The following is a 72,089-nucleotide window of genomic DNA, read 5'->3' as shown; positions in this document are numbered from 1 at the left end:
TCTGTCGCCAAGTTGTGAGAACCATAACTTTTTAACTTTTTTGTCGACGGAGCTGTATAAGGGCTTATTTTTTGCGAGACGAGCTATAGTTTTTATAGGTACCATTTTTGGATACGTGTGACGTTTTGATCACTTTTTATTCCAATATTTGTAGGGCAAAGTGACCAAAAAACAGAAACTCTGGTAGAGTTTTTTACGTTTTTCTTTATGCTGTTCACCGCGTGGAATAAATAATATAATAATTTGATACCTCAGGTCGTTACGGTCGCGGCGATACCAAATACATATGGTTTATTATTAATTTTTCAATAATAAAGGATTTGATAAGGGAACAGGGCGATTGTGTTTTATTTTATTACTTGAAACTTTTATTATGTTTTCAAACTTTTTTTTTTTTTCTCTTTTTCTTACACTTTTTTTAGACTTTTTTTGACACTTTTTCTCAAGTCCCACTAGGGGACTTGAAGGTCCAACTGTCAAATTTATTTTTTTCTAATACATTGCACTACCTACGTAGTGCAATGTATTAGATCTGTCAGTTATTCACTGACAGCAAGCCGATTAGGCTTCGCTTCCCGGCGGGGCCTAATCGGCTTCCGTAATGGCAGAGCAGGAGGCCATTGTGTCTCCTGTTGCCATAGCAGCAGTCGCCAGTCCTGATTGCCTGTCAGGGCTGGCGATCTGCTAGCAACCGCTTAGATGCAGCAATCGCTATACTAGGAGGGTGGATCAACGCGACGATGGGACCAAACGAAAGACAAAGCCAAGTACTAACCAACTTGGTGCCCTTTCTGCTGGTTCCTCATACCACAGTTCAAAACGTTCCTTTATTAATTATTTTTCTAGGTACACGTTTAAATTACGCACCAGAAGAGGAGGCAGAAGACACCATAATGCCGGTGAAATCCAAACCACCAAAGCCACAACGAGTACCAACCCCGCACACTGAGGACCAAGGAGGTCAACCCACCTCCAGTCTAGTGGTAAATATTGCATCACAAGCATTGACAGTTGAACAGGAGAGACTTTTGAATAAAGGACTCTCTTTTTGGCCAAGTACCAAGGCCAATTGGTTTGACCTTGAGGTTGATCTACATAAATTATTTCGGTCTATTAAACTTAAAACCTTTTTTGCAGAGGGACAATATAGAGATGATTGTAATATTGTGAATAAACCTACTGTAATAACTCTGAAAAAATGTGACCTGTTCTTGAAAAGTGATTTTGTCCCCTTTCCCTGTCCACCAGCGATAGATACATTTATCATAGCAGTTAAGCTAGATATAGGGAGTTTGAGAGATGAGAGCAAGAGGCTCTGTTTACAACATCTGAATATGACTAGTAGTGAGCTAGCCAGGACACCAATGATTATGTGATGGAAATCAGGAGGCAGTTACAGGATAATACGATCTACCAGAAGGTTGATCAAGATCCTAAATTCGAGATCACCAAGAAACTTGAGACAGTTATTGATAATGCTATCTCTGAAGGCATAATTGATGAACCAACTAAAAAATGTCTAACTATAGACCATCCAGTGAATCCCACTCTTTATACTTTACCCAAAATACACAAAACACTTGTACATCCACCAGGACGTCCAATAGTGTCGGGTATAGGGTCTATTTTCTCTAATGTGGCCAACTGTCTGGATAGGAATCTCAGGACCTTTGCAACAAACACCTCTTCTTATATCAGAGACACTAGTGACTTCTTACTCAAAATTAAACAGGTGACTGTCCCCCCAGGAGCGATCTTAGCTTCATTCGACGTAGTCAGTCTATATACATCTATTGAACACCAGAGGGGCCTCAATGCTATTGACCAATGTTTGCAGAATAGTAGCTTCTCAGAAAAATTTTGAGGTTTTTTTCTCTCTCTCCTGGCCATCATTTTGCGATACAATTACTTCACATTTCAAGATGTATTCTATATACAGCAACAGGGAACAGCCATGGGCTCTAATATCGCACCTACATACGCTAACATTTACATGGCTATGCTAGAAAAATCATTCATTTACCCCTCTCCACACTTCTCTCAAGTATTGTAATGGTGGCGCTATATTGATGATATTTTCCTGATTTGGACAGGCTCCACTGATGAGTTATCTACCTTTCACATGTTCCTTAACACCATAGACCCAAGTGTAAAATTTACATTAGTACACGCATCCTCTTCAATTTCCTTCCTTGACACCTTGGTTTCCATATCTGACAATCATTTATCTACTGACTACCATCTCTAGAGACACACTCCTCCCTGACAACACAACTACTACAGTGACTAGACGATTAACTAGAGTCCCATTTATATCCACTTACACTGAACAAAGCAACAAGATTGCTAACATATTAAGGAGACATTGGCCTATTCTTCACAGCAGCCTTAGACATGTACCTGAATTTGAGATTCCACCACTATTCTCTTACAGACGTTCAAAGAATTTCAAAGACAGACTGGTTAGGGCATCCTTTGAGCCCAAGGTCAAAAAAACAGGACAACGTTTATTCTGTGTGAATTGCCATTACATGATTAAGGTACGCACCTTTACACATCCCATTACGGACAAGACAACCCAAATCAAGCATTATCTCACCTGTAACTCCTCATTTGTGATTTACTTACTGGAATGTCCCTGCGGACTGTGGTACATTAGGGAGACCACCCTAGAGCTAAAGGTACGACTCAACAACCATCGTTTCACCATTAGAAATAAAAGGTTAGACTTGCCTGTTTCCAAGCACTTCGCTGAAATGAACCAAACGGAGAAACAGTTAAAATTCAGGATAATCGACCACATCCCACCCCTACATCGAGGTGGTGACAGAGTGGCTTTTTTAAAAAAAACGGGAACTCGAATGGATATTCAGGCTAAATACCCTTAGACCCTATGGCCTTAATGTTGATTTCAAGGTGGGCGCTGCTGGTTTAGGTTGAGGACTCCTTTGGATCCCACTTATGTGCTCTCTTACCTTCGCTCGCTAATGGTTTAGACATGTACTGACATTCTTTACATTGCTTTTATCAAATTGTATTTTGTTATTGAATAATATTTCTCTATTATTTTCTAGGGATTTCCCTGCTTGTTTCCGGGAGTTTGACCCTCACCCCCGTTGGACACAAATACAAATTATGTTTCCCCCTTTTTTCAGTCTGGCAACTGTATTCATTTTTTTGTCACCAGATATGCCGTACCAGGAACAAATAGTTTGCATTATAATCATTATTATTCTGTTTACGGTAACTCAATAATTAAAGCATACTTATTACACTTGATGTCTCTGTGTTTTTGCATTCTTGAATTGGAAGTGCCTCCACAATATCTACACTACCACCCTATACAGACACTGGAAGTTGGGATACTCACTTGTGTGTACACAAATGAGTTACCCCTTTTTCCTTTGTAACCCTAGGAGTGGACCCCATCACGTGGGGACCCTGCGACTGGTTGTGTTCTATGCAATTGGGTCCTGGTTTTTAATAAGTATTAGGCCTTCCTAGGGTGTCCCCCCTTTTGCTATTTTCATAGGACATAAGTGTTACAGTTTTAAAGGGGAATGTCACCCAGCTTTCCCAGACTCCTGAATGGCAAATCTGCCTAAGTATGCAGTAATACCGCAGCGGTTAGTAGCATTGTCTTGAAAATTGGTTACGCACTAGTTCCGATTACTTACCTGATCCTGTTATCTGCCTTTCTTGGTACTCTTCTTTCTTCTTTTCTTTCCTCTTTTACCCTGCCGCACTGAAAACATCATATTAGCAGTGCGCATGCGCAGTACGTTCGTACTGTCATCGCCCATCTCTTCCCCTTATGCATCACGTGTGCGCATGCACAGACGTGAGCCGGGGACGCTGATGTAGTGAGTTTCTCTTTATTGATTGTCGTCCAACGGTGAGTATCGTCTTTCCTGTACTGTACTTTTTGTTGTAAATCTGCCACTTTACCACCGCTATACACACTGTTATAACAGAGGGCTCTCTGCGCAGATGCCTCACGCTCACTTAGGTTGTTATGTAGTAACCACAGTAACCACTAATGGATCACCTGTTCCCACTTGCTAACTCAGGTTGAATCACTGATTGTATTACCACACTGAGTTATATATACCCTGTTAAGATTGTTGGTTGTTGCTTGACACAGATCCCATAGAGACGGATCGAATCGTTGCCTGCCTGGGGTGAATAAACACACCACTTTTTTTCACCAATTTCCTTGGAGTGCTGCCTCTTCATTTTTTTTATTTTCAGTTTTTGGGATTATATATATATATATATATATATACACACACACACAAACTAACATATATATATATATGATATATATATATATATATATATATATACATATAGAGAGAGAGAGAGAGCAACCATAGAACGCAGTAACGGCACCAGGATTTCAGAGCAGATGAAACAGGGTGGATTTATTCACCTCAAGTGAGCAACGTTTCGGTTCAACAAAGAACCTTTCTTCTCTGTTGAACCAAAATGTCGCTCACTTGAGGTGAATAAATCCACCCTGTTTCATCTACTCTGAAGTCCTGGTGCCGTTACTGCGTTCTATGGTTGCTCTCTATTTCAAGTTGGGGAATTGATTCATCCCCTGGTGACGAGCACATGGCCTGATATATGGGTATGTTGGAGTGCTGTGTTCATCTATATTTGGACTGTATATATATCTATATATATATATATATATATATATATATATATAGTTTTATATATATATATATATATATATATATATATATATATATATATATATATATATATATGATTGAATAGACTATATATCTACACTAGCGCTAAAACAAAAAAATAACCGCTATTGATATATATTATATGTATGTTGATATATATTCCCTACCTGACTATTGTAATATTCTAGTAAATATAGAAAGGTAGATAGATAGATCAACAGATAGATGGATAGATTGTATAGATAGCTAGAAATCTATCTATACAAAGAATGCATTGGTGGTGAAACACTGTATTTTTTTGTGACACAGTATTCTTTTGGCAGCGATTCTCCCTAAGTCTCTTCTCTTCACACTAAAACATTGTGTGAGGAGAAGAAAAGAGGTTCGCTGGCAGAAGTTTTCAACTAAAAACAAATGTGATCGCTGTGATACTCTGCTACTCTGCCCAGTGCCCAGGGCTGTGTGTACGTGAGCACGCGTGCACACTCTCTGAAGTGCTGCCAGCAGTCGGAAACCTGTTAAAGAAATTAACACAAAAGAGGTATACTGATGGGTTTAGATATGTTAGAGGCTTGGATAGCAAAGTAGCAAATGATGTTTAACCCTAAAAATTTAAGGTTATGCACTTTGATTGGAAAAACAAATATGAAAACACTGCACATGGACTATTGCGTACAGTTGAAAACCAGTGTATTCAAGAAAGACGTAGCAGAGCTGGAGTGGGTTCAGAGACAGACAACCAAAGTAATAAATGGAATGGGTGAATTCCATTACCCATATACATAACCAAAATTGGGTGTTGTGCCCGCGGTTGCTGAGCAGGGCACATCCTACATACTGGCAGCTGCGACCACAGGACACTCTTCATGATGGTTTCTCTCTCCCCAGAGATGCCGGCTCACACTGCTGCAGCTCCCGCACTGTATCCTGTAGGGATTTAAAGGGCCAGTGAGCACCAGTGTAAAGTTCTCTAGCCAATCCCTAATACATCCTGGACTTTATAAAGGGCTCTGCCTTTCCTCTCCTTGCCTGAGCGTTGTTGTGTCTTCCCATGTTAGTCTTTGCAAATGGTCATTTAGTTGTATCCTGTATCCAATAATTGTGTTTGTTCCAATACGTAATCTAGTGTCGAAATCGAGAGTGTAATCTGTGCCAAGTATCATTTGTGCCAAAGCGTCTTCTACGCCAAGTGTCTACTACGCCAAGTGTCTGTCAGAACTTCTATCCAGGTACTCTTGTTCTAAAGACTTTCATTGACTATAGTTTAGCTAGCTGCTACTCCGCTACGGCGGAGCGGCCTACTGGGTCCACATACCCCACAGCCGTGATAGTACGCTCAGGCCATGGATCCCGCTGGTCAATCAGTTCAAATGATGCAAACAGACATGCCTGGCCTGCGGGCACGCCAGGATTAACTACTACAGGCGGTAAAAGCCATCATTACTCGCTTGGATCTTCCTCCTGCACCTCTGCTGGCTGCTCCCACTTCTCCACCACCTGCTATCCCTCCTGCCAGCCTTGGGCCTGCAATTTTGTTACCTTCTTCCCCCTCGCTATGATGGGGATCCTAAGACTTGTAGAGGTATCATCAATCAATGCACCATCCACTTCAGGTTACGTACTCACCTCTTCCCCTCTGATGAGGCCAAAGTTGCTTTTATTATTTCTCTCCCCTTCGGCAAAGCCCTGGCATGGGCGAACCCCATCTTGGAACGAAAAGGCCCAGAATTCTCTAATCTACTACTCTTTCTAGAGACTTTCAATACTGTGTTCAAGGAACCGGGTCGAACATCTTCTGAGGCTGCCTCACTGCTGACCCTCGGTCAAGGGGAATCAACTGTAGGGGAGTTCGCCATCTCCTTCCGTATGTTGGCAGCGGAGCTGGCTTGGAATAATGAGGCCTTATTGGCGACCTTCTGGCAAGGTCTAGCCTCTCACATAAAGGATGAAATGGCAGCCCGAGAGCTTCCTGTTACTTTGGATGCCCTAATACTTCTGGCAACCAGGATCGATATGAGGATTCAAAAGCGCACACTGGAAATTCGTCAGTAATAGAGGTCGTCTCGACTGACACTAAATTTTGAAAGGCCGCTACTGTCCTGTTCTGCTGCACCTCCGGAGGAGCCTATGCAAGTAGACAGACTCCGACTGTCCGACCAGGAATGGCAACGCAGACGATCGACGGGGTTATGTCTGTACTGTGGTCACAAGGGACATTTTGTGCGCCAATGCCCGCATAAGCCGAGAAACTCCAGCGCCTAGGCTTGATTGGAGATACAATCCTAGGTGAATCTTCCTCGACCACTAAATTCTCCAAGACTTTCTATACCTGTGTCCAGCATCACCGGTGAAGGATGGCACTCTGTCTTCCCTTATCTGGATTCCGGAGCGACTGCAAATTTTATCCAGCAGGACTTAGTTGATCACAGTTCCTCTGGAGAAACCTCTGGCGGTTGCCTCTGTTGATGGACAACCTCTGCCTGACCCTATCCTGTCTATCACCAAACCACTAAGACTACAGATAGGAGTCCTTCATTCAGAGCTGATAGCTTTCTATGTCTTATCCAAAGCTATCAACCCCATCCTGCTGGGATTGCCATGGCTTCGCCAACATGCTCCAGTCCTTGATTGGAATTCCAGAGAGATTCTCCAGTGGGGACCCCGATGTCTGCATCGCTGCCTGCCTTAGGTTCTTCCCGTTCTTTCTCCTCTACCTCAATCACTCTCTGGATTGCCTCCAAAGTATGCCAGCTACGCTGATGTCTTCTGCAAGAAGGAGGCAGAGGTCCTTCCTCCTCATCGTCCATATGACTGTCCTATTGAGTTGCTTCCTGAAGCCTCACTCCCTCGTGGACGGGTCTACCCACTTTCCTTGCCTGAAACCCAGGCCATGTCGGAGTATGTCAGGAGAACCTGGCGAGGGGGTTCATCAAGAAGTCTACTTCACCAGCCAGAGCCGAATTCTTCTTCGTGGAGAAAAAGGATGGGTCACTCAGACCGTGCATTGATTACCGTGGGTTAAACCCCTTGCCGCTTATCTTTGAGCTCTTTCACAGGATTTGTGGAGCCAAGGTTTTCACTAAGCGGGGCCTATAACCTGATTCGTATACGCAAGGGTGATGAATGGAAAAGCGCATTTAACGCCTGAGACGATCATTACAAGTATCTTGTCATGCCCTTTGGACTGTGTAACGCTCCAGCGATGTTCCAAGAGTTTGTGAATGAAGTCTTCAGTGATTTTCTGTATGTCTGTGTGGTAGTATATCTGGACGACATCCCTATCTACTCATCTGATCTGACGATGCATCAGAAGCATTTACACCAAGTCTTTTTGCGGCTAAGGGGGTATAAATTATTTGCGAAACTGGAGAAATACGTATTTAAAAAGAGGTCCTTGCCCTTCATGGGCTATATTGTCTCCGATCGTGGCCTTCAAATGGATCCGGAAAAGGGGAAGTCCATCTTGGAGTGGCCACGTCATCATGGTCTCCGAGCTATACAGAGATTTCTTGGATTCGCTAATTTTTATTGTCAGTACATCCCAAATTTCTCGTCCCATCTCAGCCCTTACCAGAAAGGGAGAGAACGCTAAGGACTGGACCCCTGAGGCAGTCAGCATTCTCCAACCTCAAGAGCGCCTTCAATTCTGATTCTGTTCTTTGTCATCCTGATGTTACTCAACAGTTTTCCGTGGAGGTTAATGCCTCTACCCTTGGTGCTGGGGCACTCCTGTTTCAGAAGAATTCCAAGGGTAAGGCAGTATCTTGCGCATTTTTCTCCAAACTCTTCTGTCCTGCTGAGCGCAACTACTCTATTGAGGACCAATAATTGCTCGCTGTCAAGTTGGCCTTGGAAGAATGGAGACACCTGCTAAAGGGGTCTGCTCATCCTGTCGTCATCTACACCAATCACAAAAATCTTACATATCTGCAGTCTGCACCGTTAGTCACCCTCGTCAAGCTAGATGGTCAATGTTCTTCGCCAGATTTCAATTTCTTTATCACTTCTACCCTGCAGACAAATACATTATACCGATGCCCTCTGAAGAAAATCCTCAACACATTATTGATCCTTCTAGGATTATTGCTGTAAACCCTCTGCAGATCAAGGACATTCCTGCAGGAAAGATTTTTGTCCGTCCTGCTGACAGGAATATAATTCTCCGCTGGGGCATTCTGGTGCCCACAAGACTTGGGACTTCATTGCTCGTCAGGGTTGCCAACCGTCCGTTAATTTACGGACAGTCCGCAAAAAATAGGTGTTTTTTTTCTGTCGTCCGTAGCGTCCGGCAGAAAAAAGCACCCTTTGGGATTTTTCTTTATTCCCCAGAAGTTTACACTGCGCATGCTCCAAAATGTACATGCACAGTGCAAAGGCCGCGGCCTGGCATATTTTCAGATTCCGCTTGACAGCAGAATCTGCAAATATGCTGCCAAGTGAGGTCGAGACGGTCTCAATGAGAATTTAGAGACAGTCTGATCTAGTGGGATTATAGTGGAGTACTCATTGGTTTAGTCATCAGTTGGATCCAATACAGTGGATGACCTTTCTTGGATGACCTTTCTTTTAAATGAATTAAACATTACAAACTAGTAGTAAAAAAGAGAGTGTTTGTATCACCAGTTGTTCAAAACCAACTAGTATTTTCTAGAGATAATTTTATCTTTTTTTATGCCTTAAATTTTATTATCCAACAGAAAAAATACCTTTTTTTACTAGGAAAAGACACAAAATATTCCTATGAAAAATAGAGAAACCTAGGAACACTTTTCCCCCACTCTTTCCCCTTTCCCCTCCCCTTTGTTTGGAAAGATAACAGGCTGAAATTATACTTACCGTTCCAAGAATGGTGTTTTCTGAGTCAAAGTCCGTAAAGTTCCGTCCGGCTTCGAATTACTCTGAACCTCTTCGGCCACTGTATAGACAGAGGTACTGAGGTATAACTCATGGGGCACTAATAATTCCCAGTTTGAACTTAGACCCACACTTTTGACCCAAAAGTAATAGATGTTAAGCAAGTATTTAAATAATGCCATTATATGTATATGGCCTGATGAAGACCCAAGTACCGGGTCGAAACGCATAGCATAGAAAATACATGCATGCATGTTGTTTTAAGAAATAAAAGAGTATGTTTTTAGCGCCATCAACCGGGAGGTTGTACCTTCATTCTGAACCAAATTAAAAAAATCTAATTCTGGCCAGGTGCGCCACAAAAAGGAGTTATCCCTTTTTCTAGTATCCTTGGAATTGTCTTTTCTCATTGGACTGCGCTGATTTCTACCAAATACCGGTGCTCACTCCGAAGGCTACCAGACTGCCAATCAATTGAGTCCACGTACTCTACATGCTAAAAGTTTGTGTTGTACCGATTATCATGCACAACCAAAGAAGGTGAGTGCAGCTATACCCCTTCGTCCACCAAGCTTTTCTTTTGTTTTTGTCTTTGCTTTTGTCCGTTCTTTTCCTGACGTTATTACCTTAGAGGTTTCTCTTTGTTTCCCTTTTTTACTCCCTATTTAATGAAAAAAAGTGATTGGTCTGTTGCTAGGAATTGGGTATAGTACTGCAAGGGAGGGTCTGAGGATTATAGTCCCCCATAGAGCCCCCAGTAGTTATTATACTGAAAAGGGGGGTTGTCTGAGCATCTTACTGACTGCTCAGGGTTCTATGGGGGGCTAACTCCACCCTTCAGAGCCCTCAGAAGTCAGTCAGACCCCCACTTGCAGTATAATTCTTCCCCAAGAAGCCCTCATCAGTCAGTCAGATGCTCAGACTCCTCCCCTGTTGCAGTATGTTCCCCCCACACTTTTGACACAGAAGTAATAGATGTTAAGCAAGTATTTAAATAATGCCATTATATGTATATGGCCTGATGAAGACCCAAGTACCAGGTCAAAACGCATAGCATAGAAAATACATAATGTTCAATGCATGCATGTTGTTTTAAGAAACAAAAGAATATGTTTTTAGCGCCATCAACCGGGAGGTTGTACCTTCATTCTGAACCAAATAAAAAAATCTAATTCTGTGCAGGTGCGCAACAAAAGGGAGTTATCCCTTTTTCTAGTATCCTTGGAATTGTCTTTTCTCATTGGACTACGCTGATTTCTACCAAATACCGGTGCTCACTCCGAAGGCTACTAGACTGCCAATCAATTGAGTGCACGGACTCTACATGCTAAAAGTTTGTGTTGTACCGATTATCATGCACAACCAAAGAAGGTGAGTGCAGCTATACCCCTTCGTCCACCAAGCTTTTCTTTTGTTTTTGTCTTTGCTTTTGTCCGTTCTTTTCCTGACGTTATTACCTTAGAGGTTTCTCTTTGTTTCCCTTTTTTACTCCCTATTTAATGAAAAAAAGTGATTGGTCTGTTGCTAGGAATTGGGTATAGTACTGCAAGGGAGGGTCTCAGGATTATAGCCCCCCATAGAGCCCCCAGTAGTTATTATACGGAAAAGGGGGGTTGTCTGAGCGTCTTACTGACTGCTCAGGGTTCTATGGGGGGGCTAACTCCACCCTTCAGAGCCCTCAGAAATCAGTCAGACCCCCACTTGCAATATAATTCTTCCCCAAAAAGCCCTCAGCAGTCAGTCAGATGCTCAGACTCCTCCCCTGTTGCAGTATGTTCCCCCCACAGAGCCTTCAGTAGTTATACTGCAAGGGGGAGAGGGGTCAGAGCGACTGCTTAGGGCTCTATTCTGGAGATAACTTCCCACCACATGGCCATCAGAGTCAGTATAATCCCCCACCTCAATAGAGCCCTAAGACGTGTTTTTATACTGCAAGGGGGAGGGGAGTCTGACTGCTTAGGCCTAATGCACATGAAAGTCCAGATGACTTCTTAGGCTGGCTCCCACATTTCAGAAACTCCATTGGCCTAATTTGCTCCTCCACCCGAGGAGCCTATGGAAGTAGACCGCCTGAAATTGTCCAAGAAAAACAACGCAGACGCACTTCGGGACTATGTCTTGTGCGTCTGTGTCCCCAAAAACCCAAAAACTCCAGTGCCTAGGTTTGGTTGGAGAGACAACCCTAGGCCGAAGGTCGCAAAATAAAAGACTCTCTCCCAAATTGTCCATCCCCGTGACCATAGTGTCTGGCGAAAAGAAGCACCAGGTCTCTACCTATCTGGACTCAGGATCCGCGGCAAACTTCATCCAGCAAGATCTAGTGGATCATCTCCAGTTGCCCACTGTTCCTCTGGAGACGTCTTTGGCTGTTGCCTCGGTGAACGGCCTTCCTCTGCCCGATCCGATCATGTCTGAGACCAAGCCCCTGAAGCTCCAAGTTGGAGCTCTTCACACGGAACTGATTACATTCTTTGTCTTGCCTAAAGCCATCAATCCAGTTTTGCCTTGGCTCCAGTCCTGGATTGGAATTCAGGAGAAGTTCTCCAATGGGGTCCCAAATGTCCCCACCGCTGTCTGGTACAGATCCATTCCATCCAGCCTCCGCTGCCTCAGTCATTGGCGGGATTGCCCACTCATTTTTCCCAATTTGCAGACGTCTTCAGCAAAAAGGAGGCTGAGAATCTTCCTCCATACCAGTCTTACGACTGTCCGATTGAACTGGTTCCTAACGCTTCTCCTCCCCGTGGACGGGTATATCCTCTCTCCTTGCCAGAAACTCAGTCCATGTCGGCCTTTATCCAAGAGAATCTTAAAAGGGGTTTGATACGAAAGTCTTTCTCCCTGGCCTGGGCCGGGTTCTTCTTCGTTAAGACGAGAGATGGATCTCCGGGCAGGACTTTTGCCCGGTTGACAGGCAGGAGGAGAATCCTTCGCTGGGGAAACAGCTCCAAGCTGGCTGGACACGCGGGTGTTTATAAAACTCAATGTCACAGTCTGTGGGTATGCAGACCCACTAGGCCGCACTGCCATAATGGGGAGGCAGCTGGCCAAACCACAGAGCACCCCAGCAATACAAAGTCCTGCACAAGGGTACCTGAATAGTCCAGACAGTAGCCGAGGCTTTGGCATGGATGGAGGTGGGTGACGCAGGTTACGCCAGACGTGGCAGATGATAGCAGGTGCAGCACGTTGCGCCAGACATGGTGATTCAAACTGGATGCGGAAGATGGCACTGGACATGGCAGATGACACAGAATGTGGAAAACGACAGCAGGTGCAGTAGATGCGACTCCAACACTAGTAGGCACCGGAACAAGAACACAGATTGGGATACAGGAACATGTAACAGGGCACGGGTAACAACTGGAACGGGAAACACTAAGGGACCATTTGCAAGACAGACTTGGGAAACACTAACAACACTCAGGCAAGGATCAGAAGGACAGGGCCCTTGTTATAGTACAGGAAATCATGTGAGTTGATGATGAGCATTGTTCACATGTGCGCGCTGGCCATTTTAGACCGGGCACGAGCATGTGCGCGCACCCTACAGGACACAGCGGACCGGAGCGGAAGTGAGCACTGGCGTCTTCTAGGAATGAGATGCGAGTTAGCGTTTACTGATCCATGGCTGCGGGCATCGGGAGGTGAGTAAACTCGAGACCTAATAATTCATCATTTCTGGTGGCCCACGCTGCCCAAAGATATTATGGACTTTGTCTCTTCCTGCACCGTGTGTGCTTCTAACAAGGTTGCTCACTCCAAGGCTGCCGGTCTGCTCCAACCTCTGCCTGTACCCAATGTCCCTTGGCAGCACATTGCAATGGACTTTGTCACTGACCTCCCTCCCTCAGCTGGATGCAATACTGTCTGGGTGGTGGTGGACCGGTTTTCGAAGATGGCACATCCCGCTGACTGGCCTACCTTCTGCTCCTTGAGTAGCAAGTCTCTTTATTAAGCACATCTTCCGCTTGCATGGCTTTCCCCTACACATCGTGTCCGATCGGGGGGTTTATTTACCTCAAAATTCTGGAGAGCCCTCTGTAAACTCCTGGATGTAAGATTGGACTTTTCCTCAGCCTATCACCCCCAGTCCAATGGGCAAGTCGTGAGGATTAACCAGATCATGGAAAAATATCTCCACCACTTCATCTCCATGCAGCATGATGACTGGGCACAGCTTCTTCCATGGGCCGAGTTGTCGTATAACAACCACACCAGTGAGTCCACCACTTCCACACCGTTCTTCATTGCCTACAGCCAACATCCACGAATCCCTCTTCCTGTGGCGGCTACATCTCAGGTACCCGCAGCTGACTTTGCATTTGGGGACTTTCTGCAAATCTGGTAACAGACCCGTTCCTCTATTCTGCTGGCTGTCGATCGCATGAAGCGAAAGGCGGATACTAGAAGAAGAGAGCTGCCTCAGTATCTTCCAGGTACCAAAGTCTGGCTGTTCTCAAGGAATATTCGTCTGAAGGTGCCTTCATACAAATTTGCTCCCAGGTTTCTCAGACCTTTTGAGATCCTGCATCAAATTAACCCTTACTCCTATAAGCTTCGGCTGCCTCCTACCCTCAAAATCCCCAACTCCTTTCATGTGTCAGAATAATAAATCTAATACCTGTTAGATTTATATATTGTATTATTATCAAAATTACTGCATTATATTGTTTGAGATATGTATTAGATATGTTTTAGATATCTTTTTAATCGTCTCTTAAATAAATGTATTGCCTATCATCTAAGATAGGGTAAAGATGACACCATCAGGCATTCCAAACTGATGAGTACCAGGATTCATATATATTAAGAAGAAAGTCATTACCTTATATGGAAGTATTTGTGGGTGTATACCTATATGTACTTGGCATCATCTGATTGGTTAATGTGTGTTAAGTGAAAGCTTGAACCTATAAATAAAGGCTCCGTCCACAGCCATTTTAGATTTCTGTACATCAAACCATTGTATGTGCAATCTCTCCCGATCGGTCATTTTTGTGAATATGAATGAATCCTAGACAAATTCTGTTATGGAGTAAAGGAATTCAAGAGTGATGTAGTTTAATCTCACAGTGAGATCTCATCAAAACCCGCCTGATCCGAAACTAGCGTGGAGTTTCCCTTTGGAGAAAGGGAGAGAAAAACCGGTGGGTAAGCCATTGCCTTGCTAATCAACCTCTCCCTTTCTCTGTTGGGTAAGTCTTTTTCTAATCTTTTGGTCCAGCAGAGAATCTCCATGAATTTGTTTGGGATGCTGTACGTGTTATATGTGTGTGCTTTATGTATGCCAAGTGTATGATTGAAATATGAGGGGAATAGCTGTTTGTCTCTGTAAGTGTCTACATTGTGCTGTGCAAGGTAATGATGTATACAGGTGTATGCTTCTGTTAATGTATGATATGAAACATATATGAGTCAGTAGAATGGTCCTCTTCAGTATGGTGCTAAAAGGGATTAAGCCACCACAACTTCTATTACTAGGCTCTAGGCTGCTAGTAATCCTTACATTAAGGGTTAATAGTGAATCTTGCTGTGCACAGTTGAACTTGTGGTACTACAAGACTCAGTTTCTTGCATTGGCCTCATCCTGATTGGTCCTCCCACAGCTGCCTTATCTCTTCTTGAAGAGATCCTGCTATCCCCCTTCTCCCTCCCCTTCTGAAAGCATAGGAATGTCTTTGTCCAGTATTTTCTGTATCTTTATTGTAAAGTAATAGTTTTAAGTGGGTATTGGCATTTGTAGATTTAAAATATTTTGGTTAAACCAGAATAAGGTCATATATTTGTATGTAACATTAATTGTCAAATGTTTGTAAGGTAAAAATTGGTCCTCAGAATGAATAGCTGCTGCAGTGTGTTCTTGTTGTGTGTTATATCTGTGTTTGAAATATTGATTCCAGAAAGTCAGGTAGCCATCCTAAAGGAAATAAAAAAAATAAAAAGTTCCAGGTTAATGGAAATTTAGGTAAAAATTTCCAGCATAGGGGAACTTTAACAGGGGTACTCTAGGTAAAGAGTTCCAGGAATAGACCTCAAGAATTAGGGCTCACTACCCCAATAAGTATAGGTCTGGATTATGGGCTCACTAAATAGCAAATTAGGTTCTAAGGGCCAGGAAAAGGCGAGGAGAACCAGGGCTATGGATATAGTGAGACCACAGAAGGAAGGATGGGCAGTAGAAGGAATAAGGGTTTGGAGTAAAGTAAAGACATAGAAAGTGATGCTGTAAATGAGATGGACAAACTTGGTTAGAAGTGTCAGAGAAAGTAGTGAATAGTAAAAGGGAAAAATGGTACAGTAGAACGAGATATAAAACACACAAAAAAGGTCAGAAATAAGGAAAAAAAACACTGCAGCTAGAGATACAGCTAGAGATACAGCTAGCGATACAGCGGGAGATAAATCTACCACTGATAGTCACCCCCACCCCTCAATTGATACCTCAGATACCTGAACCTCCACTTCCTCAGGACGGGTACAGGTTATATCCCCACCCTATCCCTATCTCAGGTATCAATATGGGAAAGACTATAAGGGAAGGATCCCGATTGTATCTAGATGTCTACAGAGGGTTGGAGTACCCGATAAACATACAATGTAATCCTATGAATGCCTTCTTTTGTTGAGAAATGTCATTTTCATTTGTAAATTGCCTGACAAAGGGGCCTTTGTGCTCTGAAAGCTTTAGAACTTTTATGGTTAGCCAATGAAAGTATCATACCTTCTATACTTTTGTCTTTTTTTGACACAAAAGTATTTCACATTGCATGTTGAGAAATGTAGAAATACTAAACCACTATGGGTTAATTAATGTTGGGGTGCTTGCTCTCATGGACCCAACCTGAACATCTGGCTATGACAAGTAAATTGCCAGATGCTACGGAATTGAGGGACAAATTGATGGGAGGAGTACACCGGACTGTATTCTGATACCTGTGGAACAAACTATTTGTCCTAAGAGCATTAGAAGAGCAGGAAGCAAGACAGAGAGAGGGGCAAATAAACCCCGACCCATCATGATTAATCTAGTCACAGACACCCAGAGCAATGTAAATGGTCGTTCTTCATGTTTGAAGTTTTTTTTATGTTTGTAACCTTTGTTGTGGTACATGAGTTCCCTGGTTTACAAAACTGTGTGACTGCTTCTTATCCCTTTATTCCTCGCTTTCCCCATTAGGCTGGCCACCTAATGCTCTATTCCTTCTCTCCTTTATGTTTTGTCACCTGGGAACAATGTACCAAAACTAAGGAAATACTCCCAACAATATGAGCCGATATGTTAAACTATTAGTGTTTCTGTGTAACTATTTCACTAGTGCAGCTGCAGCAGGTTATACTCTGAGCGTATAAGAGACCGGCCTGCAGCGACTCTAGTCTGTTATAGTGAAATCTGCATGGGATTCTGGAAGTTTTGTTGTTATGAAAGATCTCATGAAACAGCAATCAGAGGTGTATGAGAGTGGAGACTGAGAGGTGCGGTGTTAACATGATGGGAGTCTATGGAATTGCAACATCATGATGTTTAAGGATTTTGTTGTACAAATTCAGGTTGTACCAGACTAAGGGTATGATGACGAGGAACACCAGTCTCAGCCATACCAGACTGCATGAAACCCTTTAAACTCTTTTGTCATGAGGCAAAGGAACATGCACAAGGTGTCCTTACACAACTACATGGGTCGAAACAAATACCATTGGGGTAGTACGCTGTACATCTAGACCCTGTGATCAGAGGGGCACAGTCATGCATCAGAGCAGTAGCAGAACTTTAAAAGATAAAGTAACAGATATTGTACTTGAGAGCTCCCTCACCATCCAGGTACCACATACAATATAGGAAATGTTGTCACAGGCCAGTACAAAACATCTATCAGCTGCAAGACATACCCCCCCAACCTCACCAAAAGATGCGCAGTTCTGAACCCAGCGACATTACTTACGCTTGGTCCAGAAGAGGGGAATGAGGAATGATATAAAGGCTTGAACAGAAAGAAGAGGTCCATGAGAAAGCATTTGATGGAGCAGAACATGGAGCTGATAGTCAGATAAGATTGGGAATTAGGAAGAAAGGTGATAATAAAATACCACACAAATTTTTCTTATTTGATGATAGAGATGACATAAAGGATTGTTTTGAATTAATGAAACAAGAAGCAAATGAACTTGATAATGTGGTGGAAACACCCAATGCTAATGTAATGGATCTTGAGCTTTTTGTAGATGGATCCTGATCATATGACAACGGAGAACCCAGGACAGGATATGCCGTCACCACCCTGTATGAAAGATTGTGTCAGTGACCACTCCCACCTGGGATTTCGACCCAGGAGTCGGAGCTGAAGGCACTCAGTGCATCGTGTACACAGGCCGAGGGTCATACTGTAAGCTCTTATACAGTCTCGAGGCTTTTGGTGGAGCAGGGATTTTGTTGGCTTATCAGGTAAACCTGTGAAAAACAGTGAAGCTCTAGCAGCCCTATAAAGTGCCTTAAAGGGAATGTGTTGCCAGAAAAACATGTTTTTTTTTTTTTAATTAAACATTTAGTGTGTGGGTGATTAAACATTGTTCAAATTTTTTTTATTTTTTTCATGAGTCAGGAAATATTATAAATTAATTCTAATTTATAATATTACCCATTTCTGGTCACTAGATGGAGCTATTCCCAAAATTGCAGCATTGCAAAATTGGGTAAAAAGCCCTCGCTCTAGTGAGCTCTCAGCATCCCCCCCTCCTTTATCCTGGCTAGTGCCGGGATAAACGAGGGGTTTGAACGGTGTAACCTCCTACACTGTGTGTCGCCATTTTTTGAGCTAACACACAGTGTAGTAGGTTTACATACAGTAGTAAACACACACAAACACGAACATACATTGAAATCTCTTACCTGCTCCTGCCGCCGCGGCTCCCTCCGGCCCGTCCGCTCCGTCTGCTGCCGCTGGTCCAAGTGCACAAGTCCGGAAGCCGCGACCGGAAGTAGTAATATTACTGTCCGGCCGCGACTTCCGGTCCACAGGAAAATGGCGCCGGACGGCGCCAATTTCAAATTGGACTGTGTGGGAGCGGCACATGCGCAGTTCCCACACAGACGCCGTACACACAAGTGAATGGGACGGGAGCCGTTCGCAGTCCCTATGGGACTGTGGCTGCCGTATTCCATGTCTGTATGTGTCGTTAATCGACACATACAGAAATGGAACAAAAAATGGCAGCCCCCATAGGGAAGAAAAAGTGTAAAAATAAGAAAAAGTAAAACACAAACACACAAATAAATATAAACGTTTTTAATAAAGCACTAACATCTTTAACATATAAAAAAATAATTTGTGATGACACTGTTTCTTTAAAGCTACCTAAAAAGGCAGATGAGGTGGCCAAGGCAGCTGCACTGATGCCTCTCCCCACAATAATGCTATATGAGCGTGCTGAGGCAGGCCAGGGGGCGGTTAATATGTCAATGCTCAGATTACTGTAAAAACAGGCTGCAATGGAAGAAAAAGGAAAATGGAAGGAAAAAGGGGCAAAAGAGGATTTAGAGGGGCTATCGTAGACAGAAGGTAAACTGTGCCTACCCCGGGTTCTATACCCTATGATGACACATCATTTGACTCATGGACCAACACATGGATGCAATGGTAAGTTTAGTTTCCAGGTTCTGGGTTGCCCCTGGGTACAACAACACTGCTACCCAATATGTGCAGACATGTCTTCTCTGTGCCAGCCATAAGACAGGGAGAACAGTAAAAGTCCCAGAGAAGCATACCCCAAGGCCATTGTACCCGTTCCAGCGACTGCAGATTGATTACATACAGCTACCCAAGGTTGGTCGGTATGAATATGTCCTTGTCTGTGTTGATATATTTTCAGGATGGTCTGAAGCATGATCTGTGGTAACAGCGAATGCAAAAACAAGGCTAAGAAGCTGCTCAATAAAGTGTGTAGGTATGATGTTCCAGAAACCAGAGAAAGTGATCCAGCTACTCATTCCACAGGAGAGATACTTAGAGAAGTAATGTCAGCATTAAACAGGCGTTCCATACACCCCATCACCCCCAGGGTAGTGGGGCGGTAGAAAGAATGAATTGGTACACTGAAGTTAATAATTCAAAAGGCAATGGCTGAGACAGGAAAACCATGGACAGAATGCCTTCTAATAGCGTTACACTCAATCAGAGTCACTGCAAACAGAGAGATAGGGTTGAGCCCATATGAGATATTGTTTGGATGTCCACCCAAAACAGGACTATATTTCCTCAACTGCTTCAACATTTGCACTCAGATCTTACTGCATATGTGGGAGCACTGAATAAAAATTAAATTTCTATGTATGTATCATCGTGTTTATGGTTCCCTTCCAGATCCAGATTCCCTTGCAGGGTCTCATTGTCTTAAGCACGGAGACTGGATAATGGTAAAGAGGTACGTCCGGAGAACTCTGAGCCCGGATTTAACGAACCGTATCAAGTCCAGCTGACCATTTCCACTTCCGTAAAACTTGAAGGGAAAGCTTCTTGGATATTTACCAGTCACTGCAAGAAGGTTCTGAACCCCGAAGGCTTCATCATTGTAACCTATTTTTTTACTCCAATGTATTACAGCCTTTAATCCCAAAGGAGAATTGATACATGTTGAACAAGTTTATCAAATATCATCAGACTGTCGTAAAAAATGACTTGTGTCCGAGTGTTGGAACTTGACATTGTATGATTACCATATATGGACGAATGTTAGCATCCCTCATACAATAGTGGGGCATGTATTTGGATGATGGACTATAGACAAGAAATCATAGGAAGTTGGAAAAGGGTCAATATGACGGCACTTAAGTTGGAAGATACTACTATTAGTAAATTGAAAATTAGCTTTCAGAAGGCTTCAGATTATCTAGGCTGTCACATGCCACATTCAAATGACTGTTTGGGTTGGTATGTGCTTGACTCAGCTTGGAGATGGGCATCAAATTTTACAAAAGGAGAAAATACCTCATGTGCCCAAAGGGGAGCTATTCCTGATCTTGGGGATAATTATAATCAAAGTGACCCTTCCATATGCAGACAGGAAAGATATCATAGCCCCATGGGTAACAAGACTAGTGAACCCTGGTGCCTTTTCCATAATTCTCTAAGACTTGTGGAATTAGCAGATATGATGGTACGTCATAGGAGTGGCGCCTTTAAGCTTCCGGATGATATCTATATAGTGTGTGGTAATAATGCATATAAATGGATACCTATGGGAGCAGAAGGAACCTGTTGTAACGTCTATGGTCGCGGTCCGTCGTTCGGTCGTTAACCTCGACGGCCGTGGCCATGGACATCTTACCTTGCTGCAGTGTCATCCTCCTGTGAGGTGCCGGCACTCACTTCCGGACCTCGAGTGTCTCTGGCGGGACCGCATAAAGAGAAAGGCAGATACAAGAAGAAGGTCGCCTCCGCAGTTCCTTCCAGGGACTAAAGTCTGGTTGTCTTCTAGGAATATCCGGCTGAAGGTGCCGTCGTGCAAATTTGCTCTTAGATTCCTCGGACTCTTCAAAATCCTGCTACAGATCAACCCGGTATCCTACAAGCTGCGGCTCCCCCCTACCCTCAGGATTCCTAACTCCTTTCATGTCTCCTTGCTGAAACCCGTGGTCCTGAACCGCTACTCTAGGACTCCTAGCTCCACAGTGGCCCCTGGCGGCTCATCGGGGACTTTCGAAGTAAAGGAGATTCTGGCTACCAAGAAGGTGGGAGGAAGGACATTTTATTTAGTGGATTAGAGGGGGTTCGGCCCAGAGGAGAGGTCTTGGGAGCCAGAGGAGAACATCGATGCTCCTGTCCTCGTGAGGAAGTTTCTCTCCCGCTCTGGTCCCAAGAAGAGGGGGCGTAAGAGGGGGGACACTGTAACGTCTATGGCCACGGTCCGTCGTTCGCACGTTAACCTCGACGGCCGTGGCCATGGACATCGTACCTCGCTGCAGCGTCGTCTTCTTGTGAGGCTCCGTCACTCACTTCCGGACCTCGAGTTTCTCCGGCGGGCGCGCATTTTTGCAGGAAGTCTGCAATCTAGCCCAGGATTCCCTGGGCTATAAAAAGGGCTCTGTCCTCTTGTTACCCATCATTTGTCGTGCTTATGGTCTCCCAGTGTCTTCCAGTTTCCCAGTGTACCTTGCTCCTGTATCCCATATCCTGTTTCCGTGCTACATAATTCTAGTGCCGTGCTGTGCTATTGCTGTGCTGTGCTACAGTCTGCGCTTGATCTGCTACGCCTCACCTGACGATTTCCCGCCGCCTGGTCCTGGACGTGCCTACCTCGATACTGCCTACGATTGCCTCAGGTACCCTCGCTGAACTAATTGAACTCTGTACTTACCTGTTTGGCCAGCTGCCATCCCGCTACGTGGTACGGCCCAGTGGGTCCACACCTCGCATCGTGACACCTGTACATTAGCTAGACTCCAGTCAGCCACATGGGTATGGGAAGATAATGTTTTTCCTTACAGTAACATACCAAATCATATGTTGTTCAAGAGGGAAGCTGACCCGAGTAAGGCGAAGGCCCTAGTACATGTTCCCTGGCAAGAAAAGGTTGGCCTATCACTTACACTAGTAGGGCTATCTGTAAGAAATGCACATAATATTGAAAAGCTTGCTGACTTATTTGACAATATTACAGAATGTGTTTTTGATGCTTTAAATATAACTAGCACACTTACCAGTCAGCTTATCTTAGTAACTAACCAGTATACTATAGTCCTGGACTATCTCATAACATCCCAAGGCGGTATGTGTCAGATAGTAGGCCCTGCATGCTGCCATTATATAGAACCCTCTGGCCTGTTGCATGTCATATATGATAGCGAGCAGGCTAAGAAGGTAAAGGAAGAGTTCAGGAAAGTTAATAACTCTCAGGATGACTGAAATTCAGATTTGCTTAGTTGGCTAAACCCAGCTGACTGGTTTAAGGGAATAGGTGGTTCCGTTTTAAGGAATATTACATGTAGCTTTATAGGTATTTATTATAGGAATACTTATTTATTTGATTGTCAAACTAATTTTTTTTATGCTGATGACAAAGTTTTGTAATGGTTATAAAAACCCAACGCAGATTAAAGTTCTACGTGTAGAAAAAGGAGAAACATTGGGACATAAAATAACTTCTACATCCTTGCTTCCAGTAACAGTTCCCAAGCCTCAATTTATCAAGGATGATGGATGGATATGCGCCTACTGTGATGGATGAAACCCTTCTCAAGTTGACATATGTGTCCATCGTGGTGGTGGTGTTAGGAAAGAATCAGATAAATTAGGGATAGATTTGTGTGGTCAGGAACTTAGGTAAATGATTTTAGATGTGGGAGATGATCTCAAGGCAAGTTTGATGATCCCACTGTTTATATGGCTACCCGTGTAATCCGTGATTTACCACAGTTTCAGCTGTAACTCATGATAGGTAGAATCCCCAATCTAATGGCCACTATACTAGGTTAGGGAGGGATAGGAGGATCCGAGTTTTCACCTTCAGAGGATATCGGTTCCCATAGGGATAGAATAGTTGGATACAATATTTTGTCAAAAAGAGGGGAACTGTCAGTGTAATAAATCTAATACCTGTTAGATTTATATATTGTATTATTATCAAAATTACTGCATTACATTGTTTGAGATATGTATTAGATATGTTTTAGATATCTTTTTAATCGTCTCTTAAATGAATGTACTGCCTATCATCTGAGATAGGGTAAAGATGACATCATCAGGCATTCCAAACTGATGAGTACCAGGATTCATATATATTAGGAAGAAAGTCATTACCTTATATGGAAGTATTTTTGGGTGTATACCTATATGTACTTGGCATCATCTGATTGGTTAATGTGTGTTAAGTGAAAGCTTGAACCTATAAATAAAGACTACGTTCACAGCCATTTTAGATTTCTGTACATCAAACCATTGTATGTGCAATCTCTCCCGATCGGTCATTTTTGTGAATATGAATGAATCCTAGACAATTTCTGTTATGGAGAAAATGAACTCAAGAGTGATGGAGTTTAATCTCACACATGTGTCCCTCCTGAAGCCTTTTGGTCCTGAACCGCTACACTAAAACTCCTAGTCCTGCAGTTGCTCCTAGCGGTTCTACTTCCGATGTGTTCGAGGTAAAGGAAATCCTGGACTTCAAGAGAGTAGGAGGAAGAACTTTTTATTTGGTGGATTGGAAGGTGTTTGGTCCAGAGGAGAGGTCCTAGGAGCCAGTAGAGAACCTCAATGCTCCTACCCTTATTAAGAAGTTCCTCTCTCGCTCCGGTCCCAAGAAGAGGGGGGATACTGTATCGTGCATGGTCATGGTCCGTCGGGATTACTCACCCCTTGACGGCCGCAGCCATGGTCTGGTGAGCGCTGGCCCACACCTCCTCCACAGGAGACGCCAGCGCTCACTTCCGCTGCACCCTGCTGTGTCCCGTAGGGCCAGTGCACACACATGTAAAACATCATTAATTAGCCCATGATCACCCTGGACTATAAGAAGTGCCCTCCCCCTTTCCTTTTTGCCTGAGCGTTGTTCATATTCCTCAGTTAGTCTTGCCAATAGTCCCTTAGGGTTTCCCTGTTTCCGTTGTTCCCGTGCCCTGCTACCTGTATCCCATGTTGTAGTTGTTCCTGTGCCTGCTATAGTGTTGAAGTCGAGTTCTGCTACGTCCACTGTATTACACAACGTCTGGTGTCATCTGTCGTGCCTGCATCTCCTGCCGTCAAGATCCCATCTGTGCCTAGCCGTTGCTACTGTCTGGACTATCACAGGTACCCATGTATTTGGACTATATATGTTCACTTTGTACACTGTAGTTTGGCCAGCTGCCATCCCACTACGGCGGTGCTGCCCAGTGAGTCCACACACCCACAGATCGGGACACAGGGGAGAAGACAAAAGACTGCTGTAGGTAAGGATACGTTTTTTTTTTCATTTTTCATACTGCTTTTGGGATTTTTTTTTTGTTTTGCACTACGTTGTAGATTGGTTGGACTATGTCGATGAACTACGTTGTTTTTTTTTAAACTAAAATGGTGAAAGAGGGTTCTGTTGGGCAGTTTTTATTTCAATAACATTTTTTTCTTATTTCCTTGTTTATATTTAATACTGTAGAAAGAAAAGAAGGTGAGCTGGAGGTTTCCTCCTTTTTTTCTATATTTAATACTGTATTACCGCTGTTGTCTGATTGACAGCATCCATTACTGAGGCGGGGCTTAGTGTTATCCATTAAAAGGCTAGCACTAACCCCCTATTATTACCCTGGTACCCACCGCTACCAGGAGTACATGGAAGAGCCGGGTACGATCCAGTACCCGACCGTCTGTACTGATGGTCAGGCACTGGGACGGCCGCAGGCTGGTATTATCAGGCTGGAAATGGACAAAAACCATGGCCCCTCCCATCCTGGGGATGCTTGGCTTTATTTATTTTTTTTAAAAACGAAGTGTGGTCCCCCCATTTTTCATAACCAGACAGATACAATAAAGCAGTCGCAGCCTAGGATTACCAAGGTGGAAAGGGCTATGGTTTTTGTTTATTTGCAGCCTGATAATACCAGTCTGCGACCGTACCAGTACCTGACCATCACTTTAGGTGGTTGGGTACTGGGTCGTACCCGGCTCTTTCTGGTACTCCTGGTGGCGTTGGGTACCGGCGTAATAATAGGGGGTTAGTGCTAGCCTTTTTACTGACTAATACTAAGCCCCGTCAGACAACGGCCATTACTAAGGCGGTAATACAGTATTAAAAATACAGAGATAAAAGAAAATTTTTTTTTATTGAAATAAAAGCTTTCCAACACAACCCAACGAAGTAGTCCAACGAATCTGCGAGGCAGTGCAAAGATCCAGCGAAACCTCCAAAAAAAACACAAAAAAAGTTAGCAGTATGAAAACTAAAAACGTATCCTCACCTACAGAATTATTCTGTCTTCTTTCTTCTCTCCTGTGCAGCAATATGAATTAGAGATCAATGGAAAAATAATTCCCCTTCATGTAACAGTGCTACCTGTCAACACAATAGTTACCCACCACAGGGCATTATTACTGTGCGGAGGCAATAAAGGAGATTTTATTTCTGTATGGGGGTGCAAAGGGGGCACTAAAGGAGGTGTTGCTACTATATGGGGCACAAAGGGGGCGTGACTGTATTGGGGCACAGAGGGGGCATTATTACTGTATGACGGCACTATTAAACCCCTTTTGCTCAGGGGGGCACTTGAAAAGCGAGGAAGCAACATGTCGTGGCTAGAATAAGTCGTCATAGCAGTCTCGGTCAGATGGAGAAGAAAAGGGAAAGTAAACAACTAGAAAATACATCACTTGTGAGTCACTAAATTGAAATGTACTGTAATCACTTATATCGTCTGCAGAACTCCTGTGTAGGACAGGTATCTACCACTATATGGACACTGCATACTAATAAAATTGGTCTATATATAGTGGCTTTATTCAGTAACAGTATGGTAATATTATCCAGTCACTATGTGGTTATGGTGTGGTGGTATTATTTGGACCTTTTATATTGTGTAATTATTGGTAATATTTGTCTCTGTATAGGGAGTTGTCTTCAGTAACAGTATGCAGATAAGTGCCTGTTCACATCTGTGTCGGAGGCTCCATTAGGGACCTCTGTCACAGATCTGGCCAAAAATACCGGAAACGAGACCACGTACACCATTACAGAGACCAGATGGAAGCCATTAAAGTTAATTGGTAACTTCGGACGCAGATGGTGTCAGCGATTTCGGTATTTTCGTTGTTCTGCTCTGACAAAGCAGAACAATGGAAACACGGATGCAGGTGTGAACAGGACCAAAGCAAGACTGTTAATTCTTTACATTATCCATATTCAATTACTGAAGTAATTGATCCGACCACTGTTTTGTTCATTTTTACTAGCTGGGTATAACACTGTAAGATTTAAAGCCCAGTCACCTCTGCCATTTCTATACGGTACGCAGAGGTAAACAGGTTAAAAATGGGCCGCTACTCTTGGGCCAGTGCTGTGTGCTTGCCCTCCAGACTACAATTTGCCAGCCAGCCCCTGTCCTCCGTACATGATCCATGCACATGGCAAATGTGTACATGAAGAGCCGCCTTCGGGGCAGCACAGATGGTACTCCCACCAGTGGCCTGGGCTAAACAGGGGCCTGCCGAGACGGCAGGACCCTATCTACATTAGCTTATTAAAGCCCATGCATTTTCACTTAGGTAAATGAACAGGCTCAATAACTTTGAAATTTGTGAACATGGGGCCCCCTCATTTCGTATTTGAACCTGCACGGGCACCAGCTCAGTGCTACTTGGACCTGCCCACCCATGCTCCAGTTGGTGCCTCCATCTTCATGGTGACCAGGGGCGGATTGGTAATGTAACCTACCAAGAAGATTCCCAGTGGGCCAGTCAGTGGGCCGCCCCCATCCTCCAGCTGCCAGCTCCCCTGCACGCAGTACACTCTGTGCCACTTGGAATTGCCGACTGGATGAGAGCCTGTCAGTCTCCCTAGCTGACATGCATTCATCCAATCAGCAGGTCCTCTTGCAACTATGGGAGAACCAATGGAGGGACAGTGGACGGAGCCATGACAAGAGGGCGGCCCTGCAAGTTCATAGTGAAAGAGCCTAGGCTGCAACTTACTACTAAAAGTAAGAATAATGTTGGCGGGCAATGTCTGTTTATATTTAATGTGCTGGGGCAGGTGAGAAGAGAAGTTAAAAAAATTGCGGCATTCATAAACTGGGTTTACATGCCGCAGTCATAATGCGTTTTTTGACTGCATTATTTTGACGCGATTTTCCTAAAATCTCAGCAAAATGGCGCAAAATGGTTTGTAAAAAACCGCATTTTGACCACAGCATGTGAAACCAGCCTTATGACTATGCGCCGATCCTGTCCCCTGTTCCATAACGCTGGGTTCACACATCACGGTCAAAATGTGTCTTTTGACTGCGCCAGGAAAACCCAGCCTCAGGCCGGGTTTTCAAGCTGCAGTTTTGGTCTTTTTTTTGCTGCGACTATAGCAATATAGTGGCAAAATGCTACAGTACTATAGTGATTTTGCAAAAAACGCTGTGTTTTGTTGCAATTTCACAGTAGTCACGGCAAAAAAACGCACCACAACTGCCGTGTGTGAACCCAGCCTAAAGTGAAAAGAGAAGCCCCTCCGTTCTAATTAATGACTATAATCTGTAACCTGTTTCTTATCAAAGGAGGGGTGTTTCCCTTTGGCACAGATCAGCAGCAGTTAGGCTGGGTTTGCTGCAAATCGATGTAAAAATCCATCATTTTGATGCGATTTTGTGCAGGTAAAGTGCATTTTGACCACAATCTGTGAACCAAGCCTGAGGCCTAATGCAGACGACTAAAGTGATTTTGCGGTCCAGAAAACCACGGATCCTTTGTCTGTATTTGTGGTTAATTTGTCCGCAAAAAACCTTCCATAGTGCATCGTGTATCATCAGTATTCATGGATCCACAAAAAAAGAAACTCTGGGACTCCCTGAGTAGGTCACATGATCCGCAAATACAGCCAGTAAAATTACATGTCCTGTGTTTTTGCGGCCCCCATGTGGATCCGTGAACATTACGGCCATGTGCATGGGGCCATATAAATGAATTGGTCCGTGTGCTATGCGCACGGACCAGAAATTGATGTGCTACAGATTTTAAAATCTTCACCCTAGGTAAATTTTTTGACAAATCTCTACCAATTGCCTGCTACTGTAAATTGCTGTGGATTTTACCTGCGGAAAAATCTGCAGTTTTTTTAATTCGTTTTTTTTTTTTTTTTGATTCGTGGGTTGTTTTAAAGGCTATGTACATTTTTTAAATGTTTTTTGTTTTCTCCCTATTACTATGCCTAGAGAAGAAAGCTGTCAATCAGCGGCGGTGGGATTAGTTTGCATATAATGAATATGGAGGACTCCAGTATTAGCGCTTGCAGATCATTAGGAGGACTCCTGGCTCCAATCGCGCTGCACCTGATAAACTGTGATTTTATGAAAACGTCACCATATTGACAAGTGACAAATCAATGAAATCAGGGTTTCCGGCACTACTAGGATGGGGCAGCATAAACCCAGGGAAAGATTTCATTTAAATTAGGTTCACTACTGCTAGAACTTTAAAAATAAGCGTAATTGTATTTGTGTTTACTGTAAATAATATGCCGTTTCAACACCTCCGGTGCCCTTACTTAGTACGGTGGTGACTGGCTGCCACAATCACGTGACATGAACACATCACGTCATTGTGTAAGCATGCTAAACAGAGATGACTGGGGTCAGGCGGGTACCTGTGGTGCGGGAATGGCATAGTTACTAAGATAAGTAAATTACAATATGATCTATTTTCAACCTAAAGTCCTATTCAGGGACGTAGCTAAAGGCTCATGGGCCCTAGTGCAAGAACTCAGCTTGGGCCCCCCTACTCCTCCCCAGCACCACAAGATCCCTGCCGCGCCTATGCCCAGCCGCCTTGCCCAACAACCCCCACAGTATAATGCCCCCCATAGCCGCCCCACACAGTATAATGCTCCCCATAGCTGCCCCCATACAATATAATGCTCCCTGTAGCTGCCCCCATACAGTATAATACGCCCCATAGCTGCCCCCATACAGTATAATGCTCCCCATAGCTGGCCCCATACAGTATAATGCTCCCCATAGCTGCCGCCACACAGTATATTGCTCCTCATAGCTTCCCCCACACAGTATAATGCCCCCATACAGTATAATGCCCCCATAGCAGCCCCATACAGTATAATGCCCCCATACAGTATAATGCCCCCATAGCAGCCCCATACTGTATAATGCCCCTCATGGCTGCCCCCATACAGTATAATGCCCCCATACAGTATAATGCCCCCATAGCAGCCCCATACTGTATAATGCCCCATAGCTGTCTCCCCACAGTGTAATGCCCCCATAGGTGCCACTATATCAGCCCCCCATACAGTATAACAATATAATGCCCCCATAGCAGACCCCATATGTTATAATGTCCCTCATAGCTGCCCAACACGGTATAATGCCCCCATAGCAACCCCATACAGTATAATGCCCCTCATAGCTGCCACCATATCAGCCCCCCTTCCCTTATACAGTATAATTCCCCCATATGTTCATAATAGAAAAGTAATAAAGTTACTTACCTATCCCCGCTCCCACGAAGGGTGGAGGAGAAGATCCTTCTCCACCTTTGCCCTGCGTTATGAGTGACTCGGCGCAGACAAGCACGATGATGTTACTAAATCGCACCAATCTGCGCCGAGCTGCTAATGGCTCACGGCACAGTGAATGCCGGAGGAAGGTGTCATCGACTCCTTGCTCCAGCATTAAATTCAACTGGATCTGCATCCTAAGGATGCAAATACAGTTGGAACCGGGACCTAGGTGAGTTGCTCACGACCCCCCGGAGGTCTTCACATGACCCCCCCAGGGGGTCGCTTCCCACCGTTTGTAATGTACTGTATCATGCAGTTTGTGTTTGCAGTGGAGAGAGGAGGGGGGGGGGCTGTAATTTAAAGCTCCCCTCTCCTCTCTCCACTGTAAACACAGACAGTACAATGCAACACACATACAATAGGGCTCACCTGCTCACCTGCAGTCTTTCATGCTCTTCCGCACCGACTCTTCCACAGTGGCTGGAACGCCCCCTCACGTGACGTCTTGGTCACATGGTACACTGAGTGTACCATGTGACTGGGACGTCTAAAGCAGCTCTGCCCATAAACATGAAGTGCCAGCATCACGGCACATAAAAAATGAGTATTAGCGAGCTATGTGGCAACAGGGGCCATCCGGGCCCCGCACGCTTAGGGGACCGATCGCAAGTGAGATCGCTGTGACCCCTATAGCTATGCTACTGGTCCTATTAAACTAATTTTAATATCTCAGAAAACTCCTTTGACAACATTCCCCAGTGGTCGCTGCTTACTATGCTTCCCGCTGACCATTCTGCCCAATTTCCTCCCTTTAAAGTCTCAAACGGTAAACCCCCAGGGGCCCTAACCAATCTCACTGTGTGGGGCCCTAAAATTCCTGATGGCAGCCCTGTGTACATAGGCCCTTACAGAGAGTAGCTTTCAATTAACACTACTTTTAATGCATTATTTGAAGTGCTGTTAGTTCTTACTTGATGCTGAGATAGTTATTTGCTACTTTATAACTTGATCTTAGTCCACGTACCTTGTATCATCAGGTAGCTGCTTCATTTAATAAAGTTTTAAAAGAGAGTATTTTAAAGGGGGTTGATCTTGAAAGGTCTCAGACATATGAAACAAGCATATGAAATATTAATTCTGCCTTCAAGGTCAAAGTTTGTCACACAGATGTTAAAAAATCTCAGTAGACTTAGTACAAACATTAATTACCAGATAATTGGCTTACGGCTTTCCAAATTAATTCTACACTTAAAAATGAAATAAAAAAATGCATGTAGTTGTTTATTTAATGTCATTGTATGTAGGGCACAATATAATCAGAAGCATGAATACAGTATTATTTTAATAGATTGGATAGAATAGCACTGAAGACAAACTTTTTAAATTGAACAAACTAATAGTATCTACCATTCAGGATAGTCTATTTTATACTCAATACTTTACTTTCTTATATTCACTTGTATATTAATGGAGGCATCTGGTCTGACTGCTGTTCAGCTAAAATATATCTAATGTGTATGGCAACCATAAGTCTTTTAGGCTTTTATTGTATCTAACAAATATGTCCATATATACCATACAGTACTTTTCTGTGACCTTTGGGACTTCAGTCTTTAATACTGAGCAGATTTTTTGGAGAACAACAATGAAAATGAGAATGTATAACATTTTTATTTTATCCAAAAACAGAAAAGGGCAGATAGTGGAGATTTAAATCTCCAGCAACCCCCTGTGAGTTGATCTGCAGACTACAGATTGGTTTATTACACTCTACATATTGGTACTGTTTGCAGAGCACAGTTTTACCATTATAGTTAATAAACAGGCCTTATCCAGCTTCCCTGTGCTGTATTAGAATTTTCTTTAAATAAATTTATATTTAGGAATTGCTGTTTCTGCCCTTCTATATAATACACAAGCTAATTCCATTAAATCAGAGGTCCCCGACCTTTCTTTTTACCTTGTAAGCTACATTTCACTTTGAAAGATGGTCGAAATCCCATATATTTCAGATAATGTAGGAATACATACTAAGCATGGAAAAACAAGAAAATATAATAGTGCCTATCATAGTGACACCATAATAGAATGTGCCTCAAGAATTGTAAAACAAGGCCAGCTATATCCAGTGCACTCTGAATCATTTAGCAACTTCATGTCTTGCTCTATGGTCTCTATAAAGTGGTCTCCTTAGTGCTGCCTAATAGTGACAGCTGCACTGCTACTATTAATCGTGTTATTTAATCATGTTATACAATAAAAACAAAAATGGTGCAATCCAGTACCTAAATACGAGGGTCATAAATTATCCGCACTCCGGTTATAGTAAAACTTCGGTTGGTTGCACTTTCTTATGAGCGCTTTCCGTACGAGCTCGCTGTCTCCCCAGTCACTACTGGGAAGGTTTGAACGTGTTACGTCTGTTTATTTGTGACTGCGGTATCTGCGACACGAACGCAGGGTGCCGATGGCTTCCTTCTTCAGTTTTTGCCTGATAGGCCCATATAGAATGCTTATCAGTTTTACACTGAGAGCATAATAGACTTCAGTACAAAAGTACAGTGGTCCCTCAAGTTACATTTGCCTCAGGTTACAATATTTTCAACATACTATAGTCTTTCCTGGGCCATTGGAACTTGAAACCACATTTAACATTCATTGTCACAAAAGGTCTGGATCTCGGGGGCGTGTGATTGGCTGAACGATCTAGCCAATCAGCATGGGCATTTTACTGGTAAGACACCTGCTGTAATGCAGTGCATGCCCTGATTGGCTGTCGAGTAGCGCCTCTCTCCAGTACAGCACTGCATGTCCTGCACTGCTCTTTACCAGCGCCAGAATGAGTTGCTCCTTTAGACAATAGGTGAGGACGGCTCCATTTTATAGTTCTGGTACACTGTGTACTGTACAGGCTCCTGAAGAAGCTCCTGTCCTCATCGTAGAAAGTGATTTACAGCCTCTAGCAGCTATTTCTGACTTTTATATATGAGAACTTGCTTTATCTGTATTAGTTGTCTGCTAAATCATCTTTTTATCTAATCTGTAGCTGACATTTTGGGGGCTTCGGAACCAATTCCTAGAGTTACAATATTTTCAACTTACAACTTTCAACTTAGAATCGTTGCGCCGGAACCAATTAATATTCTAACTTGATGAACCACTGTACTGTATCACCAATAAAAAGAGTTTTCACAATGATTAACCAGTTTGCAGTGCATTCTTACGGTTATATTACTTACAATACATGCTTGATTTGTATTTTTGTGCTTATTTGTCTACAAGCCGCCTTTTTAATTGTTCCGGGTGGACATTTTGGGGGCTTTGGAACCAATTACCAGTTTTCCATAGGGTTATTGTTTCAACATACAATGGTCATCCCGAAACCAATTAATATGGTATGTTGAGGGGCCACTGTATTGCAGTGTATTATAAAAGCGATCAAATGATTGCATAATAAAGTCCCATAGGGGGACCAAATAAAAAGTTAAAATAAGTGTAATAAAGTTTATAATAAACTAACACAGTTACCCGGCTTCGCATTAGTCTATTTGTTTGTTGTTTGTGTGTGAGGTTAAAAACGTTGTTCCCTACTGATATGAAGCCAACGCTCATTTGTCTCGGTGAGTTTCAGCAGCTCGCCTTTGGCTGAGACTTGTCTTGTTAGCCTGGCTACAGGCTCGGGTCTGTTGAGAGGTTTCAGCAGCTCGGACAGCAGTCATAAGCTTTGCTGCCGGAGTCTTTCGTCTAAGTGCAGGGTTCCTTTTTGGAGGCATGACTGGTTTGAAAGGGGTTCAATTTATGAGAATGCTGAAATCAAGTATAGGTACAGTGTAGTATAGGTATAAAACAAAAATAATCGGGTTGCTATGCGAACCTGGTGTAAAACTGTGTGTATGTCAGTGCGGCTAAGAATGAAGAACCTGCCAGCTTCTATTGGCTAATACGGGTCATATGATATAATATAGAGGACATCTGATGCGTTGCATTTTTTTGTGAATATGTCGAACGGTAGGCCCTAGAGAGCTGAAACCCAGTATAAAACCCTTGACAGAGTCTCATATACTTATGTGCAAAATTTGCTGCAGATTGGTCCAGTTGTTTGGCCGTGCATAAAGAACAAACAACAGAAATCCATATATATATATAAATATTTATATATATATATATATATATATATATATATATATATATATATATATATATATATATATATATATAAGAGAAATAAAAAAATTCCAAGTAGAACAATGGAAAACCCACTTTTCCCCCCTACAACAATGCTTCAGCATAAGAAAATGAAAAAATAAATAAATAGAAAAGCTACACATAATTGGTATCATAAAGCCTAAGAAAAACCCATATAGTAAATAGGTTCTAGCGTCATACTTAAATCAAATTCTATATAAACCAAGGTATAATTACATTAATCGTATATCCAAATTTTTATTATTACTATAAATATAAATTCGTATATTAAGGACAGATATTAATACATAGTAGATAAAACCAAGACCTTCACAAAGAAGGTATAATGGCTGCAGTCGCGGACTGCCGGCATCACTTACCCTCAAGCGGCCGCAGCCCAGTGAACTCTAGCCCGGGTGCCCCCCTTAGAAACGCCGGCACACACTGCTCGCTCCTCCTGCTGCGACTCCTAGGGTTCACGCACGACCTGCTACTTAGTCTCTGTCCAATCCCTAGACACACGGAACTAAAAAGTACTCTGCCCACTTCCACCTTGCCTGAGCGTTGTTGTGTCTTCCCATGTTCATTTGCAAAATGTCCCTCAGTTTTATCCTGTGTTCCCGAATCCTGTGTCCAGTAATTGTGTTTGTTCCAATGTGAAGTCTAGTGTCAGAGTCGAGTTCATTCCTCTGTGCCAAGTGTCATCTGTGCCAAGTGTCATCTGTGTCAAGTGTCATCTGTGCCAAGTGTCTGCCACACCAAGTGTCTGCTACGCCAAGTGTCTGCCAAATCATCTATCCAGGTACTCTTGTCCTAAAGCCTTTCATTGACTATTGTTTGGTCAGCTGCTACTCCGCTAAGGCGGAGCGGCCTAGTGGGTCCACGTACACCATAGCCGTGTCAGAAGGAATACAAGACGAAAAAAAATAAATATGGTGGGTACTGCAGGGGAGAAGCACATATCTTTACTGGGGATAATATAGTTTTGTTTTAAAAATGTATTTATATTTCCATCTCTAATTCTGATTTCATATGTCTTCATCATGTTTCAAAAACGATATTTCTTTTTTTAGGTAATCTTTTTTTTCTATGTGTTTCCTTATATTCTCAGGTGATTCGTTATAAGTATATTCATTCAAATTATCAAATCGTTTGATGTATTTCATAGTTTTAAGGCAATGGTGTGAATTTATGAAGCCATCTACGCCAGTTATCTGGTATAGAAAAGTTGCAATTTATTTTAAATTCCACATGAAAACTGGTTTGCATTATAGCGCAAATATACTAGATATGATTTTCTGGTGCACGAATTAAGAGGCGCATGCCTCCAATTTACTTTAGATTAAGAATATGAAATGCCAGCCTTAATAAATTGCCCCCAATGTGTTTACATCCCAAAATGCATTAAATCAAGATTTCTACATTACTGATAAAGAACCTATCTCAAGGCAGAACATGAGTTTTTTGACATCAGCCCATCTTTGTTTCCTCCCCTATCTGTAATTCATTTTCTGATAAAGCATGGTGGTCCCTGGTTTTTTATGAAATTGTTACATGCACTTGTGTTTCTGTGTAGTGTACCTGAGGTTAGAAGACTGGAAGACTGAGACCAAAACACATTCTCTGAATATCCCTATGTAACCCCCGAGGGTGCTTTTATATGTAGAAATTGCACAGTTGCTCCTGACAAGTAAGCAGCAGAACTTTGTCAGGCAGTCTGGTTTTAGCTGAAAAAGACATTAGAAGAGCTGAAATAGGTAGAAGATAGATAGATAGATAGATAGATAGATAGATAGATAGATAGATAGATAGATAGATAGATAGATAGATAGATAGATAGATAGATAGATAGATAGATAGATACAGACATACACAGATAGATAGATAGATGATAGATAGATAGATAGATAGATAGATAGATAGATAGATAGATAGATAGATAGATAGATAGATAGATAGATAGATAGATAGATAGATAGATAGATAGATAGATAGATCGATAGATAGATAGATAGATAATAGATAGATAGATAGATAGATAGATAGATAGATAGATAGATAGATAGATAGATAGATAGATAGATAGATAGAAAGATAGATATGAGATAGATAGATAGATAGATAGATAGATAGATAGATAGATAGATGATAGATATGAGATAGATAGATAGATAGATAGATAGATAGATAGATAGATAGATAGATAGATAGATATGAGATAGATAGATGCAAAAGGAAAATCAATTTAATAATAATAATAATAAACGGTTAACTCACATTTACAGTAACATCCTAGAAATACACAATTTTTACTGTACAAATTATCCAATATAAAAAAATATAAAAAAATACATTGTAGTAAATCAAACCAGAAGTAATATATCTAAAGCTTTCATCATTTGTTATTGCTTTGAAGGTAGCTGTCACGTAGCGGATTAGTGGACCCACTAGGCCATACCGCTGTAGCGGGGAGGCAGCTGGCCAAACAACAGGAAACCCCAGTAATACAATGTCCCGCACAAGGGTACCTGGATAGTCCAGACAGTGGCCGCAGATCTTGCACTGATGGAGATGGGTGCAGCAGATAACGCCAAACGCGGCGGATGACACAGGTGCCGCAGGTTGAGCCAGACGTGGCGGATTCCTCCGGACGTGGCAGATGACACAGAACGTGGCGCATTCCTCCGGACGTGGCAGATGACACAGGATGTGGCACGACTCGATACTAAAGGCACAGCACGGGAAACAGGAACAGGTAACAAGGCACGGGTAACAACTGGAACGGGAAACACTAAGGGATCATTTGCAAGACAGACTGGGATAACTAACAACGCTCAGGCAAGGATCAGCAGGCCTGGGGCCTTCTTATAGACCAGGAAATCGTGGCAGTTGATGATGATGCCGATTTCCTTTGTGCACACGCTGGCCCTTTAAGGCCGGGCACGAGCGTGCGCGCGCACCCTACGGTACACAGCAGACCGGAGTGGAAGTGAGCGCTGGCGTCTCCTAGGAAGTAGAAGGGGACCAGCGCTCAGGGATCCATGGCTGCGGGCGTCGGGAGGTGAGTAAACCCGACGGCCCGCAGCCATGGACGCTACAGTAGCCTTGTCGAAAAGATGAAAAGTAGGAAAACTTATTAAAAATAAGACATTTAAAATAAACATCAGTGATATCTAAAATAGCAAAAGTGCATTGCAGATTATTCTGTTACTTATTTCTTACAGTTATGAAGAAAAGAATATCAGAATAGTGTGTTAAAGAGCATATTTAATAGGTCTTTAAATGGGAACATTTGTAAGGTTCTTTGAAAAAATTACATTAGAGGTTGCATTTGTTGCCATTCAACAGCACCCCCTAATTGAGGAGAGGGGTGAAATAAATTACTTATAAAATTTAATGTGGTTCCATTCCTTTCACTAAGCTTATTTGCCCAGTTGGTAGAACAAGAAGGACTCACCTGACACCTTACCAGCCTTCATGGCACTTCTGACTGGTTAAAAGGTAAAGGGGAGGAAAACCCATTTTTATCTTAGCACTCCTAGTGCGCTTCTTAGGTGAAATATCAACTGCTAGTCCAACATTTCTTACAGGTGTCCTAATTTAAAGGGCCTGTTTACATAATCAGAGTTGTTAAAGGCCAATTCACACAATACAGTCAAATCACAGTTTTTGCACGTGTGAATAGGTCCTAAGTGATTCTAGCATAAATAAATCGGTATCGGGTGAAAGTTCCAGCTGCTCATGACTCTTGTTCCTGCCAAAAACGTCACCACTGAGGCCCTATGCACACGACAGTAGATTTCGTCCGTAATTTCGGACCATAATTACGGTCGGCAATTACAGACCCATTAATTTCTTTTGACCACGAACACCTTCCCGTATATTTGCGGGAAGCTGTCCAGACCGTAGAAAGCCTCCGCAAAAGATAGGACATGTCCTATCTTTTGCTTTTTACAGACCGTGCTCCCATACTTCATATGGGAGCACTGGTCGAAAATGCAGATGGCTGTCTGCGGTCACGGACTGTGATTACAGCCGTGTGCATGAGGCCTAAGTCAAAAATTACTCAAAAGTAGTAGTCTGGTGATGGATAAAAAAAATGTCCAAGTCACTGAATATTACTTTGAATATGTCAGTTATAAAAAGAATGGAAAGAATACAGTGCAACAGTAAATCTAATTAGAATTAGCCATCCTCAAAAAATGTGCAGAGGCCACTAGTAAGTGAAACCACCAAGAGACCTATGACAACTCTAAAGGAGCTATTAGCTTCCATAGTATCTTATGAATATTGCTTGGCTTTACTTTGCCAAAAAGTTTGTGAAAGGCTCTAAAATCAAATCTCCCTGCTCTGCTATCTACTAGCGCCACTATAACTCCCTGAAGGAGCGGAATCCCTGTGCGGCCGGGGATTCCGCTCCTGGAGCGCTTTGCTTGATGTCTCTGTCCATATAAGGACAGTGACATCAGGGGAAACTCCTGAAGCGAAATCCCCGTCCACAGCGTTGCCGACTCTGTGACCAGGGTTTCCACTCCAGGAGAAGCCAATGACGTCACTGTCCATAAATGGACACAGACAACAGGAGCTTCTCATGGAGTGGAATCCCCGGTCACAGAGTCGGCAACGCTGTGGACGGGGCTTCCGCTTCAGAAGTTTCCCCTGATGTCACTGTCCATATATGGACAGAGACATCAAGCAGAGCGCTCCAGGAGCGGAATCCCCAGCCACAAGGGGATTCCGCTCCTTCGGGGAGCTACAGTGGCGCTATCTACAGGAAGGGGGGTGCTATATACAAGGGGGCTGTGGGCTGTGTGGCACTACCTACAAGGGGGCTGTGTGGCCCTACCTACAAGAGGGCTGTGGGCTCTGTGGCACCACCAACAAGGGGGCTGTGGGCTGTGTGGCACTCCCTACCAGGGGGCTGTGTGGCACTCCCTACCAGGGGGCTGTGTGGCACTACCTACTAGGGGGCTGTGTGGCACTCCCTACCAGGGGGCTGTGTGGCACTCCCTACCAGGGTGCTGTGTGGCACTCCCTACCAGGGGGAAGTGTGGCGCTCCCTACCAGGGGGCTGTGTGGCGCTCTCTACAGGGGGCTGTGTGGCGCTCTCTACAGGGGGCTGTGTGGCGCTCTCTACAGGGGGCTGTGTGGCACTCTCTACAAGGGGGATGTGTGCCGCTCTCTAATGGGGACTGTGTGGCACTCTCTACAGGGCGCTCTGTGGCGCTCTCTACAAGGGGGCTGTGTGGCACTCCCTACCAGGGGGCTGTGTGGCACTACCTACCATTGGGCTGTGTGGCACTCCCTACCAGGGGGCTGTGTGGCGCTCCCTACCAGGGGGCTGTGTGGTGCTCCCTACCAGGGGGCTGTGTGGTGCTCTCCACCAGGGGGCTATGTGGCACTCCCTACCGGGGGCTGTGTGGCACTCCCTACCAGGGGCTGTGTGGCACTCCCTACCAGGGGGCTGTGTGGCACTCCCTACCAGGGGGCTGTGTCAGGCTCCCTACCAGGGAGCTGTGTGGCGCTCTCTACAAGGGGCTGTGTGGCGCTCGCTACTGGGGGCTGTGTGGTGCTCTCTAAAGGGTGCTGTGTGGCACTCTCTACAAGGGGGCTGTGTGGCGTTCTCTACTGGGCGCTGTGTGGTGATATCTGCAAGGGGGCTGTGTGGTGCACCTACAGGGGGCTGTGTGGCACTACCTACAAGGGGGCTGTGTGGCGCTACCTACAAGGGGTCTGTGTGGCACTACCTACAGGGGGCTGTGTGGCGCTACCTACAAGGGGGCTGTGTCGCACTATCTACAAGGGGGCTGTGTGGGGCTACCTACAAGGGGGCTGTGTGGCGCTACCTACAAGGGGGCTGTGTGGCGCTACCTACAAGGGGGCTGTGTGGCGCTACCTAGAGGGGGCTGTGTGGCGCTATCTACAAGGGGGCTGTGTGGCGCTATCTACAAGAGGGCTGTGTGGCGCTACCTACAGGGGGCTGTGTGGCGCTACCTACAAGGGGGCTGTGTGGCGCTACCTACAAGGGGACTGTGTGGCGCTACCTACAAGGGGCTGTGTGGCGCTACCTACAGGGTGCTGTGTGGCGCTCTCTACAAGGGGGCTGTGTGGCACTATCTACAAGGGGGCTGTGTGGCGCTACCTACAGGAGGCTGTGTGGCGCTACCTACAAGGGCACTGTGTGGCGCTACCTACAAGGGGGCTGTGTGGCTCTACCTACAAGGGTACAAGGGGGCTGTATGGCGCTACCTACAGGGTGCTGTGTGGCGCTCTCTACAAGGGGGCTGTGTGGCACTATCTACAAGGGGGCTCTGTGGCGCTACCTACAGGGGGCTGTTTGGCGCTACTTACAAGGGGGCTGTGTGGCGCTACCTACAAGTGGGCTGTCTGGTGCTACCTACAAGGGGGCTATGTGGCGCTATCTACAAGGGGCTGTGTAGCGCTACCTACAAGGGGATGCGTGGCACTACCTAGAGGGGGAATCTGTGAGTGGGGGTTGATGGTCATTTTACTGTGATAGGCGGGCTGATGGTCATTTTACTGTGAGTGGGGGCTGATGGTCATTTTACTGTGAGTGGGGGCTAATGGTCATTACTGTGAGTGGGGGGCTGATGGTTATTTTACTTTGAGTAGGGGGCTAATGGTCATTTTACTGTGAGTGGGGGGCTGATGGTCATTTTATTGTGCGTAGCGGGCTGATGGTTATTTTACTCTGAGTGGGGTGCTGATGGTTATATTACTGTGAGTAGGCTGATGGTCTTCAAGTGGTTTCCGCCTCTGACCTCCAATTGAAATTAATTGGAGGCAGAAAATACCTGCGGCGCTCGTTTGGTGCTTTTTTTTCCTGCGTCTTTTGCATTCGCTTCTACGGCTTAAGAAAAAAACGCAAAAAAAAAAAAGGTCAAAACGACGCTGTCCATTCCTGACGGAATTTTGAGGCAGATTGTTTCTGCCTTACAAAAAACGCTGTGTGAACAAACCCTATGAGTGTAGTGCTTGTTTTTAGTTGTTTTCTGTCTTTCTTGAACCAATTTTTGAAAGGGGTGCGCTGAGGAAATTTTATTTTTCCAGTGCTGCCTCGAGTCCGAAAAGGTCGGGAAACTCTGTACTAGGCTACAGGATCATGCCGGTCGACACAAGGATCACGTTTTGGAGCAGCTTAGTTCGTCGTGGGAACGGGACCTAGGTGAATACAATTTTTGTTTTTGTTTGGGATCACTGTCTACAAAGGGGAGGTGGGGGCTGTATGGCACTGTCTACAAGGGGGAGGTGGGGGCTGTATGGCACGATCTAGAAGGAGGAGGTGGGGGATTATGGCACTGTCTACAGGGAGGCTGTATGGCAAAATCTACAGGGGGGCACTATACTGTGTGGGGGCCACTAAGCGGACATTATACTGTGTTGGGGTACTACAGTGGACATAATACTATGGGCACAATTAGAGGACAAAATACTGTGGCCTTAAAGGGGTTGTAATGAATATTATTATTATACTGTATGGGGGCACTAAAAAGTTATTATCATTTTTTTCATGGGTCATTTTTTTTTAATGATGGGGTGGGTCACCAAAAGATAATTTTGCACGGGGCACCATCTATCCTAATGCCGGCCCTGATATGATTTCATGTTTTGGGATTTATATTTTAAAAAGTTTATTTAGTGTAAAAAATGTGTATATCTGTGTCTTTTTTTAACTTTTTTTAAAATTTAACATTAATTTTGTTTTTTACATTAATTTAACTTTTTTTTTTAATCCCATAAAGGGATTTTTCATTTTGATTTAGATTTTTTAACTGTAATGTACTGGCATACATCTATATGCCAGTACATTAGCCTGTGTACTGATTGTAAACAGGCAGTTGTTAGGGCATACCTAAGTATCCCCTAACAACAGGAAATATGTTCAGACAGCCCTGGGGTCCTTCAATGGAATGCTCGTCCTAATGCGCGAAGTACCCGCCGCTCAGGACGAGCATTCTCGTCCTGTGTTGGCAACCAGTTAAATCCACTGTGATCAAATTTGACAAATCTTAGCAGTAGGATTGGTTATTCTGAAGAGCTGAGTTACAACCTGTATCATAGCCCCGAGTTGCATTCACAGTTCTGATGGTTTTTACTGGAAGTTGTTAACAAGCTTGTCATGATTCCTTAGGCTAGGTTCACACGACCTATTTTCAGACGTAATGGAGGCCTTTTACGCCTCGAATTACGTCTGAAAAAACGGCTCCAATACGTCGGCAAACATCTGCCCATTGCTTGCAATGGGTCTTACGATGTTCTGTGCAGACGAGCTGTCATTTTACGAGTCGCTGTCAAAAGACGGCGTGTAAAATGACAGCCTCGTCAAAAGAAGTGCAGGACACTTCTTGGGACGTTTTACGAGTCGTTTTCTCATAGACTTCAATGAAAACAGCTCCAAAAACGTCCGTAAAAAAATGCCGCGAAATGCTGTGAAAAACGCTGCGAAATACGCGAGTTGCTCAAAAAACTTCTGAAAAATCAGGGGCTGTTTTCCCTTGAAAACAGCTCCGTATTTTGAGACGTTTTTGACTTTGCGTATGAACATACCCTAACAGTGTTGCTGAACATCTATAATGCAATGTAAGGGTAAAAAAAAAAAAACAGGGATAGTACTGTGCAGATATTTTGGCAGATTCATAAATGTGTCCAACCTGATATTGTCCAAATTGCGTCCTGTTGATATATCTGGTGCATGATGTCCTGGGGGAGAGACTGGCACACCGTTTATACTGTAATACAATAATGGTACAATAATAATAAATTCCCCCAAATGCTGGGAGATTTCAGCTCTGAAGCCTGCAGAATTGTAAATGTAGTTCTGGGGTGGAATACTGTAACTCAGCAACAGTACAAGGTCAATATATTCATAAAGTAACTCAACTTTTTATGTATATTAGTTCTATATGCAATCTGAAAAATGGTGTTCAAAATGCTATTATTATGTATTGGAAACATCTGGGAGTTCTATTAGCTCGGGTCACACTATCTCATAGAATGGGACTGCAAAATGCTGAATGCAAAAAGGATAGGCCATCAATGTTACCTCCTGGAAAACTGTAATTTTTATTTTGAAAGAATCATCTGGCTGTACAATTTTAATTTTTAGAAGATTCTAGGATTATTGAATATATTATAGCTAATCTAGAGGACAAAGTTACACGATATGAGACTATATGGTCCCAATGGCAGGGACCATATATGACATTGAAATTGCAGTCCAGTCTGCAGGTACTGTAGCATGTTACAGAGCAAGAGAAGCTGAGCAGATTAATATATAATTATGTTGGAAAATATTCAGGTTAACTCATACTTTATTCATTTAAACGTCTGCTTATTGTGGGCTTAGGAGTCCAGTGGGTGGTCTCACTGACAGCTATCTCTGTAGTTACACTCATACAGGGAAGGCTGTCAATCACTGACTAGGTCCGCCCACTGGACTTCTAAGCCCACAATGAGCAGAAGTTTAAATGAATAAATTATGAGTTATCCTGAACATTTTCCCACATAACTATATCTGCTCAGCTCCTATTGCTCTATAACATGCTGCCTGCAGACTGGACTGCACTTGCAATATGACAGGTCCCCTTAAAGGGTAACTAAACTTTAATAAAACTTTTGACATGTCATAATGACATGTCAAAAGTTTTGATCAGTGGGTGTCTGAGTAGAAAGCGGGTGAGTGCTGTGTCGCCTTGTTTCTGATTGACTCTGCTTGTCTTTATTTGGAAAGCCGAGTGAGCGGTTTAATGGAATGTTTATGAGTACTTACACTGCTAGCTCGGCTTGCTGAGCGCTTCTGCAGCTTCGTTTTAATAAAAGGTGTGTGGGTCTCAGCGCACGTACTCCCCACTGTTGAAAACGTCACTATGACATGCCAAAAGTTTTATAAAACTTTAGTTACACTTTAGGCGCAAACCTCTGACTCTTATCCGCTGGTGGTTCTATGGCCTACGATTCCTTCTCTCTTTTAGATTGACCGATAAAGCTGCAACTAAATCGCGACATGTAAACAGAGGACACCTGAAGTAATAAATGCTGATAATAAGTTAGTAAAAAGGACGAAAGGCCTAATATATCCCGTGACCATCTCTGAGCATGAATACTAGAAACAGAAAGGAAAATGGCAGCAAATATAAATAGTAAGAAGCATGAAGCATGTAGTTAGAAGACATAGGCCATTATGTTATAGTTCATCCATGTAGTCGTGGCACAGCGGAACTATACCCTAACAGATGTTATCTGCAGATGTACAGTAACTCTGCCACCTCATTCCCACATGTCAAAGTCTTATGAAAAATACACAATGCTCTTTGACCTGAAAACTCCATAAGGACCTTATGAGATCTTTGCAAGTGTTTTCAAGACAGCAGCATATTTAATGAAGAATGTAGTTCAAAGATCAACAAGGCAAAACAAGATCTGCAGTTGCTTTCAGGGCAAGTTGTGAGCAAAATACTAAAGGGAAAATAAGTAGAACTTTTTGTCTCAGTTATCTCGTTCCTTTATTCTTGAAAGACAGTTTTGGCTTCAAGGAATGCAGGAATTATTTCGTTTTTGTATCGCTGCATTCAGTGAGCCATAGCTTTTTATTTTGCTGATGGTTCTGGCACAGCTTCGGAGCCTCCACTGGACATACTATTACGTCCTACTGTGGTAAGAACAGCACAATTAGGAAGTGCATGGAGTCTATACGTAGTCTTTTTATATATATATATATATATATTTACATATATATGTATATATATATATATATATATATATATATATATACACTGTATATATATGGTCCCTATGGCCCGGAACTACTCCGTACTGAAAGAGATATTGTATCATTGCTTATAGGGGAGAACAGCTCTGAAGTAGACTTCAACAGGTGCTATATTACTGCTCTGTACAACTTGGAGATTGTATAAGCCATAATATTTCCATCTACATGAGCTCTTAGACACATTGTTTGCATGCCACTGTATATGTATAAAACCTTTCAATAAAGACACATTCTCCAGCAGATGAAATCCTCCTAAGGCTTCATTCACATCTGCGTTGGGGTCCCGTTCTGACGTTCCGTCTGAGGTTTCCATCAGAACGGGACCCTGAATAGACACAAAATGACACAAAGGAAAACCAGAGGTTTCTGTTTCCATCACCATTGATTTCAATGGTGACGGATCCGGTGCCCATGGTTTCCGTTTGTCTCTGTTGTGCACCGGATCCGTCGTTTTGCCGGAAGCAATAGCTTAGTTGACTACGGTATTCATTCCGTCAAAATGACTGAACCCCTGGACAATGGAGACAAACGGAAACCATTTGCACCGGATCCGTCACCATTGAAATCAATGGTGATGGAAACGGAAACCTCTGGTCTCCCTTTGTGTCAGTTTGTGTCTGTTCAGGGTCCCGTTCTGACGGAAAGCTCAGACGGAACATCAGAACGGGACCCCAACACAGATGTGAACGAAGTCTAATTCTGCACACAGGTGGACATTTTTCAGAAGATTTGGCAAATGTTCAACAATAATCATAATGACTAAACATTGTATATCAGTAGTATAATAGTGGAATATAACTATGGCAATAATTGCCTGATGGTTATTTAGGATAGACATGCACAATTGTTTGAGTGTGGGTCATGGGCATCTATCTACTAGATAAGAAACTTTAAAATAACTACAAATATTCAGGTTAGGACATAACTACCTTGCACTTTTAAGATAGAGAATGTTTTGGCAAAGTAATTGGTACATATCGCTTAAATATTGATTTGGTCCTTTGTAATGTTGTACCTTCCACAATGTGACATAGGAAGAGCTAACCCTGGCCCTCAGGTATATAGGTTACAGTCGTGGTTCACTTGTAGTTCTCCATACATATATTCATATTTTTAGGATCTTTTCTAAAACAACTATTTTCTATAATCGATTTATGGGGCTTCAAAAGTGCGCTTAAAATCTGTAGTATCGACGTGCAAATGTAAACACACAATGACCAAAAAACTCTGCACTTCATGAAAATATTGACTACAATTATTTTGATTATCAATGAAATTGGGAATTTTTTTCAAATAACTTTGTGCAGATTTAAGTTTTTGTTCTTTGTTTTGTTACTTTTACTAGCCCATAAACTGAAGGGGACTACACAGGACTATAAATCATCAGGATGCACAAGTAAAATGTCAGAGTACAGCCAAGAAAACAAACTGCACAGATGTGATAAGGCAGTCAATCTAGGACTTTATACTGCTAAACATATCATTGTCTTTATTTCAGTTTGGTGGAATTACGACCCTCAAACTACAACTGACACTTCATTTCTATTTTTTTTAATCAAATTCACCTGCAACATAAGCAAGCCAAGTAATAATGAAAAGCTACTAAGTTTTATTCATTGTATTCAGCGATGTTCCTTGTATTCGTCCTTTTTAACCAAAATGATCGTCAAACCCTCTTCAAGAATATGAACTGAAGACTCAGGTACAGTAGTTGGTAGAGGATAAATAAACTCGACTATCTTAACCCCTTAATACCAAAGGTATTTTAAACCTTAATGACCGCGCAATTTTTTAGGTTTTTTCCATCGTCGCATTCAAAGATCTATAACTTTTTATTTTTGCGTCGACATAGCTGTATAAGTACTTTTTTGTGTGGGACAAGTTGTATTTTGTAATAGCTCCATTTTGGGGTACAAATAATTTATTGATTAACTTTTTATTAACTTATTTTAGTGGGGTACTGAAAAAAAAACTGACATTTCGCCATTTTTTTTGCATCTTAATTTTACACTGTTTACCGTGTGCTATAAATAAACATAATAACTTTATTCAGCGGGTCGTTACGATACCAAATTTATATAGTTTTTTTTATGTTTTTCTACTTTTACACAGTAAAAACACTTTTTTTTCAAAATTATTAGTTTTTTTGTCGCCATATTTTAAGAGCCATAACTTTTTTATTTTTACGCCGATGCAGCTGTATGAGGGCTTTTTTTGCGAGACGACTTGTAGTTTTTATTGGTACCATTTTGGAGTAGATGGGACTGATCACTTTTTATCAAATTTTTTTGAAGGTAGAATGTATAGAAAACAGCAATTCTGGTGTTGTTTTCTATTTTATTCTTTACGGCGTTCACCGTGTGGGTTAGATGCCTCTGGCATGGCCTAACAGGCAATAACTAAAGGCAGACCTGGGGGCCTTTGTTAGGCCCCCAGGCTGCCATAGAAACCATTGGCACCCCGCGATGCACGCGGGATGCCAGTGGGGTCAGAGAGGGAGCCCCCTCCCTCTAAAATCACTCAGATGCGGCACTCGCTATTGAGCGCAGCATCTGAGGGGTTATATATGATCTGAGACCACTGTAGTGGTCTCTGATCGTTGCCCTGAAGCCCGAGGCTGTTAGCAACAGCCCGGGCTTCAGCAGCACACCGCACGATGCGGGAAAAGTTCTTCTGAAGTGACGACGTGAAAAGGCGGCACTTCAGAAGAACTACCCTGAACAGCCGACGTAAAAAGGCTATACGCCGGTCGTTAAGGGGTTATACATTGTTTCATGAAGGTGCGCTTTATAGAACAGGTTTCATGATAACGTCACCATAAAATGTTTTTATCTCTGGGCTACCTACAACTAGCTGCTATTCTTATTTTTTCAGGTTTTTGGAAAATGTACAGTGAAAACCAGACTCTTTCTCATGCTAATGAATATGGTTGTCTAAGGCCGCAGAGGTTATTTTTGGCCCAGTTCCCCTGGATGTTCCGACGACTGACACTTTCAACTGCATCAGCGACCGCTACTTTTAACTGTATCTTTATCCCTCGTATTAGGCGTCATGCACAAGAGCACATGAGAAAAACGGTGGCACATGCCAACCCTATGGTTCTATATTACTATACTAGAGCTATAGACACTCAGTGTGCCTTTATATGATGCCTCCATATAGCAACATGTTTTCTAATAGAAGCAATGCTTCTAGGGTATAATACATCTGTAATATTGCAATTTTTTTAAATTCAGTAACATACAAAGGTACAGTATGAGCCCATAGAGTTCTATGGGTGCTGATACTGATCTGTATTATGGACGTGTGCATGAGGCCTTAATTTAACTGGAATCCAAAAGTCCTCTGCTCTTCCTATGCTGCACAATCGATATATAGAATAGTGTTCATTTTACTTCCATTCCTTTCTCCAGAGGCGTAGCAAGGTTCTCCAACACCCGGGGCAAAGATTCAGTTTGTCACCCCCCCCAACCTCTTTCCCGACATCTCCTTCCCCCTCGCCGTGTTTGTTTTCTCTACTAATCAATGACATGTCATCTCTTTTCCACATTTCTTTTTATGTAACTCGAGCATAAAAACATTTGCACATTTTACAAGCAATATAGTTCTATACACAACACCAGAACCAAGCTCAGTACATATATACAGCACCAGAACAAAGTTCAGTACATAAATACAACACCAGCACAAATATAGCTCAATTTAGTGCAACCCCTGCCGTATAGATATGTACGGCGTAAAACTACAGCTCCCAGCATGGCCCGAACAATGATAAGGATATGCTGGGAGATGCTGTTTCACAAAAAATAAATCATATCATAATCATACCACCCATCATCTCGCTGCAGATCATACAGTGACTACAGTACTGATTAGAGGCAGAATGAACATTTACATTAAGTGACTCAATGGTGACGTCTCAGATTCTAGTTATTTTTCTCCATCCGGTCCAGACCTCTATGATGACTTCTCCCGGTCACAGACCATTTCTGCAGTTTGCCGCTCAGATGTCTTCAGCTTTTCACTTTTCCAACATTTCTACACCTATAAATAAAGATAAAGTTCTCATTATACCACACACTACGCCCCTAAATATAATAGCGCCCTACACTGCACCTCTAATTATAATAGCACCATACACCGTGTCCCACACACACACACACACACACACACACACTGTGCCCCCTGTAGATAGTGTCTGCCATAGAGCCCCCTGTAGATAGTGCCCCCCATAGATAGTGCCCCCATATAGCCCACCCCTGTATATAGTGTCCCACAAATAGTTCCCCCTATAGTGCTCAACAGATAGCCCACCCCTGTATATAGCCCCCTCTAGATATAGCCCACCCCTGTATATACTGCTCCACATATAGTCCACCCCTGTATATAGTGCTCCACATATAGTCCACCCTTGTATATAGTGCTCCACAGATACCCCACCCCTGTATATAGCCCCCCTGTAGATATAGCCCACCCCTGTATATAGTGCTCCATAGATAGCCCACCCCTGTATATAGCCCTCCTGTAAATATAGCCCACCCCTGTATATGGTGCACCATAGATAGCCCAACCCAGTATATAGCCCCCCTGTAGATAGAGCCCCCCCCCGTGGATAAAGCCCCCTTGTACATAATGCCCCCCTGTAGATAAAGCCCCCTGTAGCTAAAGCCCCCCTTGTAGATAAAGCCCCCCCATGTAGATAAAGCCACCCCCATAGATAAAGCCCCCCATAGATAAAGCCCCCTTGTAGATAAAGTCCCCCCCCGTAGATAAAGCCACACACTTTTTTATTACAATAAAATAACAAACTCACCTTAATCCCGCTCCCACGCCGGCCGGCAGCAATGGAGACCTGCTCTCTTCTGCGCAGGTCTCCTGGGGGTTGAATGAAGCGTCTATGAAAGGAGCTGATTGGCTGGGCAGAATAATTTTTCCTGTCAGTCAGCGCCTTTCAGCGACGGAAGCGCGATACCTCTTCACTCATACAAAAGAGCTGAATGGCCGGGCACGGAACGTACCCGGCCATTCATTGCTGCTAATTGTACCTGTGTCCTATAGACACAGGTACAATTATAGTGCAGGAGGAGGTGGCGCTGGCGCCCCCTCTAAGTTGCGCCCGGGGCACATGCCCCGTCTGTTCCCCCTAGCTACGCCCCTGCTTTCTCATATTATGATGCTAAACATTTGACATAAAGCTCCCTCTCCAGTATAGGAGGAAACATCAGCATGTTATATATAAATCTAATAACAAGCTGCTCATAAAAACACAAAAACATATTCTCAATGGTGGATTACATGTATCACGTGTTGTGGGAGTGTATCCTCCCAAGGGCAAAGTTACAATATTTTAAATAAATGTAAATAATTAAGCCAATAAACAATGTTGTAATAAAAGTACATTTTATATGGAGCAAAGAATAACACAATCATCCCTTTCAACAGCTATTGTAGAACAGTTGTGGTATGTTGTAGATGGGGAAGAAATGAACTAGCCAAGTTATTTAATGGAGTCATGCTGTGGTGGTTTTCATGTGAACGCAGGCACACACCACAACATAACATTGAATAGAACTTGCACTGCAGGCTGCATAAGTGTGTCAAATTCTTGAAAAAATTTAAGAAAAATAGAGAAAACCAACGTATTATTTACTGTAGATATTAGTATAGAAGAAAAAGGAAAAACATTTTCAGGAAAGTCAGTGTTGAAAGAATTTGTAAACCGATCACATTTTATGACGTTTGGAAATAAGAACAGAACTGGGATAGATTTCAATAAACATGTAGTCATGTCTGCTATTTCAATTTGCTGCGTCACAATATTGTAAATTGGTTCCTTTACTTAAAGAGGACCTGTCAACTCTCCTGACTTATTTGTTTTAGTACGTACTTGTATTCCCCATAAAATAACAATACAGGAACGCATTTTCTTAGAACACTGTGTTGTGCTATTCTTCTGTTATTCCGCCGAGAAATTTATGAATAAATTAACAACTTGGGGGTTTGTCCCTACACAGTCTGACAATGTCCAATCAGTGCTGATAGTGCCCGACTGTGTAGGGATACGCCCTTCTGAAAGTGCGACAAATATATCTCTTATGTAGAATAATAAGGTCCACGTAATATAATTAAGTCTTGATAGTATTTTAACTAATAGCTGTTTTTTTTAGAATAGTGCAGTCTGTAAGATATATTATATACAGTATTATTATTTCCAATATAATATTATTTTACTTTTTTATTTAATTGCCTCTACCTGTTATGTCTGGAGCTGTTTTCTCCTTTCCCTGACTTCTCGTGTCTCTTTCCTATAGATTGTAAACTCATATATTAAGGGCTTCCACCAAATGTATATTGTGTACACTGCTTCATTTGTCTATTGTAATTGTTGCAATGTGTTACTACAATATTGTGCTATTGTAAAGCTCTACAGAAGATGATAGGACTATATAAATAAATATCAATCATAATTTCAGCATAGCATAATGTTCTCAGCGATAACTTTAGTTAAGAACAGGACCTAACAGCATTGCAATTTCAGTGGCCCGTTAATAGAGAAAAAAAATCCAGATTGTCCAGAATTTTCAGGGTCCAAAAAATAAAGTGCAGGCACCATAAATTTAGTGCCTAACAAAATTAGATTCTTGTAGTGGGGGATACAAACTGTAAAGTGGCCCAGGATAGACAATTTGTTCTTCTAAACCACAGCTTCTAAGGCCCAATGCACACGACCGTAAAAGTCGTCCGTAATTGCGGACTGCAATTACGGTCCGCAATTACGGACGCATTCACTTCTATTGTCCACGAATAACTTCCCGCTTATTTACATGACTGTGTCTGGGCCGTAGAAGTGTACCGCAAAAGATAGGACATGTCATATCTTTTGCTTTTTACGGTCTAGCTCCCATACTTTGTATAGGAGCACGGGCCCAAAATGAGGATGGCTGACCTCGGCCGTTGGCGGCTAGCCGTGTGCATGAGGCCTATGTCTTTTTCTACTGGTGCCTCAGCAGCCAGAACTAGGGGATGCCTGGGCCTTACCATTGTTTATAGACCATGACAAAAATTTTTGTACAAAAGGAGTCAGTTACGTTGCTAAACCCTAGGGATTGGTGCAGCCAGAGAAAAGCTCCAGCTGCAGACAGGCAGGTTCTAGATCCCAGGTCCCTCTAATCAATAATAAACCGAGAAAATATGATCGACTAAAGCACATGAAATTAGAGAAATATACAAATTTTATTGAATAAAAGCATGAAACAATTAAAAAAATGGAATAGGGAATGAGTCACTCAATAAAAAGACGTCACAATCAATCAAAGACCGGATATGGATGTTACGTAAACAAGTAGACAGTATACATGTTATTTTTTAAAGCAGCAAAAGAGGATATATTTGATCGCATATGAAGCTGTGTCCAATAGAGCCAAAGCGATTTGTCACAAAAATGCATCTAGTGAGATCCTACAAAGATATGTACTCCAACAAACATATATTAAGTGTATGAGGATGTTAAATACAAACGTAACAATTTCTGGATGGGTGTAAGAAATTGATATAGATATAGACCACAACCAGTACAGTAGATGCTATAGGACAGTGCTGGAAATGCCAATAACACTTTGGGACAAGAGATGACCGAAAATGACAGATAAGACTTATTCACAGCTGCTAAACAAGGGAGAAATATAGAACATACCGGTAGACATAGTTGAGGCGTAGATGAGACGTCTGTACCCGACGCGTAACTGCCTTCGTCCGGGGTTAGGGTCAAACTACTTATGTCCATCCATATATAGTACATAGACCAGGTGTTGAGAGGTTTAAAATGAGAGAGGAGGAGGCATAGACCGGATGAAGGGAATCGGCGTCTTATGCGGGGTACAAAGATGGCGCTGCCCCACTTCCGGTAGCGCGTCATCAGAGAGGATGTGAGACGGCGGGGACTGACCGCGCCCCTCACATCCTACTCCAATTACAGACTGCGGTCGGAAGAGGTCAGGGCCACTCCCCCCCCGGAGATTCATTGGAGATGTAATAGACATCAGTGCACAACCAAACATAGTATATATGCCAATGAAAGGGAAAGCAAAGAGATCTCAGTGAGGATGATGTAGGGACAATGTATCTAAACGAAGATGGATCGATATGTGTAGAGTGATGAATATTTCAATGCAAAATATATGAACTGAAGTGAAAGATGGTGTGAGAAACGAATGAATAAAAGGAGTGACAGTGGAGTGACGTATGGAATAATGTAGTGTAGTGAAATATGTGATAAAAATTGATGATAATGAGAATAAGTACAAAATTGAGTGAAAGTATGAATACATGAGAGAATGGAGTGAACGCTTGCATATTGTGTAAGATGGTGACAAAAACGTTGTGAGACCGATAGTGTGGATGAGTGTGAGAGGAAAAATGAATGGTGACATGTACTGAAAAGGCAATGAATTATTGCATATAATGTGAAAAAAGTGTTGGAGAGTGCAAACCTGACACTGAAAAAACAATGACAAGTATATAAGATGTGACAAAATATGATGATGGAGAGATAAAAAGTTTTATATATAAATACAAATATATGATGGCCTATAGAAATTTAATCAATAATCAATAGAAAAATAAAACTACAGCACTCAGGGTAAGGTGAAATTCAGCTACACCCATGGTTTTATGGATGTGACAATCTTAATTATAATCATAATAATGTGTCATTATCTCATCTTTAGGGTTCAGTCCAATTCAGTCCCAGTGTTGAATTGGACTTATAACCACCTTTCCTGCAAAGAATAGGTCAATCATATACATTTTCATCTTACAAAGTAGAGACTGGTCATGAACTTATATTTAGTAATTGGTATAACATCTATCAATAAATGGTAAACAATTTGTATAGGGAAATATATAATTTTTTTTAGGAATCATGTAATCTACAGAATCTAAGGTAATCTTGACAGTTGTGAATATTGACTTCATTATGCTTTTCACATATGTATTTCTGTTGCTAGGTGAACATTTTAAAGGCCTTCGAAGACCTCTGGATGGTTTCCATTTATGTGTCTCTATTGGTTTACTTTATCCATGACACGTGCAGAGCTGTGTGGTTTGTGATAATGTTTCTGCCATCTGGCAATTTTATTTGTACTTAGACAGCTGTTTCGACATCTGCCTGCTATCTTATGACTCAGCGTGTTTTAGAATTTCATGCAGCAATAGAATGGGGCTGATGTCACGTTGGACATGAGCTGTTGATTTCCTTCCAGTTAGCTGAAAACATTTTCCCACTTGTATCGTTGTAGGACATACTTGTTTGTAGTACAATATTCCCTCTTGATTCCTGATATAATCTATATCTTCACTCCGTGAATACAGCCTTGGAGTTTTGTCTTTCTGCTTGTTGTCTGCTGAGACATTGAATTGTTTTAGGGCCTGGTATGTTTACACATCATTATGTAAGAAATATGTTCACTATGAGGAAATCCAATCAGCACAGGATAGATGGAAATAAGTATGACTGCAGGATCAGACTACGCAGGGTTTGTTTGTAGTCTGTAACTATGGAGACACACAGTTCTTTGTAGAAGTTGTAGACACAAAACAGTGGGATATTTTTAATCAACGCTATTTGCAAAGTTGCCATTTTTTATTTTATTTTGGATTTAATGCAGCAAAAGAAATGGTTGCAAAAGGGGGGGGGGGAGCTTGCCGCTGACTGAGATGGCGGTGTGGTGAGCACTCTCCTGCTTTCATTGTAGAAAAAAGCATCTCACATCGACAGTTTGCCTCATATTGAACTCCATTCTCCCTCAACATACTCCTAACTTTACCTGCATCGGCTGTGTACCATGACCAGGAGACGGCAGCTGAAAACGGAGCTGAAAAAGCTCCCTGATTACTTCCCAGCGGCGGACCGCTCCCAAGATGGCACCGGATCACTTTCGGAGTCGGATGCCATGCAGCCTTGCACATCATCAGCGGCTGGAACAGGTCAATCCTTGGAAGGGGGAAAATCCCCACAAGGCAGGATGGATGAAGTGTCTGCTCCAGGAAAAAGAGGAGCGACCCGCTCAGCATCTTCCTCATCCAACAGCATGGGGTCGGTCCTTAAGAAAGCTCATCTCCCATCCCCATTTACACCCGACATGGGGCAACTCACATCTTCTGATATCCCTGAGATGGCTGCAATTCCTGATGAATCGCTCCTCTAACCACTATTGTGATGAAAGGGTTAATGCATACATTGCAATGCACTATATCTGATGTACTGCATGAAGTGGTGACACAAATTCAGTTGTTTGTTGATGACATGGGGTCTCGTAGTGACCACATAGAACGCAAGATGGGAGACTATGCTGAAGCGCACAATGGCCTTATTGATGCTCACTCTGAGATAAAGTAAAGTGGTTAAAGGATACAATTATGGATTAAGTGGACAGATCCAGAAGGAATAATCTTAAAATACGGGGCATCTTGGAAGACATCTCCATCTCTGAACTGCCAAACTATCTCCAGGTCATGTTCAAATCCCTAGTTCCTATATTCTCTCCTTTGGACCTGACTCTGGATAGATCACATAGGATTCCTAAATCTCGATCAGCTCCTGTTGACTCTTCTAGGGATGTCTTAACAAGAGTGCATTTTTATCAAGTCAAGCATCGTATTCTTCAGGATTTAAAGCTGGGTAAACTTTTTGACCCTTATGCTCATATCTCGATATATCCATATCTATCTGCTTCTATCTTGATGCTACGCAAACAATTTAATCTAATTACATCTACTCTTAGGGAGCACAACCTTAAAGTGAAGGTGTCACAGTTTTTATTTAATAAAATATTATATTGACTTTATTTATTTTTTCACACATGTTTTTTTATTTATTAACAGTTTCTTACTTTACTGGGGGCTGCCATGTTTTATTTCATCTGTGTATTTGTCTCTTAAGGACACATACACAGATGGAATACGGCAGCTACAGGGACCTGTTCCTTACATCCTGTGCTCCTGACGTTTTGCTCTGTAATGTGCAAGCGCCGTTCAAAGCGACCCAGCATAGAAGCTGGTTTGTAGGGGGAAAGCCGATGCCATTTTGAAGACCGTCCAGCAGGGGCGTAACTAGGAAAGACTGGGCCCCATAGCAAACTCTTGACCGGGGCCACAAGCAGCCCCCCTTATAAATAGTGCCCCCTGTAGAATGTGCCATACAGCCCCCCTGTAGACAGTGCTATATAGCCCTGCCTATAGACAGTGTCACGCCCCATTTTTAGATAGCGCCCCCACCTCCCCCTTGTAGATAGTGCCATACAGCCCCCTGTAAATATTGCCATAAAGCCCCAACTGTATATAGCGCTATACAGCTCCCACTGTATATAGTGCCACACAGCCCCCTCCCTTGTATATAGTGCCACACAGCCCCCCTTAGTAGAAAGTGCAGCACAGCCCCCCCTTAGTGGAAAGTGCCACACACAGACCCCTGTAGATAGAGCCACAGTCCTCCCCTTGTAAATAGTGCCACACAGCTCCCCCTTGTGTATAGTGCCACACAGCTCCCCCTTGTGCATAGTGCCACACAGACCTCCCTTGTGTATAGTGCCACAAGGTAATGGCGCATCCGAGAAAGTTGTATCAGCCAGGGGGATGTCACTCAAACATGGAAAGGTGGGTTTGGAGGCCGGACTATGTGACTCTTCAGGATAGCGGCACCGCCCCATGACCGTCTAATGAGTAATTAGTGGATTTTAAGAATTTTGCTGCATCTGAAAAAATCATACAAGGGAATGTTTGGAAATATTGTCAGGTCATGTATTATCGCATGGTGGAGGTTCAAGGGGTTAAAACTACCAGACAGGTTACCATTAAATACACAATGAATTGAGAACAATCCCATCTGCCCTGCAATTTTTTTATTACAAATATATCCTATATAACTACAGACCCAGAACCAAGCTCTGACATGTATACAGTACCACAACCAAGCTCAGTACATAAATACAATACCACAACCAAGATCAGTACATAAATACAGCACTAGAACCAAGCTAAGTACATATAGACAGCACCAGAACCAAGCTTAGTACATAAATACAGCACTAGAACCAAGCTCTGACATATATACAGCACCAGAACAAAGGTCAGTACATATATACAGCACTAGAACCAAGCTCAGTACATAAATACAGCACTAGAACCAAGCCCATACATATATACAGCACCAGAACAACCTCAGTACATAAATACAGCACCAGAACCAACCTCAGCACATAAATACATCCCCAAAACCAAGCTCAGTACATATTAACAACACCAGGACAAATACAGCTCAATTTAGTGCAACCCCTGCCGTATAGGTTTGTACGACGTAAAACTACAGCTTCCAGCATGGCCCTAACAATGGTGAGGATAGGCTGGGAAATGCTGTTTCACAAAAAAAAAATTATATCATAATCATCTCGCTGCAGATCATACAGTGACTACAGTACTGATTAGAGGCAGAATAAAGATTTACATTAAGTGACTCACCGGTGACGTCTCAGATTCTAGTTATTTTCTTCTCCCTCTGGTCCAGACATCTATGATGGATTTCTACCGGCCATGACCCATTTCTGCAGTTTTCCGCTCAGATGTCTTCAGCTTCTCACTTTTCTGCACCTATAAACAAAGTTAAAATTCTCAAAACCTCTTGCACCTCTAACTATAATAGCACCATACACTGTGTCCCTGATTATAATAGTACCATACACTGTCGCACACACACACACACACACACACACACACACACACACACACACACACACCGTGCCCCCTGTAGGTTGTGCCCTACATAGAAGCCCCTGTAGATATTCCCACATACAGCCCCTGTAGATAGTGCCCACATATGCACTCCAGAGCTGCAAGGCAATAGTGCTAACCACTGAGCCATCGTGCAGCTTTACATATAGCTTTCCCTATAGATAGTGCTCCGCGTATAGCCCACCACTGTAGACAGTGCCCTACATATATCCACCCCGTTGCTAGTGCCCCATAGGTAGCCCACCCCTGTATATAGTGTCCTACATATTGCCCACTCCTATAGAAAGTGCCATAAAAAAATAGCTCCCCTATAGATAGTACTCTACATATAACCCACCCCTGTATAGTGTCCCCTGTATATAGAGCCCCTCCTGTAGATAGTGGCCCACATATAGACCCCCCTGTAATAGTGCCCCACATCCCCACATACAGACCACCCCTGTAGCTAGTGCCCCACATATAGACCCCCCTGTATATAGTGGCCCACATATAGACGAGCCCCCTGTAGATAGAGCCCCCACTATAGATAATGCCATTAACAGTTTTATGAGAAAAAAACTAAAAACTTTACATACTCACATGATCCCGTTCCCACGCTGTTCGCTGGCGATGCAGATCTGCTCTCTTCTGAGCAGGTCTGCAGAAGCTGAACGAGCGTCGTCCAATGACGCTAATTGGCGGGGCAGAATGACTTGCCCCGTTAATCAGCGCCTTTCAAGCATTGGAAGCGGCGTGATGACGTTACGCCGCTAGCCAATTAGCGTCATTGTAAGAACATGCCCGGCCATTCAGCGCTAATGCATGTATTTATTTGTCGCTAGTACCGGGGCCCCCTCCGGTGCTAGCAACGCCTACAGGCATGAGAGGGCCTGTGTCGCCCGGCATACTTGTTGGAGGCTCGGGGGCGCGGGCCCCATAGTAGCGGCACTACCGCTGTAGCAGCCATGACGACTGCTAGCGGCGCCACCGGGCATATGGGGGGTTGTGTCGGCTGGCGACACAGCCCCCTCAAGCTAGCGCAGTAGTTACGCCACTGCCGTCCACAGTGCAGGTAAGGTGTGTTTGTGTCTGTCTGTCTCTCTGTCTCTCTCTTGTCTGTCTCTCTCTCGCAGCCTGCGGCCATCCACAGTGCTCTGCCTTCACATCAGATGGTCGTGTACTGGATCGTACCCGGCTTTTCCCGAAACCACTGGTGGCGCTGGGTACCGGGGTAATAATGGGGGTTAGTATTAGCCTTTTTACTGGCTGACATTAAGCACCGCCTTAGTAATGGACGTCGTCAAACAGACAATTGCCATTACTAAGGTGGTAATAAAGTATTAAAAAACTGAAACATAAGAAAATATTTTTATTGAAATAAAAACTCCCCCACACTTTCCTCGCTAACCATTTTATTTAAAAAAAGAAACGTAGATCATCATAGTAGTCCACCGAATCTACAACGTAGTCCAATAGGTCCAGCGTTTTGGAATCTGCAAAAAAAATAAAGTTAGGCCTCAAGCACACTTCAGTGAAACGCTTCAGTGTGCTCTCCGTTTTTTTAACCCATTCATTTCTAACAGGCCATGCACAATTCCTTTTTATTTGCAGTTTTTTTTTGCCGTTTTTGTGTGTGCTTTTTGCAAGTTTTGGGGCGCGTAGTTAGGACTCCCACTGACACTGGGAAGATTTGGCGCATTTTATGAATTGATCCAACGCTTCTTTTTTACACAACACGTTTTTTAAAAACGCTTGTGTAAAAAACTAACGGCTCGCTTTTCCATTGATGTAAATGGGAAGCTTAATCAAGCGTCTGACGCTTTTTTCACATGTTAAACCAGAAAAAGAAGAAAAGTCACAACCAAGTATTTGCAAAATTACAAACAATCTTTATTTCTGTCAAAAATACACAGAAAAAACACATTACAACTATACACAGTAAAAAGAATGAACCCTCATAAAGAGATGGAATCCGAACATGAAAGCAGCCTGGTCCCCCAGATGTTAAAATGGTCAAAAGATCCCACAAAAAGCATAAATCAATATTTTAGGCAGGTGCTAAGCATAGTACATTTGCACAGATAGATACCTAATAAAATACATGAAAGTGCAGTCATAGGCAAACTAATGAGCAGTATACCTACACCTACGTAGTGGAAAATGAGCAGGAGATCAGGACCGGGAGGGGAGACATGTCAATTCTGGAGTAAACCTTATGCGGTGCAGAGAAATATGTCACCCCTGATGAAGCACCAGCGAAACGCGCGTCGGGTCTGACAGCGGTCTCCCCTCCCGGTCCTGATCACCTGCTCATTTTCCACTACGTAGGTGTAGGTATACTGCTCATTAGTTTGCCTATGACTGCACTTTGCATGTATTTTATTAGGTATCTATCTGTGCAAATGTACTATGCTTAGCACCTGCCTAAAAATATTGATTTATGCTTTTTGTGGGATCTTTTGACTATTTTAACATCTGGGGGACCAGGCTGCTTTCATGTTCGGATTCCATCTCTTTATGAGGGTTCATTCTTTTTACTGTGTATAGTTGTAATGTGTTTTTTCTGTGTATTTTTGACTGAAATAAAGATTGTTTGTAATTTTGCAAATACTTGGTCGTGACTTTTCTTCTTTTTCTGGTTTATTATATTAGTCACTGTGACCATCGGCACAATTTGGGGCATTGCTCGGTTTGCTTTTTTCACATGTTTTTTTACGTATTTTGTGTGCGCAACATTTGACACATTTTACGTGCAAAGGAATTGACTCGACACTTCTTTATTTTACACAATGCACATTTTAAAAACGCGTGTGTAAAACAGTGCACTTTACCAATTATGTAAATAAAAAGCGTAATCAAGCGTATTTTTATGCGGTTTTTGGCATGTAAAATGCTCCAAAAAACAACGTCAAATACACACCGTGTGAACCTGTCAATTGAAAAGTCATTCACTTCACTTTCATCATTCTCAGCCTTTTGGTGTGTCCTATAGCTTCTACCAGCTGCATTGTAAAAGCTCTCCGAAAATGGGAAATTTTGAAGACACCTTTGAAGACACCTTTTCCTGGCTTGTAGCCAAAAATAGGGAAGGGGGGTGAGATTCCCTCCCACATTTACAGCAGCTGTGAGTCAGGTTGCTTTCCCTTATACACCTTGCTGTAATTCTGGGAAGTGCTCCCTCTGGTGGCCAATTTAGGAAAACATGTCAAATTTTTATTTCATTTTCAATACTTCCCACCATGTGGAAGAAAAAAAACAAATACAGCAAAAAATTAAAAAAATGGAATAAAAATAAGTAACTTACTCAAAAATTTTTTTTAAATTTGCGACATATTCCCTTTAAGTATAAATGGGGATTCTCGGTCAAGATTATTTTCTCCAGGAATGTATCTAATCACGTGATTTCTTCTCTCCCTGAAGGAACTTCTCTGTTGCATCAATGGAATATCCCTATTTTTAACAAAGTGGCCATTCCTCCGAGCACATCACCACGCCGTATCCAGCCCGAATGGGAAATGGAACAGGGACAATCCCTTACCTGATTCTAAAAGGTGACTGTTTGATTATAACTACATGCTACATGTTTCTGGTAGTGCCTTTCTCTCTCCCCCATGGAGGTATATTCGGCGCAGTGTAGGCGCCATGTCTTTTACACTTTTGTTTTCTTGTTCTTGGTTCTATTGTATAAAGTTCTACTGTTCTGTCTATCCAGATTTTTTCATGACGTCATATGCAACATGTGGATATTAGAGTGGCGTCAAGCCCTTTATACTGATCTTCATTGTAATTTATCATGCCTATTTACAGTATTCTCCCTAAATGTCAAAGGGCTTAACAGCCCATTTAAACGCCAATTGTTGTGGAAAGAGGCTGTGACTCCGTTGTGAAGTTTTTTTTGCTCAAGAGACCCATTTCTCATCTCATAATCCCCCGAAATGTACCCATCCCATATTTACGCATTTGTATCAGGTGTTTAGTCCCAACAAGTCGAAAGGGGTACTTATTGCAATTAAAAACACGGTTGTCTTTCACAAACATGAGGTTATTTCAGATTCCCAAGGTAGATTCTTGATCATAATATGTGATGTCAATCATATAACGTATACACTAGTTAACATTTATGTCCCTAATTCCCACCAACTCCAGGCCTTTCATAAAATACTCCGCAAAGTTCCGAAAGTTGCGGAGGGGTTACTAATTATTGGCGGAGACTTTAAGGAAGTCATGCACCCTGTAATTAACTCCACCAAAGTCCAAAGACCCCGTTCTCATTTACACCAACATGGTAATAAACGTGATTTCACATATTTCTCTGCACCGCATAAGGTTTACTCCAGAATTGACATGTTTCTAGTAAGTAAACTCAGCCTACGATATATATCTGCATCCTCGATTTGGACTATATCGTGGTCTGACCACGCCCCGATCTCTCTGAATATCTTAGATAAATCCCCCTCACCCCCCTTCTCATCCTGGAAACGGAACGATCTGGTATTAGATCATCCCCTGACTATGGAACTAATGGATACTCATCTTCAAACATATTTTGACATAAACTCCCCCTCCTCCGACAATTGTTTCTCATTGTGAAACGTCCATAAAGCCTACATGAGGGGAATGGGTATTCAGGCCGCCTCCAGACTAAAAAGCATAGGGAAAAAATATCTAGTGATATTCTCTCCCAACTGCACACTTTGGACTCTTTTAATAAAAAACAGGTGACCCAAGATACTTCCCAATGCATCAAAGCCCTCAGAGACCAGCAGCAAAGTGTTATTATGTCCCGATATATGGCATGATCCAAATTTTTGCAGTTTGGATTTTACCTTCACGGAAATAGGCCTGGTGTACTTTTAGCGAAAATGATCAAAAACAGAAACGCTAAGCAAAGAACTGTGTTGTTATTGGACAAGTGAGGCGTCCATATTACCCACCCCCAAGACATTAGTGAACAATTTAGAAACTACTACCATAACCTATATAACCTTAAAGAGGCTCTGTCACCAGATTTTGCAACCCCTATCTCCTATTGCAGCAGATCGGCACTGCAATGTAGATAAGAGTAACGTTTTTTGTTTTTTTTTAAAACGAGCATTTTTGGCCAAGTTATGACCATTTTTATATTTATGCAAATGAGGCTTTCTAAAGTACAACTGGGCGTGTTTAAAGTTAAAGTACAACTGGGTGTGTATTGTGTATGTACATCTGGGCGTTTTTACTTCTTTTACTAGCTGGGCATTGTGAATAGAAGTGTATGATGCTGACGAATCAGCATCATCCACTTCTCTTCGTTACCACCCAGCTTCTGGCAGTGCACAGACGCACAGCGTGTTCTCGAGAGATCAAGCTGTGACGTCACTTTATGCCCCAGGTCCTGCATCGTGTCGGACGAGCGAGGACACATCGGCACCAGAGGCTACATTTGATTCTGCAGCAGCATCGGCGTTTGCAGGTAAGTCGATGTAGCTACTTACCTGCAAACGCTGATGCTGCTGCAGAATCAACTGTAGCCTCTGGTGCCGATGTGTCCTCGCTCGTCCGACACGATGCAGGACCTGGGGCAGGAAGTGACGTCACAGCATGATCTCTCGAGAACACGCTGTGTGTCTGTGCACTGCCAGAAGCTGGGTGGTAACTAAGAGAAGTGGATGATGCTGATTCGTCAGCATCATACACTTCTATTCACAACGCCCAGCTAGTAAATGAAGTAAAAACGCCCAGATGTACATACACAATACACGCCCAGTTATACTTTAACTTTAAACACGCCCAGTTGTACTTTAGAAAGCCTCATTTGCATAAATATAAAAATGGTCATAACTTGGCCAAAAATGCTCGTTTTTTTTATTAAAAAAAAGTTACTCTTATCTACATTGCAGCGCCAATCTGCTGCAATAGGAGATAGGGGTTGCAAAATCTGGTGACAGAGCCTCTTTAAGGAACATGATACGACTCACCAGCCGTCCTTCCAGGAAATTGACTGTTGCCTGGGCTGCCTGAATCTCCCTTCCCTCTCGGTTGAGGAATGCTCTAATTTAACGTTGCCCTTTACTGAAGCAGAGGTATTTCGGACCATAAAAGGGTTGAAGCAGGGTAAAGCTCCAGGACCAAACGGTTTTTCTAATTTTTGTTATAAAAAACACTCAAATGTATAAGCTCAAAAACTAGCTGAAGTATTTAATAAAGCAGCGTTAACAGGGTCCTTTCCAAACGAGATGTTATCGGCTACAATAATTACACTCCCGAAACCAGGGAAGTCTCCAGATTCTCCTGCCAACTTCCGAACAATTTCTCTCCTGAATGTGGACATAAAAATTTATGCCAATGTGCTATCCAAGAGATTAGTTAACTTACTCCCCAACCTTATTCATGAGGACCAGTTGGGATTCATTGCTGGCAGACAGGCACCTGACGGCACAAGACGTTACATGAATTGAATCCATTGGGTTAGTACCCATGGAGTGCCTTCCGTGCTTCTTGCTCTGGATGCAGAGAAGGCATTCGACCGGGTCCATTGGGGATATTTAGATGCGGTTCTCACTAAATTTGGCTTAAGAGGACTGATTAAATCTGCGATTATGGCATTGTACTCCACTCCCTCTGCGAGAGTGCTGGCCTCCGGCTTCTTATCTACCCCATTCCCTATTACTAATGGGACTCGACAGGGGTGCCCATTATCACCCTTGATATTTGCTATGGTAATGGAGCCACTAGCTGAAGTTATTAGACAGAGCCCTTCCATACAAGGTATCCAAATTGGCCATGCCCTTCATAAAATCGGTCTCTACGCTGACGACGTGATACTCTCCCTATCAGATCCTTTATTTTCCCACATGATGTTTAGACACTGGAAACAGGGTGGTAGGGGTGTCCAGAGATATTACTGGGCGACTACCTTAGACCAATTTAAATTTTGGTGTACCCCATTGCCTTCAAAGAGGTGGTTCCATATTGAACATATCATTGCGGATAGGCCTCTTGTATCTCTACTAAGTGTTAATCCAAAGGCCTTTCCTAATCCTTCTGCTTCCTTATCCCCTACTATCACAGCTTCTCTAAAAATTTGGAAAGCCTACTCCTCCCACCTTCCCCTACATGCTCTCACACCTCTTAGGAATTTACCCTTGAAGTATCTAATTTCTGAGTTACCGGGCATATCTCTGGACAACTGGATATCTTCAGGTATCTCTCACATACATATGCTGTTTAAAGATCTTACTTTGGTATCATTCTCAGAATTGATGAAAGTATAATCTATACCAAACAGAGATTTTTATAAATATTTATGTATTGACCACCGATTTGTTTCCTTGAATGTTAATATGCCTTTATTCCCTTCTGTAGCTCATCGCTTATATTTTGGCCCTACCTCACAAAAGAGGGGTCGAACGGGATCCCGCTCGTTACCCGGAAGTGTCGGCTGTAACACACAGCCGACACACTCGCTCTATGTAGCGGTCTCAGCCCGTAAGGCCGCTCCATATTCCCCCACCCGGCGTGCGCCGTATATATACACGGCGGATGTCGGGAATGGGTTAAAGGGGCAGCGCGCGCACCGGACTTTGATGAACATCAGGCCGTGAGTACCCTGGACTATAAGAGGGGTCCAGCCCCCTGCTTTGATGCCTGAGCTTTGTTGTTGTTTCCCTAGTTTGTCTATGTGATGGCCTCCTATTGTGTTTCTGTTCCTGTTCCCTGCGTTCCATACTATCCTGGTCGAGTACTGTGCTGAGCCTAAGTCGTGCCGTGCTGTATATCAAGCCTGACCTGCTTCTCCTCACCTGACGTCTACCTGCTGCCTAGTCCCAGCCAAGCCTGCCTTGCTACTGTCCGAGCTGCCACAGGTACCTATATGAACTATAGACATTGACATGCACCCTGTTGGCCAGCTGCCATACCGCCAAGGTGGTATGGCCCAGTGGTTCCACAGACCCTTCATGACAGTATGCTCAGGCCATGCACCCCACTGGTCGATTCAAGACCATGACAACGTCTCAAGAGATGCGGGCGGATATGCTAGACCTCCGGTCTCGACAGGACCAACTCCTTCGGGCGTTCAACATTCTTGCACGTCGACAGGAGGCACAAGCTGCCGTTCCTCCTACTACACCTCCTGGCAGTGTTGATTCTCAGACTACACCTCTTGGCAGTGTTGACACGCGTGTTTCTTTGCCACATCCTGACCGCTATGATGGAGCTGCAAGTACCTGTCGTGGATTTCTGAATCAGTGCCAGATCCACTTCAGCCTGTATAGTAGGACATTTTTGTCTGATGGCGCAGGGGTCGCTTTCATAATCTCTCGCCTCACTGGCAAGGCTCTTGCATGGGCGAACCCTATCTGGGAGAGACAAGGACCAGGGAAACGTGACTTCCAAGCCTTCCACCGGACTTTTCGTATGGTGTTTGAGGAGCCTAGTCGGGTCTCATCTGCCTCTTTGATTAACCTACGCCAAGGAGACAACTCCGTGAGTGAGTACACCATCCACTTCTGCACCCTAGCTGGAGAGCTGATATGGCACAATGAGGCCCTGGTGGCTACATTCTGGCATGGACTGGCTTTTAAAATTAAGGATGAACTTGCCGCTCGAGACCTGCCATCTACCCTGGGTGACCTCATCATTCTGTCCGCCCGGATCGATATACGGATCCGAGAACGGCTCCAAGAGGTTCGTCGGGAGGGAGTCCTCCCTAGTCTGGCGCCTACTTAGCAGCAACCCCTGCTGTCCTCAGATGTCAACCCTCCTAAGGAGTCTGTGATTATGGACCAGTGTAAGCTCTCCACCCAGGAGAGACAAAGCAGACACACTTCTGGACTCTGTCTTTATTGCGGCCTCGGTGGCCATCTTGTGCGCCTGTGTCCCCAAAGATCCTAAAGCTTAGGGTGGCTAGGAGTGACAACCTTGGGTAATAAAGGACTTCCGTCTAAATTGTCCATACCTGTTACCAGAGTGTCCACTGAGAGAACGCATCAGGTCTCTGCGTATCTGGACTCTGGATCTGCTGCTAATTTCATCCGTAGAGACCTGGTGGACTTTCTTCAATTACCCACCACCCCTCTGGAAAGCCCGTTGACAGTTGCTTCAGTAAATGGACTACCTCTGCCAGACCCAGTTATAGCTGTGACCAAGCCGCTGAGGCTCCAAGTGGGAGCTCTTCACTCCGAACTCCTGTCGTTCTATGTCCTATCCAAAGCTGTGTTGCTGGGCCTGCCTTGGCTCCGACTGCTTGCCCCAGTCCTGGAATTCTGGAAAGGTTTTCCAGTGGGGCCCTGAGTGTCAAAGCCGATGCCTGGTGCAGATTCGTTCGGTTCAGCCTTCTCTGCCTCTGTCATTGGCAGGATTTCTGGGTCAGTATGCTGCATTTACGGACGTCTACAGCAAGAGGGAGGTGGAGACATTGCCTCCACATCGGGCGTATGACTGCCCTATCAAACTAATTCCTGGTGCATTCCTTCCCCGTGGTAGGGTATATCCTCTCTCCTTGCCAGAGACTCTGTCCATGTCCGCCTATGTGGAAGAGAACTTGGAGAGGGGCTTCATATGAAAGTCTTCTTCCCTGGCAGGAGCCGGGTTCTTCTTTGTCAAAAAGAAAGATGGCTCTCTTCATCCTTGTTTCGACTACCGAGGTCTTAACCTGATCACAGTGAAGAATAAATATCCGTTGCCACTAATCTCTGAACTGTTTGATCGTATACGTGGTGCCAAGATTTCTTCTAAACTAGACCTGCGTGGGGCTTACAACCTAATCCGGATTCGCCAGGGTGACGAATGGAAGACTGCATTTAACACCTGTGATACACTATGAGTATCTAGTAATGCCCTACGGCCTGTGTAATGCTCCCGCGGTCTTCCAGGAGTTTGTTAAAAGACAGGTATCGCGGAAATTTTTTTTTTTATATGTTTTTGCTTTTAGTATGTTATTAAAATAAATTTTATTTATTTGTGTTTTTGTGTTTTACTTTTTTATTTTTTATTTCTTTTTACTTCTCTATGGGGGCTGGCATTTTTTTTTCATCTCTGTATGTGTCGATTAACGACACATACAGAGATGGAATACGGCACATACATCCCCATAGTGAATGTGAACGGGAGCCGTTCCATTCACTATAGCATACGCCGTCTGTGTGGGAACGGCGCATGCGCCGCTCCCACACAGTCCAAAAGGAAGGTCTTCGGCCGGGCGACATCCGACGCCATTTTCATGTGGACTGGATGCCGCGGCCGGACAGTAAGGTGACTACTTTTGGTCGCGGCTTCCATCCATATGTTCAGAAGCAAGGACTAGGAGCGGAGGCAGCGGACGTAGCGGACGGAGCGGAGGCAGCGGCGGGGGCAGGAGCAGGTAAGTTATGTTTGTGTTTGTGCGTGTTATACTGTGTGATTACACTGTATCTAATCCTCCTACACTGTGCATTCGCTCAAAAAATGGCGGCACACAGTGTAGGAGGTTTGAACATTCAACCCCCTCCTTTCTCCTGGCACTAGCCAGGATAAAGGAGGGGGCATTGTGTGAGCACACTAGATTGTGTGTGTCTACACCAAATTTGCAGCATAAAGCAATGAGGTTGCTTTACCACATTGCAATGCTGCAATTTTGGGAATTGCTCCCTATAGTGACCAGCACATGGAAATGTTATAAATTAGAATCTAATTTATAATATTTCCTGACTTGTGAAAAAAATAAAAAAAATTAGAACAATGTGTAATCATTTATTGACTAACAGTTTAACTAAAAAAAATATATATATATTTTTCTAGCGACACATTCCCTTTAATGACATTTTCCGTGATCTCCTCTAGGTTTGTGTTGAGGTCTATCTTGATGACATCTTGATTTTTTTCTCCAGATCCTGTGATGCATCAGAGACATGTCCGTCAAGTTCTGCTACGGTTAAGGGAAAATCGTCTGTACGCCAAGTTGGAGAAGTGCGTGTTTGACAGAGATGCTCTATCCTTCCTGGGCTACATCGTCTCGAATCGAGATCTCGATATGGATCCTGAGAAGGTAAACTCTGTCCTGGAATGGCCACGCCCTCAAGGCTTGAGGGCCAATTTTTACAGACAGTTTATTCCAAACTTCTCCTCACTGACTTCTCCTATCTCTAACCTCACTAAGAAGGGCATGAATGCCAAGGTGTGGACTCCCGAGGCAGAGTTCGCATTCAATAGCCTGAAGAGTGCCTTCACGTTAGCCTCTATCCTCCATCATCCTGATGTCTCTCTGCAGTTCTCATTGGAGGTGGACGCATCCTCTGTTGGTGCTGGTGCACTCCTGTTCCAGAGAGGTCCCAAGGACAAGTCAATGGTATGTGGATATTTCTCTAAGCTCTTCTCTTCCGCAGAACGCAACTACTCGATTGGGGATCGGGAGTTACTGGCCATCAAATTGGCTCTGGAAGAGTGGAGACATCTACTAGAGGGCGCAGCTCATTCGATCCTAATTTTTACAGACCAATGGAATCTGACCTACCTCCAAACGGCCCAACGGCTGAACCCTCATCAGGCCAGGTGGTCACTGTTCTTTTATTGATTAGGGAAAGGGAAAGGTGGATAAGGATTGTGGTTGAGTTGGAAATTTTTGGTTATAATAAAATAATAAACTTTATTAATAGACTTGTTAAAAGTTGTATATAAATTATTACAATTGTCTAATGCAGGTACGATTTAAATTATAGTGCGGATGACCCCCTATCCTACACCATAAAGGACATAATTTGCCTTATGAATTACTAGCTATCAAATATTACTATCTTGCAGTGCCAATGTTGCAATAGCTACCCATTTTGATTACTAATAGGAATGTCAGTATAGATTACAGGGGTAGACAGTATGTATATAAAAGTTTCCCCTTACTTGTTTATTGTATGGTAAATCATACTCAAAAAATTGCTTGTATTCTTATTCCCATGTAGTAAATCTGATTTTTATAGATATGTTAATATCTCTAAAATGAGCTGTATGGGAGCTTTATAACAATTAGTGCAGTAGTCCACAATCTGAGTGCAATGTATTGCATGCACTCTGTATTGAATGGTAGTTGCCAAGTTATAGACACTGAACCAGTGTCTTATCGTTCACACCGCCGGAGACGGGAGAGACGTCAGGCAGCAACAGGGTGAGGTTCTCGGGCTAAGCAAATTGTGTGCGCCGCTGACCTGACTCTCACGCAGCTGTCAGTGAGATCATCTGACAGTGTATGTTGAGACGGAGTGTCTCGCTCACACCGCTCACCTTGCTAGAAGCAGAGGCCGCGTGTGAGAACGAATTGCGGGCATACACTGTTAGGCCTCATGCACACGACCGTATCCGCAAATACTGACCGCAAATACGGTTCCGTATTGCTTTATAATCATCAGCAAACCATCAGCAACGTACACATTTCTGCTGAATATTATCCGCAAATACGGTCCGTAGTGCATCCGTATTACATCCGTATATACGGATCCACAAAATAAAGAGGGAGGGTGCAAATTATGTCACTAACAAGTTCCAACCCCTTAAAACGGTCACATGATCTCTCTGGTCCCATTTTCTCTGGTATTTGTGCTTTGAGAGAGCTGTGTTGGATTTCTCGGCTGCTATAGCTTTGATTTCTGGCATTTTATTTAGTTGAAAGGATGCCCTACACACTTGCGGATGATGCTCTTCTGGACTGGCTCATCTATCGACGTTTCAGACAGCAAGCTATGCTGGATGAAGAACCGTTGCGGAAGAGGAGGAGGTACTGGGTTCACCCATTTGTCTCCCAAAGGCCCAGGAAGGGGCATTTCCACACTCTGTATGATGACCTGCGGCAGCACCCGGAGAAGTTTCACAACTTCTGCCGCATGTCGATCTCCAGCTTTGACTGTCTGCTGTCGGACCTCGGTCCTGGAATCACCTTACAGGACACCAACATGCGACAGTGCATCTCTCCAGAGGAACGGCTCATCGTCACCCTCCGGTAAGAACACATGATGTCCACTGTGCCCATTCCTGCCATGCCCTGCTACAGCTAACAGTACTTGTCCCCTGTGCCCATTCCTGCCATGCCCTGCTACAGCTAACAGTACTTGTCCCCTGTGCCCATTCCTGCCATGCCCTGCTACAGCTAACAGTACTTGTCCCCTGTGCCCATTCCTGCCATGCACCGCTAGCTGTTATAACTGTAGTTGTCCCATGTCCTGAATAACCGTAGTTGTCCCCTGTGTGTACTGATGTCCTGTCATCCTGTACCAGCAGTACTATATATTTATTTTTTTTCTTCACAGATTCCTGGCAACTGGCAACTCATTTGCATCACTGCATTTTGAGTTTCTGCTGGGTTGCTCCACCATTTCGCAGATCATCCGTCTGACTTGCGAAGTCATCTGGCAGCGTCTGAGAGCGGCGGTGATGCCACAGCCCAAAACCAGAAGATTGGCTACGGATTGCTGAGGGCTTCTACCAATCTGCACAGTTTCCCAACTGTGTCGGCGCGCTGGATGGGAAACACATTCGTGTGAAGAAGCCGCCTCACTCAGGTTCCCTATATTTTAATTACAAACAATATTTCTCGGTGGTGCTGTTGGCCTTAGCTGACAGCGACTACCGATTTGTAATTGTAGATATAGGGGCCTATGGGAGCTCTTCGGATGCTGGCATCTTTAGGGCTTCCAAAATGGGTGAACGGCTTCAGTCTAACCAGCTCGCCCTTCCAGAACCGAGACAACTGCCTGGATCTACTGGACCTCCAGCGCCATTCGTCATCGTGGCAGATGAAGGATTTGGACTTTCCCCTCATGTGTTGCGCCCATTCCCGCGGCGTGGTTTGGATGAAAGGAGGCATGTTTTTAATTACCGGCTCACACGGGCCAGACGGTATGTCGAGTGTGCTTTCGGGATTCTGAGCAGCAAATGGCGGGTATTCCAGAGCCCTCTTCAAATGGAACCACAGAACGTGATGCTTGTTATCCAAGCGAGTATTATTCTACATAATTTCTGTCGGCTTCATGAGTCTATGCAAGACATTGACTTGGAGCAGTTTCCTACCACTTCTACCATCCCAGTGGACTACTCCACGCATGGAAGACCCGGGACAGCTGGAATGTTGACTCGGGATTTCTATGCAGACTACTTTGTGTCCTCGGCCGGGGCGGTACCTTGGCAGATGGATTCAATCCACGGCAGTAGATAGTTGTATTTGGACAGTTGTCTTTCGATTGTTTGTTCTGGACTGTTGCTTTTAGCTAGTTAGTTGTTCCCGGTCTTAGTTATTAGTTAGGGACTCGCAATAGAATGAGGACCCTTGACGTGGGTTGCGAGCTTATGCATTTCTGACAAAATACAAAAAAAAATAAATTATAAAAATGTTTAGAAATGTGATAAAATTAATTTAAAAAAATCAAAATGTATTTTGTGCAGAAATACAAACAAATACCTCATTATATATACACATTGAAAGATAGTTTAGAAAATTAAATTAAATTTCATTCACAATGAAACCTTACATAAAAGAAAAAGGTCAAAACTACCAGAGATCAAAAATAAAGTGTTAAAAAAAAATAAAAAATCTGTGGTGTGTGGTGTACTTCAATTCTGCATACATCCTACATATATCACACAAGCCAATATATCATGCATACAACACCAAACACTCCAAAACA

The sequence above is a fragment of the Rhinoderma darwinii genome, chromosome 1 (genome assembly GCF_050947455.1).
Source record: "Rhinoderma darwinii isolate aRhiDar2 chromosome 1, aRhiDar2.hap1, whole genome shotgun sequence".
Lineage (NCBI taxonomy): Eukaryota > Metazoa > Chordata > Amphibia > Anura > Rhinodermatidae > Rhinoderma > Rhinoderma darwinii.
The sequence above is the reverse complement of the archived record's forward strand: the minus strand, read 5'-3'. Positions refer to the sequence as shown.